General features: G+C 34.9%; 1 protein-coding gene across 1 annotated transcript; it reads right to left on the reverse strand.

Moving 5' to 3' along the window:
• Positions 1–40959: 40959 nt before the first annotated feature.
• Positions 40960–46709, reverse strand: LOC149149408 (uncharacterized). Its single transcript, XM_089442472.1, has 2 exons — positions 45327–46709; positions 40960–45117 (listed from the first exon to the last, which is right to left on the reverse strand). Exons 1-2 carry the CDS (start codon positions 46707–46709, stop codon positions 40960–40962), a joined length of 5541 nt encoding a protein of 1846 aa, XP_089298598.1.
• Between the last annotated feature and the right edge of the window lie 25380 nt (positions 46710–72089).

Genomic DNA, 72089 nt, shown 5'->3' on the forward strand with positions numbered 1-72089 from the left:
GGAGGTGTTCTTCACACCTATTCCTTAGTCCTTTCATCTCTATTCGAATTTCATGTCAAAAATCTCTTCAATTGATTATATTACAAGTTTCAACACATATGTGATCTGTTGTATCCATACTTATCCCCGCAGTGATTCCCTTACGGCTGACAGCTCATGGAGATCTCGTGACTCCACTCGCATCATACTGCACAATTCTTCCCTTCCATCTGCTCTAAGATACACATTTCTCCTCCAATTGAACTCTCCTAGGTCATCAAATCTTACCAGCTGATTTAGCCTTCCATCGCTCCCCCTTCTCTTAAAATTTCGGGCCTCCCACTCTTCTCTTCACTCCTCGATCTTTATCTATTCTACCGATTGATCACCCTCTCCAGCGTGCTCTATGTCTCTCTGTTTTCCCCTCCTTTCTTCTCAGCCCGCACTCCTTCCTTCTTCGCCTTGTTCCCTCAACCCTCTTGTGCCTTATCTCTCCCCCTCTTTGCGATCCCTAGCCATTTACAAGCTCGCTTCCTTTGGATTACTTCCCTTGCTCCCCTCATGCTCGCAATCCCATTGTGAGCCTCAGGAAATCCTCACTTTGCTATCCCTTTGCATATCTGCCAAAATCTACTCTCATGTTTGGCCTCTTTCTTCTATCCTCCATTTTCGCCTTCTCTTCAGTAAAGCTTGAATCCCTTTGCTTCTTGTTTCGATTCAATCCAACAGAACCATACATTAATCAAGGGAAGTTGGCTCTTCATCCAATCAGTAAGAAGATCCATACGCATCATCATATCAAGCTCCAGGGAACAACAGCAGTGCCTTCATCCAGCAGAGACACGAGGAAGAACCAACATACCACAGAGGATCATATTTCAGATCATAAGACAACAGAAGACCGCTCAGCAATGGACTTAAATCCAGTAGATCGAGCTTTCCAAAATGAGAAATGTAGTACATGCCGAGCTAACAAATTCATGATCGTTAAGATAAGAGAGACAATCCAAGACTTGAAGATTTAAATGAGGTCTGAAAACTTAGCTTTGAAGAGACAATTGGAGAGTCAGAAGGCTGAAATAGACTCCCTTACCAACAAGTGCACTCACCTTGAGCAGACAGTCAGCTACCTCAAAAACATTACTTTGAATCAGGAGGGAGAAAACTCCAACTATTTGAGCAGTAAACAGAGATCTTAGCAAGATCAATCTATAAACAAATATTAAAATTCCTCATAAGTGTTTTGAAGTTTCTTAGTTTCTTAAAGTTATGTTATGTAAGTGTATTTTTTTGCTTTCTCGGTTTGTACGATAGTATGTGAGAAATGTAGTTAGAAACTCTGGAATTTTTGGATTCATGTCTAAAGGTACATGGGACTGTGTTCCTGATCTACTCTCCTTCAGCATGACACTTTCCAGCCCCATATGTATTAGGGGGTTTCTCCTCTCTCTTTTTTGGAATATATAAAACCATAACCGATCCTGTAAAGAAAAAAAACACCCCTTTGTTGTATGTAACACTCTATTGACCTAAGCTAAGAAAAGCTAGGTTTGATATGTAACAATGAAAGTAAATACTTTATTATTAAATAGAATAATTTAATTATTTGGAAAAGCGAGACACCAAGGGATGAGATTCTTTCCAAATCCCATTGGTGAATGGGAATCGATAATTCTTTCAAGATAAGACTTGTAGATCGAAATCTAGATAAGATTAATGAATTTGGAGATAAATATCCATTAAGATACTTAGCTGGAGAAAGATGCTAAGTATCTTAATGGAAAGCTTTTATGATGAAAATCCTTACGGGAGATAAAGACGAGCTTTTCTAGGAAAAGCCTAGGAAAATGGATAAAACGAATCCATAAAAGTGGTACACTGCTAATGGAAACCATATCATGAAAGAGGGTATTAAATACCAATTGAAGAGATCAACAAGATGCAGTTGATCCATGGCAAGAACTCTCAGCTCCAGTGTGAACTAAAAGAATCAGTTCTAGGTTAGGTGGTGGTGTTCGATTCTCCAAGTGGCATAGTTTCCAATTGCGCTTGTCTTAATCACTTGCATGGGATGTACTGTATGTTTACTACTTACTTTTCATGTTGTTCAATCACTCAACATATGTGCATAGTTGTATGGGTTACCTTTATTTTTGAGGATCACTAAATACTTATGCATGTTGAATCCAAGTGTAGCTTTGGTGATGGGAGCATAGTAGGTAATTATTAATATCGATGAAGGAGATATCTAATACATGTGACTAATGGTATAATCTGCATGTGACCACTATACATGAGTAGAATTGGTTGTGTTAACTTTGTTATGAGATGAGTATATACGGAGGCATGGGATAACTATTGAATCTAAATTTAATCAAAATTAAATTTAGTGAAGGAACATATTGTGTGGTTATTAATATAGTATCAAGGAGGTATGTTCCAATAGTATGTGTTTTTTTAAGAGTTTCCGAGGGGGTATGTGACAAATGGTATCGTTGCATTTAAGTTCAAACATTGTGGCCTAAGGGCCAACCCACCTCTATATGGTATGAATGACTTGTAGGTCCTTCAATAGGTCCTAAACGAATAAACTAGATTTCACTGAATGGTTTGGTCATAAAAGATATTCCAATTAGTTCTAGAGTAGTGCCCTTATAAGGCATTAGAATCCATAAAGAATAAGACTAGGAGTACTTTGAAATCGAAGGTAATTTTGAACTAATGGTTGCTTTAAAATCTGTGACTCGCGTTAGGATTTGTAATTTTGTCTTTAATATTTGAAAACTTCATAGTTGGTGACTCATGTTATCTATGTTGCACAATGTATTTATGATAAAGAATTGTGGGTGACATTTTACGCATTCAATATAAAGTGGTGCTTTATGTGGAATGCATTAATGTTTTTTTTTGCCATCAAAGGAATTAAATCAAAATGCCTAATCTCACTATGTTAAATGCCTTCAGATATGATGTGCACATGTTAAAGGTGAAGTGTTTATGTGAAACATAGTAAATAAAATCAAGTAATTTGAACCTAAAAGTCCACAATGTTGATTCAATACAACTACTATATATATATATCTATATATATCTATATATAGATATATATATACATATATATATATATATATATGTATATATATATACATATATATATATATAGTTAGAATACATATTTCAATGACCATTGTAGTGAATTTTAGAACAAATTATTGTATGCATGGAGCACTAAAGAATAGTGTGGGTTAAGAGAAGAATTAAAATTTTTAATCAAGTATGGTGATTGGAGTGTTCCACAAAAACCATACGTACTATGTTATATAGTTCTGATATGATTATATCAAAGGCATCACTGAGTAATGTTACAAAGCCTCTTTATCAAGGTTCATCCTGTAGTATTAAAAGAAGCATATTCTAACTCATAAAGTGCTTATGACTGATAAATATGACATGAAGTTATGGTGGTTTGAGCATATAAAATGAAATTGTATACGTGAAGTAATCACTGCATGAAGTTGATTGATATTTAAAGACCATGCTCAGGATAAGAAAAACGATGTAAAGTAAATTTCTTGAAGTGTTGCAAACTTCTTATGCTCCTTGCTTGGCTTGGCATGTTGAGTGTTTGATTAGACTTTGGCCGATTCATTGGACTGATTTGCGATTTGGAATATGAACCAAGGGATGATGGGAGAAACCATAGAATCAGGTCAAACTGTGGATGCTAGAAACCCAAGGCTAAGGAGAACCAAGGATGGAGGAAGAGATGGCAGTAGTCTTTCTCTCGCTTGCTGGCTATTTTGATGCGTGGGTGGCTAGGGGCGAGGTGTGGTACACACAATTAAATCAACAATATTTATTAGCTCATTGAAAACATATGATTTAAAGCCAACGACACTTTTTCCATCTTAATGGTCAAGAAAAATCTCCTTGACAACTAATGTTCCTTTCAATACTGGTTTGTCGATTGCTTTTATCCATAGATCCAGAGTGGCAACTGATGTTTCCCTCTTTGTTTTCCTTATCTGCAGAGCTAAAGGTATCAAAATGTGGATTAAGTTGCCACCAAAGAATTTGGTGGATAATGGTTATCCAATATAAGTTGGATAGTGTTTATCACTACCTACACTTGGACAAGTCGAAGTGAGAAAGGCTCGGTGTCTATTTGATCGATTATAATCCTTGTATTTAATATGCCATACCTCTTCCTTGGTTCTAAGCTTATCTGTAATCCTAGATCTTGCTTGCCTACCATGTTGTGTTCTTGTTGGAATTTCTATGGTGAGTATTTAATGGCTGCAGAGGGAGGGAATAAAATCTTGAATTTGGGCGGTCAAATTGGATAAATATCTGAAAATAATGAAGGATAATCGCATCTTGAAGGACAAAGCAACAGAGTGACGGGCCTCACTGCTAATCCATGCGACCATAGTGAGATCTACAAGCCACCCGAAATCCCCCACACAGGAGAAACACGTGGGGGCCATTCTCTCTTCTTGCTCGACCTCCCAAGTTAGGCTGTCACCCTACGTGGTTGAGCTGAAGAGGCGACTGAGAAAAAACCCGAAACTAGGCAATGGTGCTCAAGTCACTCACTGGTGCTAAGGTAACTCAATTGAAGATAGAAATTGGTAATCATCCGATAAGGAATTGAAATTTTTAGAACATGCATTATATAAATAACATCATAGGGGAAAGTAAAATCCATAGTGACCGAATCTAACAAATTTTCTTTCATTTCCTTGCATGGAGTAGGTTTAAAAGGAAATTGTGACCTTGGAAGTAGAATCAAGTAAAAGCATGCAATTGGGGTTGGTTATATCAAATGAAATGTTACTATAAGAATTTTTAATTCTTAAGAGTAAAACAACGTAAAACATGTCTAGCGCATGCATTCCTCCATTAAATGTTATATAGGAAGTGGTAGTGGTCTTAGGTTGAAAAATAATAAATTGCTATCTAGTCAAGAAGACTAAGCGAACGAACAATTAATTAAAGGTATTTTGTATGAACTGGAGCTAAAGGCATAAATTAATGGATTACTATTAGGCAAGTCTCGGGTTGAACCAAGCACCAGGAACTCTGTGCATAGTAATTAGCTGTAATAGATGAACATAATGATTTGATTAATGGTCAAGGTTCCACCATATTTTGCACAACGCAGTAAAAGGGAAGGAAGGGAATACTAATATGTAAATATTTCCAAAGAATAAGAATTGACAAAATTATGAATACCTGGAAGTAAAATATGTAAATCTAGAGACCAGAGGTGATTTGTAACGCTATAAGGAAATGATAATGATGTAAATAGTTAATAAATTTATTCGCAAGTTAATACATATGTTAAGTCATCGTTTAATAACAAAATTCAACAGCTTATTGCTAATCATGCTATTGTTTAGTTTCATGTTTTATTTTAAACACTATGATGTGCCTAAGTCAAACCTTCATAGCTGTATATATATGCCACAATCCTTATGGTAGTTGTATATGCACAACTATACAACTATTTTATGTATGCATGAAGATGATGCCACACCTATATTACTTTTCTCACGTTAATATGTCAAAAATGCCAAAATAGGTGTAACTTGGTTAACATAGATTCCACGATCTGCTGTAATATTTCATTGAAATTTCCTTTTAGATTATTTTACATAATTATTATTAAGCCATCAACACAATATTAAAAGATGTGTGGGGAATTTGCTTAAAATTGGTATTAGTTGACAACAAGCTACAGAGATGAGTGTGAACAAGTTTACCTGGGCTATATGGATATTATGCATACCATAAGAATGTGAACACTTTCTCCTCAAAGTTACATGATTAAATTATGTTGTGAAGGTTGTAAGTTTGTCCTTCCTTGTTTTGCATATAAAGAATGTTGGGAATGAATGAGGATAATGCCCCAATGTCAATGAGGTGATTACCTATGTGGAGGTTTAAATTTTCATTATTCGTGTGCTTATCTACACGAATGCCTCAATTGTGTACTTATATACATACATGGCTCATTAGGTGCATATCGTGAGCTGCAATTTTATGCATGAAAAGATTGTGAGCTGCAATTTTATGCATGAAAAGATTGTTTTCTTTCATGCATGGATGACACAAATTCCCACTATTTACCATGATTTAAAAATTAATTTAAGAAATCCTACAATGGGTATAGTCTAGCTTGATGAATGAACCAGGAGGTATTTAATCCTTGCACTTCTAAAATCTAAGTATTGTGGACAGGTATAGTAGCATTAGGGGGAAAAAGGAACCGTGAAAGGTTATATGGGAAAAAAAAAATCTGCAATAAATAACATAAGACCTACCCATATTGTGGTGGAGTAGAGAATACTGCAAAGACATTTCAAGAATTAACACATGGATTGTTTCAAAAAGTAAAAAGGGTCAACAATAAATGAGTTACTATTTTATTATGCTACTTATTGAGTGTTAGAAAGTACATACAATTAAGAAGAATTCTATACCCACTATGTTAATAAAATATTCAATTGAATAACATGTAGTACATATGCAAGAAGAATATATATCATTTAAATAGAGGTAAAAAAGGCTCAAATCCTAAATGCCTGGACATAAGAAGATTAAATCATATAACCATATTTAGGAAGAATAATGGATAAATTATGTAATGAAAGTTATGAATAAAAAAGGGTGGGGAATAAGTAAGTTTAAGGTATGGTTAAAATCTTGATGATATGGTCATCATGTTATTTTACTTATAGTAAAATCAAATTATGAGTTGTATGATTGCTATGAAAGGGTACAACTTAATAAAATTCCAACTAATACCAGTAAGGATAGTCCAATCAAGGATATCACTTAATGGAATAAAGTTTATGACTACAAAGATCCTAAGAAAGGAGGATATAGTAAAGAGGAAATGTTGAACTCATATAAGGTAACTCACAAACAAGAATAGATAAAATGTCAAGTGTTTTCTTTCTTTCCATAGATCATGGAAAACATGAGGAAAAATAAAAAATAATGAAAGTATGTAAATGGAAACTATATAAATCATCAAGAAAGAAGTTCATGACATACTATCAACATTAACCAAAGTTGATGGTTAATTAAGTGGGTTTTATCCTAGAAACAATTATGAAGGTTTTACTTAATGATATATATTCATGAAGGTTTCCATGAAATATCGTTAAGCACATGAGACTAAGTATTGTTAAAAATTCTCTATCGATTTAATATGGTTGTGTTGATTAATAATGCAATCCATTTTGGAATGTGGTTTTGCCACTAGTTGAGCCGTTAATTCACGTTATTGGGAAAATGCTTCAAATATGCACTATTTAATGGAACTAAGTCTTACCGGGTTATTATTGAATATGCAATTTGACATTCATAGTTTGGAACTTACAAGTTTCTTTTGAGTAAAGAAAATCTCAAGATAATTGTAACTAAAGCCAATAAGAGGCACAAATTAGATTCCAATCTAGATGAAGCTAGGGTCAGAATTGAGAAGTAAAAGCTCAAATGCAATGCAACTCATTGTATGCATGTGGGAGAAGATATCATACATTAGTAAATTATGACTCTAATAAGAAGGTCAATGGGACTCACACCAAAAGTACATCTAGTGTAAATACATAATGGGAGTATAGAACCAACTCCTAGGTTAATAGCAGAAAGACAGTATTAAGCTTAAGAACAACTTCCCAATAGTTCTCTCAAATTCTAATGTGTGAAACTTTGCAACTTAAGGTTTACCTTAATGTACATATCCATCTAGATATAAATGGGGTTTTGTTGGTAACATCTCACAAATAGGAAGCTTTCCAATCTGCAGAATGATGGTAGATCTTACAAATGTACTTCTTGTGGGAAGTGATAAGAGTAAAATTTTTTGTGTGCTTATACTTTATATAAACAAAGTATATTTGCAAGCTTGATATGGTGGTGCTTGATGCATTAGAGAAATGTAGAGAAGCCTAATGAATAACAAAAATTGTACACTAGATTCAAAACATGATTCTCCAAATTAATAAGCAAATTCTTGATAAACCCAAAAGGTTTTCGCATTAATACAACCTATGATCATCTAAGATCTTATGCTAGTAATAAAATACATGCACCAAAGGGGTGACATATAAAAGGTTCTAGAAAAGACAAAATAATAAAACATACAATAGCTCGATGGTTTAACCATATTTAGTGGCTATATGATACTCGTAAGCGAGATTGTTGTAAAAGTAAATTGTTTTCCATAAAGTGATATCTAGCAACTGCCAATTTGAAAACAAGAAATATGGGAAAAGTCTACGTGTCAGATTGTATTGATATTGTTGTTTGGTTTGAATAGGACAACATAAAAAAAGTATTGCATAAACAATTTGATTTAAGGTATTTAACAATTGACTTGGTTTCCAAGAAAATGAATTTGATTCTACCAACTTAGGATCTAGTGTTAAGGTGGGGTATGCACATGATAAGGACTCAAGCTTAAACCCTGATATACAGATTACAGATTACCTTCAGTCATGACTCTTGTATAGGAGGTGTATGTATTTACATATTAATTGTACGATTTATTTTGAATATACACTGAATTATTCACGGCCAACAAGGTGCTAGAAGTGGTTTTAAAAAGAGAAAACAAGAAATCATATGACATAACCAGTTTATATGTGGAGTACTTTTGAGTACCAAAGGATTATTTTTTTGGATAAAGACAAAGGTAAGGTCATGAGACTCAAAGATAACATGGAATTCCATACTAGACTAACTATCATAGTCAATAGTTTGCCTTATGATTAAGTGGAGGTCATATTCTTTTGTTATTAAAACCTTGTCTATGGGACAAATTCAATCTTGAAACTTAAGGTTATTGGTTTTGTAAAATTGTATTATACATCTATGTTATCATTTGTAGAAGATTTCCTACAACCACGAGATACATAAAAATGATTAGCTAAGTAAAATCCCCATGAGACCCTCCTTGGTGCGCCCCGAGGGCCTCGCAAGTCCCAAGCCTCGACTTGATTAGAGCGGCCTCCTGCTGCAATCATGGAACCACCGGATCCACCGAAGGATGAATATCCTCCCCTAGAAAAATATGATCTCTGATCACGATGAAAATGTAGATGCCTTTGCATCTTTGATCTTTGCCATTGGCCCCCCAAGAACTAGACCTTCGGTATCCAAGTTTGTGAAGAAACTCGAAGAAATCCCTGAGATATCTCTACCTCCATCTATCCCCTGTCGGGCGGCTCTGTCTCTATCTGAAATGGGCTTGGTCGGCCAGTTTACAGGTCTCCGGCCTTCACCTCGCTCAGTTAAGAAATGGGTTGAGAGGAACTAGTCCTCTTCAATAAACAAAAAAATCAGCATAATATTTTGTGGAAAAGGGTATTACACCTTTCATTACAAAACAAAGGAAGATCAAGACCTAATATTCAGAAACGGTCCATACTTCATGGACATGCGAGGTCTGTACTTAAATAGATGGACCATCGACTCGCCCTAAAATGGATGCCCTTAATGCGGTGCTAGTTTGGGTAAGACTCCCTCATCTCCCCCTAAATTGATGGGGCAATGAATCTATCAGGGCCATCGGGAATGCAGTGGGGAAGTATATTGATAGATGCAAAACAAAAGAGAACATGCATGCTTGTGCGAGGATATGTGTGGAAGTGGATATAGGGAAGGGCTTTCCAGAGGCAGTAAAGATCAAAGTAGATCAATGGAAGCACATACAACAACTAGACTATGAGCATATACCATTTGAATGCAAGGTATGTCATGAATATGGTCACTTTACAAATAGATGTCCAGAAAAACTAGAAAGTGAAAATTTAGAAGAGTCTGAAGAAAAATTGGAACAGGTTAAAACGAAAAAATCAGCAAACAAGCAACCCCTCTCCTCCTCAAGCCAACCTCAGGCTCCCCACCCCCTGTTCCTTCCACCTCACCCCCCCGAAGCCAATCCTCCCCTAACATCCACATCTTTCAACAATCACAACCCCTTGGGACCTCTTGATGATCCACCCATCCCTTCCTCACCCCACCCCTCCTCCCCTCATCTATCTCTTCCCCATATACTCACCCCCTCCATTCCTATTATCCCTTGCAGCCCCCCTCCCCCCTCAGTTGATAGAATTTTGACAAGAAACCAATCATAGGAATCAATTCAAACCTTAGATTACCAAAATAAATCAGGAAGAAAATCTAACAAAGAACTTAGAGATGAAGTGGCAGCAAAATTAATGGCATTAGAAATGCAACAACCCATGGACTCCTTTTTTGGGAAAAGCTCTAGGAACAATCAAAAAAAGCAAAACCACCAAAGAGGGAAAGGAACCTCTGCCCATGAACTAAATAAATAATTATTGTGGTCTCCTGGAACTGTCGTGGTTTGGGGACGCCTTTTAAAGTAAATGTGGAAAAATATATTCTAGTAAAGGAAACCCGAGATATTCTAATGCTTTAGGAGACCAAAACATGTTTCCAAGACTTGGAAAAAATGATCAAAAATCTAAAAAATTACGATGGAACAACTCAACAAGCTATAGGATCCTTAGGGGGTATATGCACCTTATGGGGGAAAGGAAAATGGGAGCTGCTTCAACAAAAAAAGGAACAACACTGGATTAGAATAGACCTAAAAGAGACAACCACCAATGAGCAATTTTGCATTGAAAACATTTATGCTCCCAATCACTTCAAAGAAAAATAACAATGCTGGAATATGGTTCAAGAGAACTTAAATGATACTCAAAACAAAAAAATTATTTTGGGAGGGGACCTAAATCTTGTCCTTAATGTGGAGGAGAAATTTTGTGGTGTTTACCATTCAGACTCTTCAAGGGATGCCATCGAAAACATAATGGAAAAAAAATCTAATAGACATTCCTCCCAACAATGGAAAGTATACGTGGAGCAACAAAATGGTAGGAAGCAACAATATAAAGGAAACATTAGATCGCATTTTAGTTCAAGACAACATCATCTCCAAATACAATTCAGCAAGATCAAGAATCATTCACACAACAACATCAGATCACAAGCTGGTGGTAATTTCTGTGGGGATGTTGGAAAATCAAGGCCCAATACCTTTTAGATACTACCCAACATGGAACAAAAATGAAGATTTCAAAAAAATAATTGTAGATGTGTGGTCCCAAAAATCCATAGGGTCCCCCTATTATGTGTGGGAAACCAAGTTAAAAAACTTGAGAAAGGAACTGAAAAAAATAGGCCACAGAAAATGAAAAACAAACAAAGAAAAGAAAGGTTGAGTTATTAAAAAAAATGGAGCAACTTCAAGAGGCAAAAGAAAATGAGGAGGAGACCAAAGAGGACCATCTTTAGGAAAAGGCCCTCTTTTGGGAAATATACATAGAAAACCAGAAAGAAGAGGATGTTGTGAGATTAAATTCAAGAAGCCTATGGTTAAAAGCAGGGGATAAAGACACAACCTTTTTTCATAATACTATGAAAATCAAAAGGGCCAGAAATTAGATTGAAAAAATCCAAATAGAGGGATAGGAAATTAGAGGAGCTGCTGAATTAAAAAAAGCACATAAACATTTTTAAAAACTCCTAACAGCAAATGGGGAAAGAGCTGACTTTGAAACCTTTTTGCAGCATGTGCCAAACAAGATAAATGTTTTCCAAAATTCAGAAATTATGCAAGAAATCATAGACGAAGAAATCGAGGCAACTATTTGGGGCCTCCATTCGGACAAAAGCACTAGCTTCAAACGACTTCACAATTTCTTTTTACAGGCAACACTGGCATATAATAAAAAGGGATTCAGTACGAATGATAAGGAATGTGTTTATTAAAAAAACAATTGGAGGTTTACTAAATCCTCCTATCTGGATTTAATTCCAAATGACGCAAGGCCTTCTACATTTAGCATATTCTAGCCTATATCATTGTGCAACTTGTCTTACAAAATAAATGAATATCATAGCCAACCGAATTAAGAAAGTACTCCTTGAGATTATCTTGGAAAACCAAGGAGGCTTTGTTCCAAATAGACAGATTATAGACAATGTTTTGGTTGTCCATGAAGCACTACACTCAAGCATGTTGAAAAAAGAACATGGAATCATCATAAAACTGGATATGGCCAATTCCTTTGACCGTGTAAATCTTCCTTAAATTACTGTTGTCTTAAAGAAGTTTGGCTTCTCAAATGACATCATTGAGGTAATCAGCGACCATGGATAGCCCCGTTGATAAATGAAAGACTGAGTGATGTCCTTCAAAGTTCCAGCCTCATGCATTATTTCCCAAAGGTTCAAAAAAGTCTTAGATAAATTCATGGAGGTTTCATGTGGTCTCCTAAACAATACAAAATGTAGAATATAATTTTGGAATGCTTCCTCCCGCACCATGCAAAGAATATCATAGATCTTATAGATTTCCATATAGGCAAATTGGAGTCACTTCTCTACCTAGGACTACCCATATCAAAATAAAATCTAAACGCTAAGTTATGGAGCACACAAATCGAAAAGATGAAGGAAAACATCCAAGGTTAGGGCATGTTGTGGTTGAACATATATGTCAAGGTGACCCTAATCAAATCTATGCTCACTGTGCTACCAATTTATCAATATGCCTCTATTTTGGCTCTAGCCAGCATCCACAAACAAATGGAGATAATAATCAGGGTTTTCTATGGCAGGGAGGGAAGTAGAAGACCAAAAATTTTAGCTTGGTCAAATGGGAACAAGTAATTTTGCCTTATGAGAAGCAAGGTCTATCCATAAGGCTGTTATGAATTATGAATGTCACCCTAGGGGCCAAAATTATATGGAGAATGATGACTGGAAAGGACAGCTGGTGGAAACAAACTTTGGCTTTGAAATATATGAATCATCAAACAACTCACTTGCTGAATGAAATTGTCCCTATAAAGTCATGCTTGCAAGGATGGAAGCTGGTCAAAAACATTTTACCTACTACACTTCGAAGATGCCCAGAAATGGAAAAAGTATCAAGGTATGGGGAGACAAAATCATGGGCGAAGAGCCTTCATAATCCTTCCCAGATATCCAGGAGTTAAGAGAATGGATGCAAGATAAGGGGCGAACAACCTTGCACTCTATATCTCGATGGAAAAACAAAAATTGGCATGACTGGCACATTCCAAATCTGCCTCCAAATTTAAAATGCCAATGGGATCTCTTAGTTGTCCATCTCAAAGGATCAACCCCAACAAATATGGACCCTGAAGACACAGTTATCTAGGATCCTAATAGGGGTGATTACTCAGTCAAGTCTAGATATAACATTCTCCAGGCACAACAAGATGAACAAGATTGGCCCCCCTAGAAATCTATATGGAAGACAGAAAGCCTCCCCAAAGTTAAGATTTTCAGCTGGACTCTCCTAAAAGGTAGAATTCTCACAGCTGATAATCTTAAAAGAAAGGGATTCTCTGACCCGTCAAGGTGCTCAATGTGCCTAAATGAAGAAGAATCCATCCAACACCTCTTCTTGGATTGCCCCTTTACTAGAGAGTGTTGGAAGCAGGTTACAAGTCCTTTGGAAATGGAGCTCAACTTCACTAGAAACTTTAATGACTTCTTCACTGAATGGAAAAAAAATACCAATATTCATTGAAGAACAAGCAAACAATCAAAAGGTTCTAGGAAAGTCTACCATCATTTCTTTGTTGGAAAATTTGGCTCTCAAGAAATCAAAGCATCTTCAAACACCAAACCCCAAATATTGGAAGAGTTCTGTCAAAGACTTGGGGCCTCACTTCAGAATTTCTAAACATGAAAAGTTTAAAAGAAATAGGCAGTAGAAGCTTCTAGCAAGGACAAAGGAATTGGATCAGCCAAGAAACTATTAGAAGTAACTGGAATATCAATCTCAATGTTAGGCCCCCAACTCAAAATTGAAAAATTAGATTAAATAAGAAATAATTTTCAACATGCAAAGGAAATATGAACAAACATTGTCTTTTCTTTGATAGCACCTCCAAAAACAATCACAGTAGAGCTAGAGCAGAAGGGATCCTCCTCGAATGAGGGTAAATAATCCTGTCACTTATGAGTGGGGTTTGGGGGGATCCTCTAACAATAGGGTCTAGAATTATGGCCTGCTAATGGGCACCAAGATTCTAAAAAAAAAAGGAAATAAGAGATCTTATTATAATGGGAGATTTAGCTATCATCATTGAAGCCATGATCAGTAGAAGAACCCCTCCAAATACTTCCATGCACCAAATCCTCAATAGAATAAGGAAAAATTTGGAAGACTTGGGAAATGTCACTTTTAAACACATCTTGTGGGAAAACAACATCTCTGTTGACCACCATGTCAATTTGGAAGTAGCCAGGTCTGAAGGGGCAACAAGAGTAGCTGAGGAGGTGTTCTTCACACCTATTCCTTAGTCCTTTCATCTCTATTTGAATTTCATGTCAAAAATCTCTTCCATCGATTATATTACAAGTTTCAACACATATGTGATCTGTTGTACCCATACTTATCCCCGCAGTGATTCCATTACTACTGACAACTCATGGAGATCTCGTGACTCCACTCGCATCATACTCCGCAATTCTTTCCTTCCATCTACTCTAAGATACACATTTTTCCTCCAATTGAACTCTCCCAGGTCATCAACTCTTCCCAGTTGATTTGGCCTTCCATCGCTCCCCTTTCTTGTAAAATTTAGGGCCTCCTACTCTTCTCTTCACTCCTCGATCTTTATCTGTTCTACTGATTGATCACCCTCTCCAGTGTGCTCTATGTCTCTCTATTTTCCCCTCCTTTCTTCTCAGCCCGCACTCCTTCCTTCTTTGCCTTGTTCCCTTAGCCCTCTTGTGCCTTCTCTCCCCCTCTTTTCGATCCCAAGCCACGTACAAGCTCACTACCTTTGGATTTCTTCCCCTGCTCCCCTCATGCTCGCAATCCCATTGTGAGCCTCAAGAAATCCTCACTTTGCTATCCCTTTGCATATCCGCCAAATCTACTCTCATGTTTGGCCTCCTTCTTCTATCCTCCATTTTTGTCTTCTCTTCAATAAAGCTTGAATCCCTTTGCTTCCGGTTTCGATTCAATCCAGCAAAATGGTACATTAATCAAGGGAAGTTGGCTCTTCATCCAATCAATAAGAAGGTCCATAGGCATCATCCTATCAAGCTCCAGGGAACAACAACAGTGCCTTCATCCAGCAAAGACACGAGGAAGAACCAACATACCACAGAGGATCATATTTCAGATCATAAGACAATAGAAGACCGCTCACCAATGGACTTAAATCCAGCAGATCGAGCTTTCCAAAATGAGAAATGTGGTACATGCCGAGCTAACAAATTCATGATCATTAAGATAAGAGAGACAATCCAAGACTTGAAGATGTAAATGAGGTCTTAAAACTTAGCTTTGAAGAGACAATTGGAGAGTTAGAAGGCTAAAATAGACTCCCTTACCAACAAGTGCACTCACCTTGAGGAGACAGTCAACTACCTCAAAAACATTACTCTAAATCAGGAGGGAGAAAACTCCAACTATCTGAACAGTAGACAGAGATCTTATCAAGATCAATCTATAAACAAATATTAAAATTCCTCATAAGTGTTTTGAAGTTTCTTAGTTTCTTAAAGTTATGTTATGTATGTGTATTTTTTTGCTTTCTCAAATTGTACGGCAGTGTGTGAGAAATGTAGTTAGAAACTCTGGAATTTTTGGATTCATGTCTAAAGGTACCTAGGATTGTGTTCCCGATCTACTCTCCTTCAACATGACACTTTCCAGCCCCACATGTATCAGGGTTTTTCTCGACTCTCTTTTTTGGAATATATAAAACCATAACCAATCCTATAAAAAAAAAACACCCCTTCATTGTATGTAACACTCTATTGACCTAAGCTAAGAAAAGCTAGGTTTGATATGTAACAATGAAAGTAAATACTTTATTATTAAATAGAATAATTTAATTATTTGGAAAAGCGAGACACCAAGGGATGAGATTCTTTCCAAATCCCATTGGTGAATGGGAATGGATAATTCTTTGAAGATAAGACTTCTAGATCCAAATCTAGATAAGATTAATGAATTGGGAGATAAATATCCATTAAGATACTTAGCCGGAGAAAGATACTAAATTAAGAAAAAACATAAAAGACTTGCGAGAGATAAAGGAAAGCTTTCATGAGGAAAATCCTTACGAGAGATAAAGACAAGGGTTTCTAGGAAAAGCCTAGGAAAATGGATAAAAAGAATCCATAAAAGTGGGACACCGCTAATGGAAACCATATCATGAAAGAGGGTATTAAATACCCATTGAAGAGATCAACAAGATGCAGTTGATCCATGGCAAGAACTCTCAGATCCGGGGTGAACTAGAAGAATCAGTTCTAGGTTAGGTGGTGGTGCTCAATTCTCCAAGTGACATAGTTTCCAATTGCTCTTGTCTTAATCACTTGCATGGGATGTACTGTATGTTTACTCCTTACTTTTCATGTTGTTTAATCACTCAACATATCTGCATAGTTGTACAAGTTACCTTTATTTGTGAGGACCATTAAATACATATGCATGTTGAATCCAAGTGTAGCTTTGGTGATGGGAGGATAGTATGTAATTATTAATATCGATGAAGGAGATATCTAATACATGTGACCAGTATGCATGAGTAGAATTGGTTGTGTTAACTTTGTTATGAGATGAGTATATACGGATGCATGGGATAACTATTGAATCTAAATTTAATCAAAATTAAATTTAGTGAAGGAACATATTGTGTGGTTATTAATATAGTATCAAGGAGGTATGTTCCAATAGTATGTGTTTTTTCAAGAGTTTCCGAGGGGGTATGTGACAAATGGTATTGTTGCATTTGAGATCAAACATTGTGGCCGAAGGGTCAACCCACCTCTATATGGTATGAATGACTTGTAGGTCCTTCAATAGGTCCTAAACAAATAAACTAGGTTTCACTGAAGGGCTCGGTCATAAAAGATATTCCGATTAGTTCTAGAGTAGTGCCCTTATAAGGCATTAGAATCCATAAAGAATAAGACTAGGAGTACTTTGAAATCGAAGGTAATTTTGAACTAATGGTTGCTTTAAAATCCGTGACTTGCATTAGGATTTGTAATTTTGTCTTTAATATTTGAAAACTTCATAGTTGGTGACACATGTTATCTATGTTCCACAATGTATTTATGATAAATAATGGTGGGTGACAGTTTACCCATTGGATATAAAGTGGTGCTTTGTGTGGAATGCATTAATGTTTGTTTTGGCCATCAAAGGAATGAAATCAAAATGCCTAATCTCACTATGTTAAATGCCTTCAGATATAATGTGCACATATTAAAGGTGAAGTGTTGATGTGAAACATAGTAAATAAAATCAAGTAATTTGAACCTAAAAGTCCACAATGTTTATCCAATACAAATACTAGATATATATATCTATATATATATATATATATATCTATATCTATATCTATATATATATATAGTTAGAATAGATATTTCAATGACCATTGTAGTGATTTTTAGAAAAAATTACTGTATGCATGGATCACTAAAGAATAGTTTGGGTTAAGAGAAGAATTAAAATTTTTAATCAAGTATGGTGATTGGAGTGTTCCACAAAAACCATACGTACTATGTTATATAGTTCTGATATGATTATATCAAAGGCATCACCGATTAATGTTACAAAGCCTCTTTATCAAGGTTCATCTCATACTATTAAAAGAAGCATATTCTAACTCATAAAGTGCTTATGACTGATAAATATGACATGAAGTTATGGTGGTTTGAGCATATAAAATGAAATTGTATACGTGAAGTAATCGCCGCATGAATTTGATTGATATTTAAATACCATGCTCAGGATAAGAAAAACGATGTAAAGTAAATTTCTTGAAGTGTTGCAAACTGCTTATGCACCTTGCTTGGCTTGGCCTGTTGAGTGTTTGATTAGACATTAGCTGATGCATTGGACTGATTTGCAATTTGCAATATGAACCAAGGGATGATGGGAGAAACCATAGAAGCAGGTCAAACTGTGGATGCTAGAAACCTAAGGCTAAGAAGAACCGAGGATGGATGAAGAGATGGCAGCAGTCTTTCTCTCGCTTGCTGGCTATTTTGATGCGCTAGTGGCTGGGGGCGAGGTGTGGTACACACAACGAAATCAACAATATTTATTTGAAAACGTATGATTTAAAGCCAACAACACTTTTTCCATCTTAATTGTCGAGGAAAATCTCCTTGTCAACTAATGTTCCTTTTAATACCGGTTTGTCGATTGCTTTTATCCATAGATCTAGAGTGGCAACTGATGTTTCCCTCTTTGTTTTCCTTATCTGCCGAGCTGAAGGTATCCAAATGCGGATTAAGTTTCCACCAAAGCATTTGGTAGATAATGGTTATCCAATATAAGTTGGATATTGTTTATCACTACCTACACTTGGTGAAGTCGAAGTGAGAAAGGCCCGGTGTCTATTTGATCGATTATAATCCTTGTATTTAATATGCGATACCTCTTCCTTGGTTCTAACTTATGTGTAATCCTAGATCTTGCTTGCCTACCGTGTTGTGTTCTTGTTGGAATTTCTATGGTTAGTCTTTAATGGCTGCAGAGGGAGGGAATGAAATCTTGAATTTCGGCGGCCAAATTGGATAAATATCTGAAAATAACGAAGGATAATTGGCATCTTGAAGGACAAAGCAACCGAGTGAACGGCCTCGTCGCCAGTCCATGCGACCATAGTGAGATCCACAAGCCACCCGAAATCCCCCACATAGGAGAAACATGTGGAGGCCATTTTCTCTTCCTGCTCGACCTCCCAAGTTAGGGTGTCACCCTACGTGGTTGAGCTGAAGAGGCAACTAAGAAAAAACCTGGAACTAGGCAATGGCGCTCAAGTTGCTCGTTGGTGCTAAGGTAAATCAATTGAAGATAGAAATTGGTAATCATCTGATAAAGAATTGAAATTGTTAGGACATGCATTATATAAATAATGTCAGAGGGGAAAGTAAAATCCACAGTGACCTAATCTACCAAATTTTCTTTCATTTCCTTACATGGAGTAGGTTTAAAAGGAAATTGTGACTGTGGAAGTAGAATCAAGTAAAAGCATGCAATTGGGGTTAGTTATATAAATACAATGTTACTATAAGATTTTTTTAATTCTTAAGAGTAAAACAACGTAAAACATGTCTAGTGCATGCATTCCTCCAATTAAATTTTATATAGGAAGTGGTAGTGGTCTTAGGTTGAAAAATAATAAATTGCTATCTAGTCAAGAAGACTAAGCGAACGAACAAATTATTAAAGGTATTTTGTATGAACTGGAGCTGAAGACATAAATTAATAGATTATTATTAGGTAGGTCTCAGGTCAAACCAAGCACCAGGAACTCTATGCATAGTAATTATCTGTAATAGATGAACAAAATGCTCTGATTAATGGTCAAGGTTCCACCATATTTTGCACGACGCAGTAAAAGGGAAGGAAGGGAATACTGATATGTAAATATTTCCAAAGAATAAGAATTGACAAAATTATGAATAGCTGGAAGTAAAATATGTAAATCCAGAGGTCGGAGGTGATCTGTAATGCTATAAGGAAATGATAATTATGTAAATAGTTAATAAATTTATTCACAAGTTAATACTTATGCTAAGTCATCGTTTAATAAAAAAAGTCAACACCTTATTGCTAATCAAGCTATTGTTTAGTTGCATGTTTTAGTTTAAACACTATGATGTGCCTAAGTCAAACATTCATAGCTGTATATATATGCCACAATCCTTATGGTAGTTGTAGATGCACAACTATACAACTATTTTATGTATGCATGAAGATGACACCACACCTATATTACTTTTTTCACGTTAATATGTGAAAAACACCAAAATAGGTGTAACTTGGTTAACATAGATGCCACGATCCGCTGTAATATTTCATTGAAATTCAGATTATTCTACATAATTATTATTAAGCCTTCAACACAATATTAAATGATGTCTGGGGACTTTGTTTAAAATTGGTATTAGTTGACAACAAGCTACATAGATGAGTGTGAACAAGTTTACATGGGCTATATGGTTATTATGCATCCCATAAGAATGTGAACACTTTCTCCTCAAAGCTACATGATTAAATTATGTTGTGAAGGTTGTAAGTTCGTCCTTCCTTGTTTTGCATATAAAGAATGTTGGGAATGAATGAGGATAATGCCCCAAAGTCAATGAGGTGATTAGGGAGGTTTAAATTTTCATTATTCGTGTGCTTATCTACATGAATGCCTCCATTGTGTACTTATATACATACATGGCTCATTAGGTTCATATCGTGAGATGCAATTGTATGCATGAAAAGATTTTTTGCTTTCATGCATGGATGACACAAATTCCCACTGTTTAGCATGATTTAAAATTTAATTTAAGAAATCTTACAATGGGTATAGTCTAGCTTGATGAATGAACCATGAGGTATTTAGTCCTTTCACTTATGAAATCTAAGTATTGTGGACAGGTATAGTAGCATTAGAGGGAGAAAGGAATCGTGAAAGGTTATATGGGAAAAAAAATCTGTAATAAATAACATAAGACCTTCCCATATTGTGGTGGAATAGGGAATACTACAAAGACATTTCAAGAATTAACGCATGGATTGTTTCAAAAAGTGGAAAGGGTCAACAATAAATGAGTTACTATTTTATTATGCTACTTATTGAGTGTTAGAAAGTACATACAATTAAGAAGAATTCTATACCCACTGTGTTAATAAAATATTCAATTGAATAACATGTAGTACATATGCAAGAAGAATATATATCATTTAAATTGAGGTAAAAAAAGGCTCAAATCCTAAATGCCTGGACATAAGAAGATTAAATCCATATTTAGGAAGAACAATGGATAAATTATGTAATGAAAGTTATGAATAAAAAAGGGTGGGGAATAAGTAAGTTTAAGGTAGGGTTAAAATCTTGATGATATGGTCATCATGTTATTTTACTTATAGTAAAATCAAATTATGAGTTGTATGATTGCTATGAGATGGCACAACTTAATAAAATTCCAACTAATACCGGTAAGGATAGTCTGGTCAAGGATATCACTTAATGGAATAAATTTTATGATTACAAAGATCCTAATAAAGGAGGATGTAGGAAAGAGGAAACATTGAACTCATATAAGGTAACTCACAAACAAGAACAGATAAAATGTCAAGTGTTTTTTTTCTTTCCATAGATCATGGACAACATGAGGAAAAGTAAAAAAGAATGAAAGTATGTAAATGGAAACTATATAAATCATTAGGAAAGAAGTTCATGACATACTATCAACATTAACCAAAGTTGATGGTTAATTAAGTGGGTTTTATCCTAGAAAAAATTATGAAGGTTTTACTTAATGATATCTATTCATGAAGGTTTCCATGAAATATCGTTAAGCACATGAGACTAAGTACTTTCAAAAATTGTCTATCAATTTAATATGGTTGTGTTGATTAATAATGCAATCCATTTTGGAATGTGGTTTTTCCACTGGTTGAGCTGTTAATTCACTTTATTGGGAAAATGCTTCAAATATACACTATTTAATGGAACTAAGTCTTACCAGGTTATTATTAAATATGCAATTTGACATGCATAGTTTGGAACTTACAAGTTTCTTTTGAGTAAAGAAAATCTCAAGATAATTGTAACTAAAGCCGATACGATGCACAAATTAGATTCCAATCTAGATGAAGCTAGGGTTAGAATTGAGAAGTAAAAGCTCAAATGCAATGCAAATCATTGTGTGCATGTGGGAGAAGACATCATACATTAATAAATTATGACTCTAATAAGAAGGTCAATGGGACTCACACCAAAAGTACATCTAGTGTAAATACATAATGGGAGTATAGAACCAACTCCTCGGTTAATAGCAGAAAGACAGTATTAAGCTTAAGAGCACCTTCCCAATAGTTCGCTCAAATTCTAATGTGTGAAACTTTGCAACTTAAGGTTTACCTTAATGTTCATATCCATCTAGATATAAATGGGGTTATGTTGGTAACATCTCACATATAGGAGCCTTTCCAATCTGTAGAATGATGGGAGATCTTACAAATGTACTTCTTGTGGGAAGTGATAAGAGTCAAATGTTTTGTGTGCTTATACTTTATATAAACAGAGCATATTTGCAAGCTTGATATGGTGGTGCTTGATGCATTAGAGAAATGCAGAGAAGCCTAATGAATAACAAAAATTGTACACTAGATTCAGAACATGATTCTCCAAATTAATAAGCAAATTCTTGATAAACCCAAAAGGTTTTCACAATAATACAACCTACGATGATCTAAGATCCTATGCTAGTAATAAAATACATGCACCAAAGGGGTGACATATAAAAGGTTCTAGAAAAGAGAGAATAATAAAACATACAATAGCTCGATGGTTTAACCATATTTAGTGGCTATATGATACTCGTAAGCGAGATTGTTGTAAAAGTAAATTGTTTTCCATAAAGTGATATCTAGCAACCTTCAATATGAAAACAAGAAATATGGGAAAAGTCTACGTGCCAGATTGTATTGATATTGTTGTCTGGGTTTGAATAGGACAACATAAAAAATGTATTGCATAAGCAATTTGATTTAAGGTATTTGACAATTGACTTGGTTTCCAAGAAAATGAATTTCATTCTACCAAGTCAGGATCTAGTGTTAAGGTGGGGTATCCACATGATATGGACTCAAGCTTAAACCCTGGTATACAGATTACAGATTACCTTCAATCATGACTATTGTATAGGAGGTGTATGTATTTACATATTAATTATATGGTTGATTTTGAATATACACTGAATTATTCACATCCAACAAGGGGTTGGAAGTGGTGTTAAAAAGAGAAAACAAGAAATCATATGACATAACCAGTTTATATGTGGAGTACTTTTTAGTACGAAAGGATTATTTTCTTGGATAAAGGGAAAGGTAAGGTTATGAGACTCAAATATAACATTGAAGTCCATACTAGACTAACTATCATAGTCAATAGTTTGCCTTATGATTAAGTGGAGGTCATATTCCGTTGTTATTAAAACCTTGTCTATGTGACAAATTCAATCTTGAAACTCAAGGTTATTGGTTTTGTAAAATTGTATTATGCATATATGAACTATCATTTGCAGAAGATTTCATACAACCACGAGATACATAAAAATTATTAGCTAAGTACAATCAATTTAATACTTTGACATAAAGACTTTTAGCTAAGCTCTCGATGCAGAAGTCGAACAGGTCCATGAATTCCTTATTCTCCAATCGACAAACCAAACATGGTTTGAGTGGAGTTGCCTAATGGTAATATGAATAATGGAAGGAAATTTCGGCATAACACTAACATACATGGACAAAATATATGTCGTGCAGGTGATGATATGGCCATTGGTATGGTGTAGAAGTTGTACAGGTGGTACTGTGTACAAGGAGTACATATGGTACCGGTATGGATGCACGTAGTGCATGATGATATATGACATATATATATGTATGTGTACACTACACAGTAAGTGTAGGTACGCATGGTTGAAGAGCACACACTAGAGATTTCCAGGTGTGGAAACCAACCCAGAGTGCAAAAGCAAGACACGGCTGAAAACTAAGAATTGGTATTTGGAACTAAGGATAAGTGCCCGTATTTGTTTCATTCTTAGTATATGTATGACATATGATACTGATTTATGATGGTTAATATGGATTATGATGTTGATGGTTATGTGTAAGCTAACCTAATATGATATTTTATACATGTTGATTGGTCAAATGTGCTAGTTTGACTTGTTGTGACTAATGCAGGGGAACTGCAGGAATCAAGTGTTTGGAAAGAACAAACTACATTGGAGGAACATGCATTTATTCAATTAGAACTGAGGAATCACAGCTAAAGGGCAGGAACATTAACCCATAGTTACTCATGTAACAAACAAAAATTGAGTTTCTGCATCTGAAAATCTATCACGAAAGTGATTGAAACAAATGCACAGGTTTCCAGGGAAGGAGATTGTTGGTAGAACTCCTTTGTAACCGATGTATCGGAAAGTTTGATTCAGGTAGCAATGTCATGTGAACCTGAAAATTTAGAATAGTTACCTGTGAATGAGGAAATAAATGGAAAGATGCAGTAATAGACTGAGGACGATGTAAATCTAACGGGGGGTATGTAACACGTCTCCATTGTATGTAACACTCTATTGACCTAAGCTAAGAAAAGCTAGGTCTGATATATAACAACGAAAGTAAATATTTTATTATTAAATAAAATAATTTAATTACTTGGAAAAGCGAGACACCAAGAGATGAGATTCTTTCCAAATCCCATTGGTGAATCAGAATGCATAATTCTTTCATGATAAGACTTCTAGATCCAAATCTAGATAAGCTTATTACATTTGGAGATAAATATCCGTTAAACTACTCAGCTGGAGAAATGTGCTAAGTTAAGAAAAAACATAAAATCCTTGCTGGAGATAAAGGCAAGCTTTTATGAGGAGAAGTCTGCTGGGAGATAAAGACGAGCTTTTCTAGGAAAAGCCTAGGAAGATGGATAGAAAGGATCCATAAAGTGGGTCATCACTAATGGAAACCATATCATGAAAGAGGGTATTAAATACCCATTGAAGACATCAACAGGAGGTAGTTGATCCATGGCAAGAACTCTCAGCTCGGGGGTGAACTGGAAGAATCAGTTCTAGGTTGGGTGGCGGTGCTCGATTCTCCAAGTGACATAGTTTCCAATTTCTCTTGTCTGAATCACTTGCATGGGATGTACTGTATGTTTACTCCTTACTTTTTATGTTGTTGAATCTCTCAACATATGTGCATAGTTGTATGGGTTACCTTTATTTGTGAGGATGATTAAATACTTATGCATGTTGAATCCAAGTGTAGCTTTGGTGATGGGAGCATAGTAGGTAATTATTAATATTGGTCAAGGAGCTATATAACACGTGACTAATGGTATAATCTGCATGTGACCACTATGCATGAGTAGAATTGGTTGTGTTAACTTTGTTATGAGATGATTATATACGGATGCATGGGATAACTATTGAATCTAAATTTAATCAAAATTAAATTTAGTGAAGGAACATATTATGTGGTTATTAATATAGTATCATGGAGGGATTTGCCAATAGTATGTGTTTTTTAAGAGTTGCCGAAGGGGTATGTGACGTAGGCGAATGGTACAGATCTAACCTCCATAGAATATTCTTAGTAGTATTTATTGATTAACCTCCATATAATATTCTTAGTAGTATTTATTGATTAACCTCCATAGAATATTCTTAGTAGTATTTATTGATTAAAAAAATATTCTTCCTTTTTAATTAAATTCTTTAATTAAAAAAATCTCATATCAAATGAATTATAATTTTTAATGCATGTGGTATTGATAAGCCATGATATTGGCATATAGTATGGTAACAAATCCCATCTACAAATTAAAAATCTCCATAATAAAAAAGGGGATAAATATCCATAATTAAGAGATAAATATTTTTTAAAATATTTATATATTTCACATATATATTAATTTTATTATTATTATTATTAATTACTATTATTTTAAATAAAACTATAATTTAATAATTTTTTAAAGTTTAATAATTAAAGATACATGATAAAGTTTTTAATATTTACTGATTATTTAATTTAAATGTATTATATTTATTTAAATCTGAAACCTATTGTACTGTTAACAAAGAAAGAGGGAGAATTATCAAATTGATAATAAAAATATTGTAATTGAATGAAAAAAGAAATGGCTGTATCTGGTAAAGTTAGGTTGACCGAAAAAAAGGGTTTGTGAGAGTGTATAATAATGTATGGCTTTTCTTTTAGTGCTGCGTGCTTTGTCTTCAATCAGAACGCCGGCTTTGCATGAATTTACTTGTTGGTTTTCAAAGTTTGATAAAAAAAATTAACAATCTGTTAATTAACTAAATTATTGTAGTTTAAAATGTTATATTTAATGAGATTAAAAAAGAGAATGAATTAACAAAATCAAAATATATATAGATATATTATTATATTTAAAAATTTTAAATTATTACTTTTTAATTAATAATTATAATTTGTAATGGTAATAATTATATATTTGAAAATATAAATATATAATTTTAAATTGATGGGTAATCTCGATTTTCTAATTTATATGAATATATAAATACATTATTATATTTGAAAATTTCAAAAATGCTTTACTTATCATACATTAATAAATATGGTTTATAAATGTTGATAAGTGTATATCAATCACATGCACAACCTCATTGTTAACTATGGTTCATATATGCTCATAGGAATCAATGAATATGGATTCAATATTAATATTAATAAATATATAAATATAATAATAATTATATTATAAAATATTATTATCATTGTATTATAAATATGATAATAATTATAACAATTATAATGAAAAATTATAATAATTATTATGTTATAATAATATGATAATATTATTGATATTACCAATAATATAATAAATATTAGCGTTATTAACCAAAGGGATTATTAATATTATGAACCTACGGAATTATAAATCTAAGGAAAAAATAATAAACACAAGGATTATTATTATAAACATAAGGGGTTAATATTAAAAAGCCAAGGGAGTAATATTGAGAAACCAAGAGATTAAATTATAAACCAAAGGATTAATAAATCAAAAAATTATATTTTAAACACAATCGATTATAAACCCAAGGGATTTATATTAAACCCTAGGTTTAATATTATAAATCCTATCAATAACATTATACTTAGGAAAATGAACCCTTAGATTAATAAGTCCAAGGGATTATTACTAAAAAACCAAGGGAATAAATCAAAATTTAATCCACAAAGTGAAAGGATGTAGTTGTCGCAATGAAGAAATGTGATGTGCTCTCTGTTAGGGTTTTTGAAGGAAAACCCTGAACTCTCTGCAACTGAAACATATTTGTGGTGTTGCTGCCACTCACCTGCACATGTTATAGCCTGAGGCGCTAACATAAGGTATGAGTGCACCTGTTGGGAGGGGAGAGATCCCCTCTTATTAGAATATAGCAGTTGGAGAAACAAGTACCCAAGGGGTGGCGAATGTTCGTAACCAGAGAGGAAATGGGAAAGGCCCTCCAGTTCTCAGTGCCCAATGGAAAGATCGCATGCGAGGTCAATGCCTCCCGCGGGCAGTTAAAAAGCCAAGATTCGTAATACCCAGTAACAAACTAGATAGCTACAAGAAGTACATGAAGGACCATGCATTAATCTGTAAATTTATAGGGGCCTGGCCAACTGAAAAGGACTTGGTAAACTGGATTCAACACAAATGGAAACCAAAAGTCCATATAGAGTTGAAGCTAAGGGATAGAGGATTCTTTATAGTCATTTTCACCAATCTAGAAGATAAGGAAAGGTTTTTCGAAAACGGGCCTTACTTCTTCAACAATGGGGTTCTCCTCATGTGACACTCGAAAGAGCACTACAACCCTAACAAGGAGAAATTCCTGGTAGCACCGGTATGGGTCAGGCTATTTTCCCTACTGGTTGACTTATGGGACCTAGACATCCTGGAAGGAATTGGGAACTCCATTGGAAACTTTGTTAAGGTTGCAAACTCCACGCGGTGAGGAAGGTACACCTCCTATGCTAGGATTTGTGCATACATGAGTCTCTAATTGAATTTATTGAGCTAGAGTATCATGATGAGGTTTGGCAGCAACCCCTCAACTGTGATCATATTCCCTTTAGATGTTGTAGATGACATTATTATAGGCATTTGTTTCGTGAGTGTCCGGTGAACCAGTTCGAACCCCAAGAGATTTTTAATGCCAATGACTAGAACAAATTGAGATAGGATATGGAGGGTTTTTAGGAAGTTCAAAGTAAAAAATGGAATTAGAAGAACTCACAAACCCCGCTCCAGCTGCCACCAAGCAAAGGCTTGTGTAACAATAACAGATATGACATCCTTTAGGAGGAGGAAGATGCCATGGATGTCCAGACTGCAACTTTAGGCCCAGAAAATCACCCAACACCGTAGAAAGGAGGGAATAATATGAAAAGAAAGGTAGAAGAGGAACCACAAGACAAAGAAGTCCCTACGCAACCAATAGACTAGGCTAACATGGACATTGATATCCAAAAGGAGGATCTAAGTATAGAGGAATAGGTCATGTGACGACTACTAAATGAATCAAGGCATTTGGACAAACAATTCATACCGAAGGACCAAAAACAACTATATAAAGAAAACTTTCAACAATATAATGCTCAACAAGGGATGATAGGTTCAGATCAACCTGAAAAACTAGGATCTCAAATAAGCCAAGGTGCAGAATGGCGACCTCATGGAAAAGGAGGAAAGAAGCATAGGAGAAAGAGCATCAATGGTCCACACAGATGGTAGGTGAAATTTGTCTGAATTCGGGAAGGGTGGTGTCGTTGTTGGCGGTCTTCCACCACCTTAAAAAGATATCATAAATGATTATTACATCCTAGAATGTAAGAGGCCTCAATTGTAGAGTAAAAGAAAGATATTTGAAGGAGAGGCTCAAAAGAGATAAACCTAGTATCATGGTGATCCAAGAAACTAATATCTTGAAAGCAAAGCTAAAGGATATTATGAAGATTTTTGAGCCACAATACGAGGTAGTTTCCAAGGATTCCAGGAGTAGTGTTGGAGGCCTTTGTATCCTCTAGAACCATGCGGAAATAATCTTCGAGGACTGGGTCAGCCTCCCTAGAATCCCCTTAGGAAACTTCTATCACATTGGATCTAGAGATTGGGTTCTTTTGTCAGGGGTCTATGGGCCTCACATTCCAGGAGAAAAAGGGGTTTTTGTTCAAAACCTTTTAATACTGAGAAAATCATATCCAAAAGAGCTCTGGATAGTAGGAGGTGACTTTAATATGATCTCGTCGTTGGACAAGAAAAAATGGGGAATTTGACGAACAGAGGTAGACATGGAAGCATTGAGAGATCTAATCATTGACTTGTACCTTGTGGACCTGCCAACAAACAATGGAGTCTACACCTAGAACAACAGGAGGGGGGAACACATCAGATCGCATCACGCTTGGAAGAGTTCCTAATTTCGGAGTAAGTGCTCAGCCGTGATATTTGCCTTGAGGCCTGGATCCTCCCATGCATGGGTTCGAACCACTGGCCAATCTGACTAGAGATTGATCTAAAAATTGGTCCCAAGAATCGTCCCTTTAGATTTGAATCCTTCTGGATAAGGGACTCCACTCTCATGACTAAAGTGGAAGGCTGGTGGAAGGGAAGTGAAGAATAAGGAATAAACCACATGCATACCTTCCAACTGAAGCTAAAGGAGGTTAAGAAAAAGATTAAGAAATGGAACCAAGAAGATTTCAGCCACATCATAAAATACCAACAACAACTGACCAACAAAATGCAGGAACTTCAAAAAAACATCATCATCAGGGTATATCTGAAGACCTAGGGAGTCAGATGGCTTCGTGAAGGAGAACGTAATACACACTTCTTCCACAAAGCCATGATCCAACATCGCCAACACAACAGGATCTACTCACTAAATGATGAAGCAAGGAATGGACTGGTCCAATATGAGGAAATGGAGTACCTTGTAGTTAACAACTTCTAGTCCATCCTTTCTGAATCTGCTCAGGATAGGTTGGAGGCCATTCAGAGAATCACTCGAAATATCCCTCATCTCATCTCAAGGGACCAGAACCTTTCCCTTATGAGGGAGGTTACATCGGAAGAATTTGAGGAGGTTGTCAAAGGAATGGAGAAAAAAATCCTCCTAGTCCAAATGGCTTGACGACGTATTTTTTCCAAGCAGCTTGGAGCTTCATAGGGCATGATATCTTGGAGGTGTTGGAGGAATTGTGTCGCAACCAAAAGGTATGTCTGGGTCTAAATGCTACTTTCATTTCTTTAATTCCTAAAACATCTAAGTCTGAAGACATCAAGGGTTTAAGCATATTGCACTCTACATTGTCATCTACAATATCATAGCCAATGTCATTTTCAAACACCTCAAGCCCCTGTTCTCAAATCTTATCTATCATGAGAAAACAAGTTTTGTAGAAGGTCGCTAGATCCTTGATGACTTTGTTACTTCCTAGGAGATTGTTCACTCTTTGAAGCATCGTAAATTCCTAAGAATGATGATAAAACTTGATATTTCCAAAGCTTATGACCAACTAAATTGGGCGTTCCTCACCAACACTCTTAAATCTTATGGTTTTGACCAGATATGGATTAACTAGGTCCTCACCATGGTTTCCTCTCCTTTGTATTCCATTATGCTCATTGGCTCTCCCACTAGAACATTTAACCCCTGTCACAACTTGTGACAGGGAGATCCTATCTCACTGTTCATTTTCATCCTGGCAGTTGATGTTATAAGCTGATATCTAAATTCAGAAGCTAGGGCTTCGCAGATCTATGGTCTAAGGTTGTGGGCCAATGACCTCCCTATCACGCACCAACAATTTGTGGATGACATTATGTTTTACTAGCATGTATCTTTGCAGAAAGCTCGTTGGATAAAATATATTCTTAGTCTTTATGGATGCTTCTGGGACAATGATAATCAATGACAAATCCTACATCTTCCTTTTCATTGCTCGGGTGAACATCCAAACCTTCCTAGCTTAGGTGTTGGGCTTCGACATCAAATCTATCCTGTTCAACTATCTTGGTATACCTTTATCCTTGAATTCCTTAAAAACCTCATGCTGAAAATCTTTGTTTCAAAAAATCCAATCGAAGCTTAGTAACCCGTCCTTCAGATTCCTAAATCTTGTTAGTCGCACTATCCTTCATAAAGTTGTTCTCCAATCCGTCCTAATTTCCCAGTTTTCAGAGATGGCAACCCCAAAAGCCTCATGTGCAAGATGGTAGAAACCTTCAAAAAATTCTTATGGGGAGGGGCTCAGCAGTTTAAGTAGTGGGCATTGGTATTTTGGCCAAATCTACCAAATCCTAAGATGGAAGGGGCTCTGGGTATCTAGGACCCTTACACTCTTAATCAAATAATGGGAGCCAAACTCTAGTGGCATTGGATAAGAGGAGGATATGACCTTTGGAAATAGATTTGGGCTCGCAAATATGGCATGCCAATTCGCACTGAATACATCCTCAGATACTGTGACCCTCCCAAAGGATCAACAATATGGAACCTGGTAGTTCAAAACAACAAGCTCATCAAACAACATGTTTTTTGGGAAATAAAAAATGGGAAAATAACTCTTTTCGGGCAAGGCTCATGGTAGACGAGTGAAAAACTATTTGGGAGATAGGATTTGACCAACTTATTTTTGTACACAACTAGAGGGAATGTCTACATAGTGGATCATTATTGGAAATATTACATGAATACTGATGGAAGGAGTGTTAGGATTAGCCTCAGCCCCCCGACTCAAATAATTGGAAGCAATTAGAAAGAGAGTTATAATCGAGGAAACTTATAGTCCAAAATGGACCAAACACTCTTCGATGGGGATATACTACAAAGGGCATATTTACCTTCAAGAAGTCTTATAGTCTAAAGGTAGGATGGGAGTAGGGGCATCACCATCCAATTTGGAAGAAGATCTGGAAAGCTGGGTGGTGGCCGAAAGTTGTCTACTTTCGCTGGCTGGTATGTAGGGGTAGAATCCTCACTTTGGATCAACTACAAAAAAAGGGTATCTATGGACTCTCATATTGTATCCTGTGTGGTCAACATAATGAGGATCTAGAACACCTCTTAAATTTGTGTCCTTTTGTAGTTCAGAAGTGACGCCAAGTGGAAGACCTCTTTGCAAGGATGGACAGAGACCATCAGAGCATCAGAGAAACCATCCTTCTATGGCGGACAAGCCTACTCTCAAGCTTGGTCTTTAATTAGGCATGGGGACTAGCTCTAGGCTTCACACTTTAGACTAAATGGAAAGAGAGGAACAAAAGGATTTTTAAGAATAGCCAACAACCTCAGGAGGTAGTATGGGAGGGGATCATCTAAAACATCCCAGAAACAATATTAGCAAAGAAATGGCAACCAGATGACTGGAAAGTTTCTCCCCAAGAGGCTAGAATCATTCATCATCAAAGCTATCACCATCAGTGACTGCCTCGAATTCCTGGAAACTCATCACGAGCTGTGTGGCTTTAGTGCAGTACTTCACTACACCTCTGAAGGGGTTCATCAATTTGAGCTTTGATGGAGCCTCAAAAGGAAACCTGGGTCTTGCAAGTTTTGGAGGGCTCTTTCAAGACTCTAGGGAAAAAGCTCATCTAATATATGTTGACCATTGTGGCTATGCAAGTAATAATGAAGCAGAATTTGCAGCAATTCGACAAGGCCTTCTCACGACTATTAAATTAGGGTATAAAAAACTAGTGGTGGCAGGAGACTCCAAATTAGTAATTAACATAGCTAAAAATTTGAGTCAGGGGACTAAATGGGACAAGCTTAGTCATAGCGAGATAACTACTAGATTGGTGTGGAGATAGGTGAACTTCTCCAAAACTTTGACTATGTCATCAATACCCATGTCAGAAGAGATGGAAATAGAGCATAAAATTTTCATGCAAGTTAGGGCTGTTCACATCGAAACGACCCTCTAGAGTTGACTTGGGCTACTCAATCCCCAAAAGGTAGGTTTAACTCCCTCGAACAGATCCTAGAGAAAGACAAGAGTCACAGTTTACAAAGACATCAAAACTTTGAACAAATCCCTTGATCGGGGTGTGAGCTAGAAAGAAACTCCATTATGACAAATTAATGATGACACCCTTGGGGTACAAACCCACCACCCTCCACTTGTTTGAGGTATATGGTGTGGTGGCTCTATGCATGCATGGTGTAAATAATCTTGTAAGTGGTGACAACAATATAGTGTTTTGGTTTTGGAATTTGGATAGTTGCATCGTAAGAGACATTGTTAAGTGTTCTATTCACGATAGAGGACTATGGAAGGGTGGTGCCAAGCTTTGTGGAACGACAGGGATTTAGGAAAGGTGGCGAGCTAGTCTTCTCTCTATGTGGGTAAACTGGTATGTGATCCACCATTACTTTCTCGCCTCCATGCTTTGGCTTATTTGTTTGACGGAATTGGGACTGTATGGTTTTGAATTGATGAGGTTAGTAAGAAAGAGAGGCTCCATGCATTTGCATTCACGTGCTTTCCTATTGAAACAGGTCCATGTATCTGAAATGCTCACTAAGTTTGTTCTGTTCAAGATTATCTTCTCAAGGATGGAGTTATATGGGGTTTTTTTCTCTACAGTCAGTCCCTAGGATAACCTTATAGCTTGACCTGGCATCGTTGGGACTTGGGGATGGGTAGTTTATAGTTTTTCTCCTGGATTTTATCTTTCTGAATTTTCTAGGGATGGATCAAGGATTTTTAGCTATTTTTTCTGGGGAAGAATTATTCCTTGGATGATTCTGTGTGGTTTCCATGACCTCTTCCCATGTGGGAGTCTTCTTGGTGGTATGTTTGTGGTTGTATGATGGTTTGGGTACTGGGTTTGTCCTTATGGTATAAGCTTCAATGTTTTCTTCATATCATTCTATGACTCTTATGTTAACGGGCTCTGGGTTTTGGTAGTTGTAATCGTGTCTGGGTTAGTTGGTAAGGAAGGTATTCAATAGAAGAGAAGGGAGGAAGTCCCTCAAGTTCTTTATTGGAAATTAATGTTTCATGCTTCTTCTTTGGTTGGTGTGTGGGGTGGTAGTGTCACCTAGAAGTTGAGAGCTCTTGAGCTTGGGCTACTACCTGTGCAGGCAATTTGATTTACCTTTCTCTCCACTGAAAAGTGTAAGCATGTGAGAATGCCTCGGTCAACAACTACAAAGACACGAAGCCCAACCCTGAGGGGCCGAGGTAGAAGAACCAGGGGGGCGAGATGAAAGGGCATCGCAGCTCTAGGGGAAAATCAAGGGGTCGAAAACTAGATTCCAACATCATAAATGATGCGGCTACATCTTATCACTAAGGAAGGAATGGGGAAATTTGGCAATTAATTTTGTAATGAGAAGCATACTTGAACCATCAAGTTGGCTTGATGGAAATTGAACCGTCAGGTTGGCTCGATGGTGCCAGATCCAAGGCACACACGTGGTCACGTCATTCAGTACAAAGAGACCTTGCTCTTGTATTGCTCCATGAAGAGTATATTGGGAAAGGCTTTGGAGCAGGTCTCTGTAGGCATAATAGCAATGGTGCAAGACTTTCTATAAACAGGAATTTTAGAAGCTCCAGTTTCAGATGCAAAAATAGGATGGTTGACCATGGTTGATTTTGATATTGAGATAATATTTGTCACAATGTGACATTGGACCATGGATGACCATGGTTGTCACAATGTGGTGTTGGAACATGAGACAATGTTTGTCACAATGCGACTATGGTTATTGACCATTGTTGACCATCATTGACCATGGTTGGACATGGTTGATTTTCATATTAAGACAATATTTGTTACAATATGACATTGGAGCATTGTTGACCATGGTTCACCATGGTCGATGTTCACATTGAGACAATCTTTGTCACAATGTGACGTTAGACCATGGCTCACCATGATTTCCCATGATTGATTTTAATATTGAGACAATATTTTTCATAGTGCGACATTGGATGATAGTTGACCATGATTGAATATGGTTGAACATGGTTGACCATGGTTTATTTTAATATTGAGACAATCTTTGTCACAATGTGATGTTGCACCATGGTTGACCATGATTGACGATGGTGGACAATGGTTTATTTTCATATTGAGACAATATTTGTCACAATGTGACATTAGAGCATGGTTGACCATGATTATAAATGCATAAACCCTAGGCTTAATATCATAAACCCTATGAATAATATTATACCCTAGGAATATGAGCCCTTAGATTAATAAACCCAAGGGATTGATATTATAGGCTCAAGGGACTAATCAGCCAAAGGGATTAATACTAGAAACCGAATGGATTACAAACCCAAGGGAATAATATTAAATCCAAGGATTAATATTATAAATCAAGGTATATAAAACCTAAGATAAATATTATAAACCCTAAAATAAACATGGTTGATCATGGTTTACCATGGTTGATTTTCATATTGACACAATCTTTATCACAATGCAGCATTGGACCACGGTTGACCATGATTGATTTTGATATTGAGATAATCTTTGTCACAATAGGACATTGGACCATGGTTGACCATGGATTACCATGATTAACACAATGTGACATTGGACCAAGAGACAGTATTTGTCATAATGTGGCCATCATTATTGACCATGATTGACCATAGTTAACCATGGTTGATTCTCATATTGAGACAATCCTTCTCAGAATGCGACATTGGACCATGGTTGATTTTCATATTGAGAAAATATTTGTCACAATGTGATGGTGGACCATTGCTAACCATGGTTAACCATGATTGACCATAATTGACCATGGTCAACCATGTTTGACCAATGTTGACCATGTTGACAATGATTGACCATAGTTGACCATGATTATAAACCCAAGGGATTTATATTAGACCTTAGGATTAATATGATAAACCCTATGAATAATATTATATCCTAGGAATATTAACCCTTAGATTAATAAACCAAAGGGATTGATATTATAAACCCAAGGGAATAATATTAAACCCAAGGGATTAATATTATAAACCAAAGGTATATAAACCCTAAAATGAACATGGTTCACCATGGTTGACCATGGTTTATTTTCATATTGATAAAATCCCTGTCACAATGTCACATTGGACCATGGTTAATCATGATTTATTTTCATATCGAGACAATCCTTGTCACAATATGATGTTGTACCATTGTTGACCATTATTGATTTTCATATCAAGAAAATATAATGATAAACACTAAGATAAATATTATAAACCAAGGTATATAAACCCTATGATAAATATTATTAATGCTAAAATAAACATGTTGGCCATGGTTGTTACATATTAAGATAATCTCTATCATAATAGGATCTTGGAACATGTTTGACCGTGATTGATTTTCATATTGAAACAATCTTTGTCACAATGCGATGTTGGTGAATGGTTAACCATGGTCAAGCATTGTTGACCATGGTTTATATACATATTGAGACAAATATTTGTCACAATGTGACGTTGGCCATGGTTAACGATGATAACCATGGTTGACGATGGTTGACCATGATTATAAACCCAATGTATTTACATTAAACACTAGGATTAATAGTATAAGCCCTATTAATAATATTATACCCTACGAATATGAACTGTTAGATTAATAAACCTAAAGGATTGATATTAAAAACCCAAGGGAATAATAAATCTAAGGGAGTAATATTAAAAAGCCAAAAGTAATATTAAACCCAAGGGATTAATATTATAAATCTAAGGTATATAAACCCTAAGATAAATATTATAAACCCTAAAATAATCATAGTTGACAATGGTTTAGCATGGTTGATTTTCATATTGAAACAATCTTTGTCACAATGCGATGTTGAACCATGGTTGACCATCATTCATTTTCATATCAAGACAATCTTTGTCACAATGAGATGTTGGACCATGGTTGACCATGGTTCATTTTCATATTGAGACAATCTTTGTCACAATACAAGATTGGATCATAGTTGACCATGGTTATCACATTGTGACGTTGGACCATGAAACAATGTTTGTCACAATGTGACCATGGTTGACCACATTCAATTTTCATATTGAGACAATCTTTCTAATAATTCAGCGTTGGAAAATGGTTGACCATGGTTGATTTTCATATTGAGACAATATTTTTCACATTGTGACATTTGACTATGGTTGACGATAATTGACCATGGTCGACCATGTTTGACCAATGTTAACTATGATTGACCATGATTGATTTCCATATTGAGAAAATCTTTGTCATATATCCAAGGTATTAATATTATAAACCCAAGGGATATAAAGCCTAAGATAAATATTATAAAACATAAAATAAACATTAAACCCTAACATTAATAATATAAACTCAAGGGAATAACATTGAACCCTAACATAATATTAACTCACGAGAATATACACACTAATATTAATAAACCCAAGGGATTATTATTATAAACCTAAGGGATTAATAAATCCAAGGGATCAATATTAAAATTCCAAGGGAGTAATATTAAAAACCAATTTGATTAATATTAAGAACCCAAAATATTATTATTTTAAAGCCTTGGGATTAATATTATAAACGTAAGTGATTATTAATATTATAAACCCAAGGGATTAATAAAGCCAAAGAATTTATATTATAAAACCAGGATTATAAACCCAGGGGATTGATATTGAAAACCCAAGAGACTGATACTAAAAACTCAAAGGAATAATATTAAACCCAAGGTATATAAACCCTAAGATAAATATTATAAACCCTAAAACAAACATGGTTCACCATGATTTATTTTTGTATTGAGACAATCTTTGTCACAATGCAATGTTGGACCATGATTGATTTTCATATTGAGAGAATATGTGTCACAATGCGACATTAGACCTTGGTTGGTTTAATGGTTGAGCATGGTTGGTTTTCATATTGAGATAATCTTTGTCACAATGAGATGTTGGACCATGGTTCAGTATGGATCACCATGGTTGTCATAATGTAACGTTGGACCATGAGACAATATTTATCACAATGTGACCATGGTTGACTATGGTTGATTTCCACATTCAAACAATCTTTGTCACAATGTGATGTTGGTCCATGGTTGACCATGGTTGACGATGGTTGACCATGGTTGATGTTCATATTGAGACAATCTTCGTCACAATGTATAATTGGACCATGGTTGACCATGGTTGACCATAATTGACCATGATTGAGCATGGATGACCATCATTTATTGTCATATTGAGACAATCTTTGTCACAATGTGATGTTTGACCATGGTTGACCATGATTGAACATGGTTGACCATGGTTAACCATGGTTGCTTTTCATATTGAGACAATCTTTTGTCAGAATGTGACATTGGACCATGGTTGACCATGATTGACCATGGTTAACATTAGTTGATGATTGTTGAACATGGTTGATTTTCATATTGAGACAATCCTTGTCATGATGTGACGTCGGACTATGTTTGACCATGGTTGGCCATGATTATAAACCCAAGGGATTTATATTAAAACCTAGGATTAATATGATAATCCCTATGAGTAATATTATTTCCTAGGAATATGAACCCTTATATTAATAAATCCAAGGGATTAATACCAAAACCCAAAGGGATTTTAAACTCAAGGGAATAATATTAAACCTAAGAAATTAATATATAAACTCAAGGTATGTAAACCCTAAGCTAAATATAATAAACCCTAAATAAACATGGTTGACCATGGTTTATTTTCATATTGACACAATCTTTGTCACAATGCAACATTGGACTATGGTTGACCATTATTATATAATGTGGTTGTAAAGTAACATTGCAACAAGGTTTCTAACATTGTAACATTGGTAATATTTTTGTACCATTGTGACATCACAATATTAAGAGTAAGGTTGACCATTAATGACCATATTGACCATTATTAAATGTTATTAATAACGTTACTAATACTAAGGTTGACAATTAATAAATGCTACTAAAAATCTCATTAAAAACATCAATATTAATATAAAATATCAATAAATATTATTGTTACATTAATAATATACTTTCTAGCACCTATAATTTGTATAATTATATGGAAATAATAAAAAATAGAAATTTCATATTCGTGTAAAATCTTGGAGGTAGGGTGAGGGTTTTGCAAAGAAATAAAAAGAAAAGAAAATAGAGCAGAATCACAAATCTATTTGAAATGTTGGAGGTGGTGAGTTAGTGGAGAAAATATGAAACATTTAAGTTATTAGACACGGAGGATAAGTACCTTAAGATCAGGGCATCCATTAAATTGACCTAGCAATTATTTAACGGTAAATTTTTGGGCCGAGAGGTGCTCTACAACCCAGAATATCAGGGAGATGTTCTCATGTAACATAACGTTACATTAAAAAATATTAAAAAAATATGAGGGAGATGTTGTCAGATAACGTAACTTTACATTAAAAAATATTAAAAAAAATACGCGGGAGATGTTGTCACGTAACGTAACGTTACATTAAAAAAAATATTAAAAAATATGAAGGAGATGTTGTCACGTAATGTAACGTTACATTAAAAAAAATATTAAAAAAATATATGTGTCGGAATATATATTGTATATGCTGAAGATATGTGTAACCTTACTATATATGTGTCGACTAATATATATTGTATATGTTGATGATATGTGTAAAGTTACTTTAAAATAAAATAAAATTAATTAAAACAAAAGAAATGTGTCGGCTAATATTAACAAACTCAATTTTTTTTTTTTTTTTTTTTGTAAGCTCAGGTATTGCTCATTCTATTACTGAAAATTTCAAAAGATACATCATCCAAACCATAGTTGCCCGCCCTCAAGGGGAAACCGGGTCAAAATCCACCTATAATTTTTGAGACCAGCCCAAAAATAATAGGCTCTTAGTCTGAACAGAGTAGCTAAAAGAGCAGAACAGTTTTGAAACTTACTACAAATCCTAATCAGAACTATATTCTTATTCCTACTAACCATCTAAAAAGACAATAGCAAAAACAGAATAACAGCTTTAAACATATCTCTCTTCAAGCATTCTCCATATCCACAGGCTGCCTTTCTCTTTGCGCGGGGTCCGGGCGCTCTCTCTTCAGAATTTGGAGAATTTCATCCATCTTTTCTTCCTGCTTTGTCAAGGCTATACGGATGTAGCTCAGCTCTTTACGAGTCTCAGGTTTCTCCTGCAGTTAATCTGCCATTTCTTTAGCAACCTGTTCCAAGGCTTTCGCCATCAATCCTTTCATTACCCAATACATATGTAGGGACTGATTGTATAGAGTCATACGACCACGAGTGTGGCCAGGGTCATGAAGGAGCGTTGCCCACTCTTCCATCTCGTCTGATGATTGCTCTTGTAAGGCCTCCTCCTCAAGATAATGCATTATCCTACGAGTAGCAGGATCAGCATTGTTTTGGAAAGCCTTTTCCGCCTCTCGAATTTGATGCATCACCGTTCTCTTGGGCTTCGCGGTTTGCTGCTGCCTTTTATCAGAATTTTCCCCTTCCTCGCGTTCTGTCTTGCTCTGGTTTCTGTCCCTCTTCTGAGTTTTGTTTTGGCCAACGCCCAGGGGACGACCCCGCTTGCGGAGCCCCGGACGCCTATCTTCAGAGGTTGTCTGCATTGGCTGATTCGTATCCGGCTGGGGAAGGCTTTCTTTCGTACTCCTCTTCTGCATCTTCTTAAAACTTTTCCCTGGGATTCCATCACCTTCCTCGCCTGAGTTGTCTTCTACATCCCAAATCTTGAGCGGAGGGTCTTGTTCTATGGGGCTCTTGCCCTTCCAATGCTGTCGATCTTCATCAGTTGCACTCCGCTCCCCTATACCACGGCCCCTCTGACGAGTTTCCATAACACCTGCAGCCCTGTCACTCTTCCCTCTCTGATTATTTACCACCTTAGGATGCCTCTGCTGGGAAATACAGAAAGACTTCTGAACTATCCCACTAAGGTGTCTATCTGTCGATCTTTGGCTCTCCTGACTTTGGATATTTATAATATGCTTGACATAAAATGAGGTGCGAATTTTCATTTCCGGTTGTTTCCCCTCAGGCTCCGGTACCTCGCTGCCTTCAGCCGTCCCATTTCTAATCCCATCCTCTGCTGTGTACCCTGGCACACCGTTTATCTCCCCTCTCAGCCGACGGGTATTCATTACCGCACCAGGTGTGTAATCTTTAGTACCCATCTCATCTGCCATCATAATACCACCTTTTAATTCCTGATTCGTCACCGTGTGAGTTTTCATGCAATTCATCACCTTAATCGATCGAACCTTAGGCATGTTCGATCGTGCCCCCTCCAATTAATAATCCCTTTCATTGATCGGAGTGTGATCTCCGATAGCACGATCATGATCTACCTTAATGATCTCTATCAAATCTTTCCAATCCCTATTTGCCTCCGCATTCCTCCACTGACTATCTATCCTGCTTTCCTGACCTCTGCAGCCCCAATTGGCTAGCCAATCCGCAGGTTTATTGCCATTTCTCCTAACATGATTAATGATACAGTAGTCTATTCTTCTAATCATGTCCGCTATCTCCTGTACGATGCCTGCCGTGCGCCAGCTCTTGGTAACCTTTTCCCACCCCTTTCCATTCCTGAGTTTCTTTACCATGTCAATGGCAATCTGGGAGTCGCCTGTAATTTCCAGGTTGGAGTACCCGTTCCTGATAGCAAGTCTTAATCCGGTATGGAGAGCCCAAAACTCGGCCTCATTATTGGTCATTTCCCCCCCCCAGTCAGCATAGATCCATCTTACTTGTCTATTGCTGTCACGGAATATACCCCCGAACCCTGCCTCACCTGGGTTGCCCTTAGAGGCCCCGTCGAAATTTAGTTTTATAAATTGGTCCCTGGGATAGGTAAACTTGTCTGGGCTTTTAATCCTCATGTCCTGCCCTCTCCTTAATTGATAGTGCACCATCTCAAATTTAATATTGAGTCTGTTCAAAATTTCTTGCTCCCCTGGATCTGCTTTCCAATCTTCGTCTTGCCATCTTTCCACTAGTATGGTTTCTCTCACAGCCTCAACCACCCGCTCCCAGATCACCTCAGGTTCCTTGTTGACATTTTGGAAAATTCTAGCATTGCGTTCCTTCCATACCAGCCAGATTATGAAAACTGATATAAGATTCCAGGCTCTCTGTATGACTTTACAGTGAAAAGTTTCCTCCCTCCATCGAAAAATCATATCAAGAAAATCTCTAACCAACACCCCAGATTTATTAAAGGTACGTTTGGTATTAGACCATAATTGATTAATAAAAGGGCAGTGGATCATAATATGATCTCTGGTTTCTTCGTTTTTTTTACACAGATAGCAGCTAGACGGTCCTGAGAAACCCCTTTTCTGGAGACGATCCCAAGTTAAAATTTTGTTTTTAGAAGCCAACCAGGCGAAAACAGTTACTTTAGGCCACCAGTTGAGATCCCAGATTATTCTCCAATCCAGTTGACCGTCATTGTTGTTGTGCGAATTTACCAAATAATAGGCTTCCTTAGCTGAGAATAGACCTCTCATAGTATTACCCCATCGAAGAATATCTTTCCCATCTCTTGCTCTGATTTTCCTTGAGTCAATTTCCTTTTTGAAGGCCGTTCGGAGGTCGGGACTAAGATTCTGATCCCACTCTGTAGGGTCTTTCCAGGATCTCCAACAACCTTCCATGTTATCAGATTTCCAATAATCCTTGACACAGATTCTGTTCCCTTCAATTCTTCCTCTGATTTGATGAAGGCTTTGAATATTACTCAATCGTTCTCTTTGCTGCCATCTGTCGTCCCAGAAGTTAGCCTCATTCCCTCCTCTAATTTCCCAGAACACATGCTGCTCAACAATGTCCCGGTTTTGACAGGCCAATTCCCAAACAGCAGATCCTCGGGGAGTTTCTTTTTGTCTTAGAATGTCTACCTGCGAGTCTGGCATTCGATATTTTGTTCTCCATATTGATTTCCAAAGGTCATTTCCCCCTTTCAGCCATCTCCACCAGAGTTTGGCTCCCAGCATTCGATTAAGACGTTCTGGGTCTCTTAATCCTAGCCCACCTTTCTCTTTTCTCTCTATAAGCTGATTCCAGGCCACTAAGGCCCATTTCTTCTTTTGCTCAGAGCCTCTCCATATAAAATTTCTGATAATTTCTCTAATCTTCCCATAAACCCCTATCGGGGCCGCCATAATCGAAAGAGTATAGATGGGTATGGCCTGAAGAACCGATTTAGCTAAAACAATTCTGCCAGCAACATTCAGGACCCTGAAGGCCCAACTCGATACTTTTTTGCTCATTTTATCTAAGACTCCCTGCCAATTCTTTAATCTTTTTGAAGTAAAGTCCAGCATATTACCCAGATATTTTGTGGGAAATTCACCCTTTTTGAAACCCAGAATTCTAATAAGGTGAGTCTTCACTTGATCCCCCGTGTTGAAGATGAAAACACAAGATTTATCCCGGTTAATCTCTAGTCCCGATGCCTCAGCAAACAAGTCCAGAATTTTCTTGAGATGCTTGACTTCTTTAACAGTTGGTTCTCCAAAAAGCATTATATCATCAACAAACTGTTGATGCGTTAGAGGGAGTCTTTCTCCCCATATACGAAGTCCTTTTATTCTGTGAGCTGCTCTTTCTTGTTTAATAAATCTTCCTAGACCCTCTGCTGCTAAAATAAACAAGAAAGGGGACAGCGGGTCACCCTGACGAATACCTCTGGAAGCATTGAAAGTTTTCGAAGGGTTTCCATTGACCAAGATCGAAAAGTTGGGGGATGAAATAAGATTATGGATCCAGGTAATCCATCTCTTGTGAAATCCAAAACATTCCAGGACTCTTTCTAGGTAGCTCCAATTTAGCCTATCGTATGCTTTAGATAAATCTAACTTAATCATCATTCCTTTTCGTTTTTTATCTTTGAGGGAGTGAATAACTTCTTGAGAAACAACTAAGCCATCCAAAATCTGTCTACCCTCCACAAAACCAGTTTGCTCCGCCGAGATTAATCCTTCCAGAAGGGGCTTTAATCTCTTAGCAATTAGAGAGGTTATGATCTTATAAACAACATTGCATAGTGCTATAGGTCTAAAGCCATTGGCATCCTCCAGATTTTCCCCTTTAGGAATTAGAGTAAAGAAAGTTGAATTAAGAGCAGGCCATACCTTCTGTTGCATCCTTGACTCCTCTACCAGATCCAATATGTCTTTTCCAAGAAAGTGCCATCCAGCTTGGTAAAAATCAACTGTAAAACCATCCGGGCCAGGTGCAGTTCCCTTCTTCATTGCTTTCACCGTTTCTTCCACCTCTTCCAATGTAACAGCCCTCATTAAGGCTTTGTTCTGGTCTTCCGTAACTAGACTAGGGATAGCTATACAGATCTCCTGAATGGCTCTCGATCTGTCCACTTGAGGTTCAGTAAGGATTTCTCTGTGATGATCTATTAATGTTTGCTCAATTGCATTTTGCTCCACCAACCTTATGCCATTATTCCCCTTAATGGAAAGGATTCTATTTCCCTGTCTATGCTTGATCATGGCTTGGTGAAAAAATTTTGTATTTCTTTCCCCTTCCCGAAGCCATTTAATTCTAGATTTTTGTCGCCATAGTATTTCCTCTTGCCTGCGCCTTTCTTCCAATCTGCCCAACAGAATCCCTTCTTTGGTGATGCTCTCCTCAGTCCTACCTTCCAAAATTATTTTCTGCTGAAGATCCTCCATTTCCCCTTCTAATTTTTGCTTATCTTTCAGGATGTTGCCAAATTCTTCCTTGTTCCATTTCTTGATTCTCATCTTCAATTCTTTCAGTTTTAATTGGAACGAGTGCATTTTTCCTCTACCCTGCACTTTACTTTGCTTCCACCATTCTTCTACCTTTTTTATGAAATCCGGATCCCGTAACCAGAAGGCTTCAAAACGAAATGGCCTCTTACCCTTGATATTTTTAATGTCTATTTCCAATCGGATTGGCCAGTGATCCGATCCCAAAGAGGGGATAATCTTGGCCTCTACAAAAATATCCTTGTTCAAGATGTCCTCAGATATTAAGAATCTATCCAGTTTTGAGGCAATTTGATTCTTACCTCCTCTTCGGTTATTCCAAGTGTAGACCCCGTTAATAGTTTTGATATCTACTACTCTTAAATCCTCTATCATCTCATTAAATTTAGTCATGAAATGATCCAACCTTCTAACTCCTCCTTTTTTCTCATCCAGAGATCTGATTAAATTAAAGTCTCCTCCAATGAGCCAGGGCTGCACAGGATAAAGATGCCGGATGGTTTTTAGGCTCTTTATGAAGTTTTCTTTTTCTCCAGAGTTTGGGGGTCCGTAAACTTCTGTAATAACAACCTGTTCCTTAGTCCCTACTATCCTACCCAGCCCGGTCAGGACTCTGTGCATGCTAGTCCAGTTATCTACAAGGATTTCATTCGGATTCCACAGTATTGCAATTCCCCCTGCAGATCCTATAGCATCCTGTCCCATAACACTGTAATGTAATCTACTTTTTTCAATGATGCCTTCCAATTGTTGAACCAAAATTTTAGTCTCCTGCAATATCAAAATGCTAGGTTTTTCTTTTTTGAGCTCATCTCGCAAATATCTTTGCTTTCCCTTGCTATTCAAACCCCTAATATTCCAACTAACAACAATCATTTAAAACTTTTGGAAGGAGGAAAAAATACCTCTGACAGAGGTATCACTTTACCAGAGTTGATCAATGTTTCGCCCACCGATTGGATGGTTTCATTTATCGTTTTCCGTCCTCTTTTTCTGCTACTTTTCCCAGCATTGCCCAGTCCCATCACTTCATTCTCTTGCTCCCCACCTTCCATTATCTGCTTTTCCAAAGTTTCCCCTTTCCGCTCCTTATATTTCTGAAAAGCTTCCTTGAACAACTGTTTTTTTTTTTCTGGTATAAATCTGTTGTCTAGATATTTCCACTCCTGGATTAATCTTTTCATTAACTTCTCCTCTTCGGCCTCGCCTTCCATTTGATTTTCGATCTCCATCTGAGATTCCGCTGTTTCTTCCGTCACCTTTTCCTCTGCTTGTTCCTTGTTTGGTTTATTTGGGCTTTTCCCCTTTTCTTTCTCTTCGCGGGAAATCTCCATGGGCGAGTTCTCTGGATCTTCATCATCATCCAGATTTACTTCATACCCCTCATTTTCGTCTTGCAGCACCTGGAACTTATTTTGGCTTTTTATTGTATTAGATTTTTCCTGCAGTTTGGGTTTCAGGGTTTCTTTATCTTGCCTTTTTTTTCTAGAAACTTGCTGAAAGCCTTCCTCCTTGTCAGCTGTCTTTCCTTTATCTGTCCTCCCCCCTTCCTCCTTGTTCAGCGGACATTGCCTATACAGGTGACCATATTCATGACATTTTCGGCATCTAAAGGGAATGTGTTCATAATCGATCGGCTGCGTCCAGACTTCATCATGATATTCTAATTCAATATTTTCCGGGAGTGGTTCAGCCAAGTTCATGAAAACACAAATTCTAGCATAGGCATTATACTTACCTCGTTTGGTGGCCTCTGCGATCTTGACAAAGCTGCCTATTGAATTCCCTATTCCTTCCAAGATTTCCGGATCCCAAAACTCATCAGGTAGCCCAAACAACCTAACCCAAACTGGGGCAGCCATTAGTTTTTCTTTGTCAAGATTATATCTCTCTTCCCAGTACTTCATAAACAGACCTGCATTGTTCAAGAAGTACGGCCCTTCCTCAAAAATTCTGTTCTTGTCTTCCAGATTTGTAAAGATAGCTGTGAAGAAACCCTGCGCTCCTAATTTGAGATCTACATGACCTCGAGGTCTCCATCGCTGTTCTATCCATCTATTTAACTCCTTTTCTGAAGGCCAATAACCGATAAATTTGCAGATTAATGCATGGTCCTTCATATAGCAATTGTACTCTTCCAGCTTATTATAGGGAATGATATACCTGGGTTTTTTCTGAGTTCGTGGAAGGCATATTCCTCTCATTCGTTTCTGCCATAGGTTTCCCATTACCGGGGCCAGATTTTCTTTGTTGTCTTGTGATGTTCCTCTTAAACCGGATTCTCCCATCACTATATTTTTGAAGGAGGGGTTTGCACCCCCCCCCCCCTTGGCTCCTCCATCTCGTTCAGTACAGCCGGCTAGGGTTTGACCCTAGTTTTCTATTACACCAAACGAAGCTGAAAAAAACGATACGGCCGAAAGAATCGCTGTCCAGGCGAATCTACCAAGTCCTTGATCAATCCCCCGGCTGTGGATTCCTCTGTCAAGACTGCCCAACTGCCAATGATATATAAATAATTCATTAACAAACTCAATTTTGAAAACGATATATATACAATTTAAAAAGAGATTGATTAGCTTATTAATTGAATAACAAAGAAAATTAGGTAAAGGAAGTGGATGATTCAATTGGGCATATCATGTAATAATAACCAGGTAAATTTCATGGCGTTTAGGTTTTCTGTTGTGTGATTTCTGTAATAATAATAACGAGGTAAATTTATATTTTGTGGCGTTCAAGTTTTCGGTTGTGTGATTTTGCAATACTATAATAATAATAATCAGGTAACTTTCAGGTTCTGGTTGTAGGAAGGTAAACTCAATATAATGGAAGGTGGTGAACAAAATTAGTGGGAGTGAGGGGAAATATTGAGTAGAATTTAATATTTAGGGTTGGGTGTGACCTAAAATATTATGTAAAATTTAATAATATTACATTTTAATTAGTATTTCTCCCCACCCCTGTCCACACTATTTATTAGGTGGGGTGGTTATAAATATTGGGTAATGTATAATATTGTAATATTATATTTTATGTAATCAATATATTTGTAACAATTAATATAGATGTGCTCCATTTATAAATTTAATTAATAAGCAGATAAAAACTTAATATTTACAATATGACAAGATTTTTAATCATGAAAATTTACCATGGATATTATTAACTTCTAAGTAGGTTTTTTTATAATACCATGGGCCAATACCCACAAGAGAAAGATAGAGAGGGAGAGGAGCAAAGGATATTATAATACCAAGGGCTACTACCACGGTTTATCAATACCATGGGCCATCTATACTTTTGATTATTATGTTATGGATCTAGGATTTTAATAGTTACAATACCATGGGTCAATACCATGTCTTATCAATACCACATGCCCAAAAAAATAACTTTAAAAATATTTTACAAATATTTTATTTTAATTTAATTTAATAACATTTTTTAATTAAATCTAAGAGAAAAATGGCTATAATTACTTTTGAGGTATATCTAAACCCTCCATCCTCACGACTACTAACAATATTTTCATAGAGATTAAATGGAGATTTTAATAAATTAAAAAATGAGAATACCTTTATATATAAATATGTGAAATTTATATAATATAAATAATATTATAATGAACTAGGATAGATGCATCTTAATCAAGGATCCAAGCCAAGTGACAAAGCAAAGTGATTAACACTAATAGAGGAAATATAGTGTACATGATTCTTTTAATTTTTTTATTATTGTATTTTATTTAACATGATTAATCCAAAATATGTTTAATATTTTACAACCAATTATGTTTTTTATTAATTTGATATTCTCTTAAATACATTACAATGGGATGATATTTAAGAAAGAGAGTGAGATGGAAGGGGGAATAGAGTGTGGGAGCGAGACATAGAGGTGAGAGACACAATGAGAGAGAGAAAAGAAGAGAGAGAGGAGGGGGAGAGATGGAGGGAGAGAGATGGATTTGGAGAGGGAAAAAGAGGGAGTGACAAGGGAGAGATGAAGATGGAATGAGGGAGAGGGGAGACGAGGGAAGAGAGAGAAAAGGAGAGGATAAATATAGGGAAAGAAGGGGAAGAGAGAGACAGGGAGACATAGATATGGAGGGGGGAGAGAGGGGGAGAGAGATAAGGAGAGAGGGAGGGAGATTGTGACAAAGTTGGAGGGTGGAGAGGGAGTGTGTGTATGATGGGGGGAGAGATAGAGGGAGGTGCAAGAGAATGGGAGAGAGAGGAAGGAAAAAGAGAGAGGAGAGAGGGGGGAGAAAGAGATGGAGTTGGAAGGGGAAGAAAGACATACAGAGAGAAAGGTGGAGAGAGAGTGGCGAGAGAGAGAGAGAGAGAGAGAGAGAGAGAGAGAGAGAGATATGGAGAGAGTGTGTGTATGTTTTTTGGGTGAGAAGGAGAGACAATGGGAGATAGAGATATAGATGGGGCAGGGGAGGGGGTAGAAGAGAGAGGCAAAGAGAGGGAGGGAGGAAGAGGGATAGATGGGAGATAGATATATAGATGGACGGGGTAGAGAGAGAGAGAGAGAGAGAGAGGGAAAGGAAGAGGGAGAGATAGATGGATAGATAGATAGATATGGGAAGAGAGAGAGAGAGAGAGAGAGAGAGAGCATGACATATGTTTAGGGGGTTGAGATAGAGAGACAAATAAGGAGAGATGGAGGGAGGTATAAATATAGATGGCAGGGGGGGAGAGGAAAGAAGAGAAAGATAGAGAAAGTTAGTGAGAGGTAGATAGAGTGAGACAGGGGAGAGAGGGAGGGGAAGAGAGCGAAGGAGAATGGGAGGTAGATAGACATAGAATGTAAGGTGGAGAGAGAGGGAAGAAGAATGAGTCTCACAGAGACAAATACAGACATAGAAGCTAGATCTAGAAAGTCATGAATATTTTAGATTTTCACTAAAATAGTTGTATTGATTTCAATGTAGTTGTTGATTTCTAATCGTATTTGATCACATGCACTATATGCATTAATTTCAACGTAGATGTCGATTTATAATTCTATTTAATACCTTACACTAGATGCATTGATTTCAATGTTGACGTTGATTTCTACTCCTATTTGATCACTTGCACAGGATGCATTAGTTTTAGTGTAGATATTGGTTTCGAATGCTATTTGATTACTTGCACTAGATGCATTTATTTTACTGTAGATGTCTATTTCTAATCATATTTAATACCTTACACTAGATGCATTGATTTCAGCATAGATGTTGATTTCTACTCATATTTGATTGCTTGCATTAGATGCATTGGTTTCAGTGTAGATATTGATTTCTACTCCTATTTGATTGCTTGCACATGACGCATTGGTTTCAGTGTAAATATTGATTTCTAATCCTATTTAATCGCTTGCACTAGATGCATTGATTTCAGTGTATATGTTGATTTCTAATCATATTTAATACCTTACACTAGATGCATTGATTTCAACATAGATGTTGATTTCTACTCATATTTGATTTCTTGCATTAGATTCATTGGTTTCAATGTAGATATTGATTTCTAATCCTATTTGATTTCTTGCACTAGATGGATTGATTTCAGTATAGATGTTGATTTCTAATCCTATGTGATTGTTTGCACTAAATGCATTGATTTTAGTGTAGATGTTGAATTATGATTTGATGCAACAAGATGTATGATGTACATTAATTTCAATGTAATTAGATTAATAGTGTGCATTGATTTTAGTGTAAGCACATCTCTACCTCCTCCATATATATCTCTATCTCCCATTGTCTCTCCTTCTCTATCTCTTTATCTCAGCCCCTAAACATACACACTTTCTCTCTCTATATCTATCTATCTCTCTCTCCCTCCCTCCCTTTCCCCTCCCTCTCTCTCTCTTCCCCTTCTCTTTCTCTTTAACATTTATCTCTCCATATATATATATATATATATATATGTATATGTATATGTATATGTATATGTATATGTATATGTATATGTATATGTATATGTATATGTATATGTATATGTATATGTTTATATATGTATATATATATATATGTATATGTATATGTATATATATATATATATATATATACATATATATATCTATATATATATATATATATATATATATATATATATATATCTATATATATATATATATATATATATATATATAGATATATATATATATATATATCTTCCTCCCTCCCTATCTTTGCCTCTCTCTTCTTCCCTCTCCCTACCCCATCTATATCTCTATCTCCACTTGTCTCTCCTTCTCAGCCCCAAAACACACACACACTCTCTCAGTGTAAGAACATAAAAATTATTCAACCATAAATACAATACTTGAATTTTCGTCCTAAATAAAATGTTTGCTTCTTGAAACTATAAACTATTTATAATTGGGTACATTCTTATTATTCCCATTTTCCATCATTCAACATTGTTAATTACTTTGCATTCAAGAACAGTAATAGAAAATAACTACCATTGAAAATTATTTGGGATTTAACACTCCATAAGTCACAATGATTAACTTTGGAGAAAACTACTATTAATATTGGAGAGCAACAGAGACAAGGTATGTTGTTTACCACAGTAGCTCGAGTTAAATATTTGAATGGTCTATGATTCCAACTACTCTTTTCATATGATCAATATGAGAAAATGGGAAAAATAATAGGTTTTACAATAAGAACAGTAGAAGGAAAGAGTTTCAGATTGAGGTGTGACAATAGGAACAATACAAGAAAATAGTTTCTGATTGATTGCAATGAATATTGTTTGTAATTGACTATATTCTTAGTATTCACATTTTTTATCTATCAAAATTGTTACATTGACACTTTACACTAAAAATTTGTATTTCATCATTTTTCATCATTCAAGTTACTAGCAGTCTCTCTCATCTCAACAAACTAAGGTAACTAAGAAAATTTTAAATTAAATTGACCAAATTAATCATAGACATATTTAGCATATTTAAAATGATCAAAATAATTATATGTTGACCAAATTTTGTAAAATTTTGTATGACCGCACATGACTGAAACCAACCTAGATCCATCTTAACACCGGATCTCTCCAGCACTGAGAGGGATCAAATCTCTCGAGATGCAAACCTTTCCTCAATTTTTGCACTCAAAAAATAGGTTTGCACCTCGAGAAATTTGATCCCTCTCAGTGCTTGATAGATCTGGTGTTAAGATGGATATAGTAGGTTAATAAAAAATAAACTTTAAAATGATTATTTATTTTTTAAGTTAGTAAAAAATAAATGGCATATTCACCATATTTATGTAAATCATATATGATTTAATCCATTATAAATTTGATATTTAAAATTTAAAAATATAAAAAAATTCAAAATAAATCAAACAAATCATAATATTTTAAGGAAATTAAAAGTGTGTAGCATGAAGTTCTAGAGTTTCGTTGCAGCTATAGTTTTTAGCACACAAAGACTCCAAACACAAGCATATATGTAAAGCGATGGTTTCTTAAGCGTGGAAAAAATATTTAAACAAAGGAACATGCTCCCAGATGAATGGTCATCAACAACCAAGAGATCGACATGACATGGCATAGCATAGCATGAGTGAAGCACCAAAAGTTGTGTTGTTGGAAATTTTTTAACTTTGATATGATGTCAAATTGACGAATAACTCAATAATTTGAGGATTATGTTATTTTCTAAAAGGTGGCAAATTGAGGAATAAATCAATACTTTGACAATTATCTTATTCGCTAAAAGATGTATATATACAATGAAGTGGCTATTCATTTTATATTTTATAAGAAATTATAGATTTATCTAGTGATTGTTCATTTCTCCCACTTCAAAACTATTTCAAACATTATGTATGAAACATATTGCTCTCAGACATCAACATGGTGTTTGGCTTGTGTATACCATTAACAATTATATTATGTTATATTATTAAATTAAGAGTTACATAATGAAATATAGTGTTAAGCTATTTCTAAAACATCATAGGTTGTAAAAATTTGTTATCTTTGTGGCACTAAGAGAGTTGAAGAACAAAAACTTTCTTAAACTAATATGTAAATACTCATTAAAACTCATTTTAAAAATATTTATCATAATACCAACCCTCCTAGCATTCTAAATCATCTAAACTATGATACTTTAGCAATGCTTCTCTTTAACTCCTTATATTGCAAAATAAAATTCCAAAACAGATGAATTAATTCCTAATCTCTTTCCTTCAACCAATAAATTTATTACCTTTTAAAATGCTTAAGCTAAATAGAATTAAAATCAATAACATGGGGTATTTTCTTATGATTTTGAAGACTTTGAACATATTTTTCAGAGAATTATTTATGTTTTTGGGTGTTGTCTTAATCCAGTGCAATTACTTTGAGTTATTGATCTACATTTTCTAGTGATTACGACATTGGCATAAAAATACAACTTGTTGAATTAAATTATTTATATTAAGTTATATTAATAATCTACACAAGTTTCAATGAAAAATAAAAATATTAATTTAAATTAAATAAAAAAAAGGCATTTCTTTGTTTAGTATTTAAATTTAAGTTATCACAAATTAAAAATAAACAATAATTCTACTTATTGTTATAAACCATGATTTTAATTAATATGACATTTAAGTTTCTTATGCTTTTAAAAGAAAAGAAATTATTCCCAAAAAATTAAGTATATTGTGCCATATTTTAAACAAACATGCTCAAATTTTCATTTATTATGTATTTTAGGAAATTTAATATGTTTTCTTAATTAATTTTTTTTGTTTCCTCAAAATACAAATATTAAAATTTTAAAAATAAATATAATAAAAATATATTAAAAAAACATTAAAAAATTAGAAAATTTTGGCCCCATGGACGTGACACATTAGAAACTTTTAAAACATATTTGAAAAATCTTTCTTCATCTATAAAATTCACCATGGAAGTGGAAGTCAATGATAGCCTCCCTTTTTTGGACATCCTCATTACGAGAAACCAAGATGGTACCATTTCCCACCAAGTATACTGTAAAAAGACCCATACATAGCAATATCTTCATGCCACCTCACACCATCACCCCACCCAAAAATTAGGGGTTCTAAGCACTCTAGCAACAAGAGTTATTCAGATCTCTGATAAAGAACACTTGGAAATGGAGAAATCACATCTCATGGATGTATTCTTGAAAAATGGATACAAAAGAAATCAAGCTATCAAGGCCATTAAAAATGCAAACAAAGAAACTTGTCGTAAAAATAAAAATATAAATATAAATGATTTTGTTGGCAAAGTAAACCTTCCATACATCCTTGAGACCACTGACAAGATTTCCCACATACTAAAAATAAATAATATTTTAACCACCTTCAAACCTTTAAATACCATCTGAAGTTGTCTCAAATCAGTTAAAGATCCCATTGACCCTAAATGCCAGAAAGGCATTTATTTAATTCCATGCTCTTGTGGGGTTCCATATGTTGGAGAGACTAGTCGATTTATCAAAACTAGAATCCAAGAACATTCCTCTGACATTAAAAATAATCGTTCAAAAATCTCTGCTCTTGCAGAACATTCCAATAAAAACAAACATCAAATCTGCATTGAAAATAGTCACAACCTGGCCAAAATTGACCACTATTTCCACAGAAAATTTAGAGATTCCATAGAAATCAATAACCATCCAAAAAAACCTCAATAAGGATGAAATATGGATTTTATAAGTAAAAATTGGCTTCCTACCTAAGCATCTAAAACAATATCCTCCCATACCCCCTCCCCTTCAGATTCCTAATAATTAACAACCTCCCCTAGGTTCATTAATTAATATTATTCATTATCATTCATAACACATTTCTCATAATTAAGCACAAACACATTAATTATTTTTATATAACTAACATATAAATAACATATAACAAATAATTTAATCATCTCCTTAAAACATTATTTACCATTAAAATAACATTATTATACATACCACATAATTCATATCACATTCATATAAACCTTAATAATTTCATCAATAAATTTAATTAATATTAAATACACATCATAAATATTTAATAAATAAAACAATATAATACACATCATATAACAAAATAATAAAAAAAATCTTGTAGGTTTTATTTGTTGGCCAATTTTAACTAGATTTTACCTATTTATTACTTCTATTGGTTTGATCAGTTTTTCACATTCTTTACATCCTGAAGATGAACCACGGTTATGGGTTTGAAACGTCGATAATATAACTATCATTAATGCGATGGATCCGAAAATTCATTTGAAACAAGATAACAATCGCAGAAGTATGAAATCTAAATTTACAAAAATTATTTCAAAATAATATACCTAAAATAATCTTAAAATTATAAATAAAAAATTTAATGTAATAAATGTAAAATTATAAATCAATTTCTTGAACGAGATAAGTTTATTGAATTAATATTTTTTAATATTTTATATTTATTAATTATATATTATAAAAAAAATTAATGAAAAAGGAAAAATTTAATATAATTGAATTGAATGATTAATCAATGGGAAGAGCTATATCTAAAAGTTATTTAGAAACGTTGATGGGCATAATATTATAAAAAAGGAAAATCATGTTACTTTAAATTACTAATGGGTGGTTTCTAAAGAGACAAAATTTCACTCAAATACCTCTAAATCTTAGCTATTAACTTGTTTCTAGTGTAAGGAAGACTAACTCTTATGAAAGTAGTTTTGAGGTAAACTCATAATTATATGTTATAATATAAGGTAAACCTAGGACTAATATTATAAATCGAAGAGATTATAAATTATAGCTTTAATATTGTAGACGCTATGATTATAAGGCTTAAGATTACAAATCCTAATATAACATTATAAAACCAAGGTATTTTTAATATTATAAACATAAGGGATTAATAAACCCAATGTATTAATATTATAAATCCAATTGATTATAAACATTGTGACAATGATTGTGAGCTTGATTAATATTATAAACCTAATATTAAAGCATAATTTTGTAATGTAAAAATGTGACATTGAATAAATTGCAATGCAATGTAATATTGCAACAATGATTACGAGATTGATTGTTGTATTGAAACAATGTTTGGCACAATGTGACCTTGGAAATATTTTCATACCACTCCAAAGTCATAGTAATAAACCTTAATATAAAACCCTGCCACTATAAGACCATAACATTTAGGTTTTATATTAATCCATTAGGGGTTAATATGAGAAACCCTTGGGATTAGTATTATAAAACCATGGGATTAATAAACCTAAGGGATTAATATTAAACCGTAGGAATGTAAACCTTAAGACTAATATTACAATCCCAAGGGATTATAAACCCTACGATTAATATTAAACCCTGGGATTAATATTATAAACCCTAAGATTCCAAACACTAATATATTATTATACTATTAGGGATTAATATTAAAAATACAATAGATTATTAATTTTATAAACCCATGGAAATATTGATTTATAAACCCAATGAATTAATATTATAAACCTAAGAGAATAATATATTAAACCTCAATTTTTTAATTTTGCAATGTGACATTAAATAAATTACAATGTAATAATGATTCTCATATTGATTGTCGTACTGAGACAATGTTTGTTGCAATGCGTCATTGGATAGTTTTTTTTGTATCATTTCAATGTCAAAATATTAAACCCTCATTCAAAACCCCAACATTCAAAAACCCAATATAATAAACCCTATGATTATTATTATTAACCCTAATTTTAATCGATTAAACCCTGGGATTAATATTGTAAACCCCAGGATTAATATTGCTAACCTTATCCATCTACTATCAACCTCTGTGGTCAACCATGGTTATCTACTATCATTCACTAAAGGTCACTTATAGATAGAATATGATTCCTGAGGTAATTATGGTTTGCCCAAGGGATTATAAACCTTAAGAAAAATATTATAAACCCTAGGATTGATATTAAACCCTAAGAAATGAAACCGTAATATTAATATTATAATTCCAAGGAATTATAAACCTAAGGGACTAATATTAAATCCTAGGATTAATATTATAACACCAAGTGATTCTAAACCCTAGGATTAATATTAAGAACCCTGAGATTAATATATTGAACCAGAGATTAATATTATAGATAGCACGTATAAATTCTAATATATAACTATACATATTTAGGATTAATATTATAAACCCAACAGATTAATAAAGCTAGGGGATTAATAGTATTATAAAGTCAAGGGATTAATAAACCTAAAGCATTATAAACACAAGAGAATAATATTAAACCATAGGATTAATATTAAAAAGCACTCGTATTATAAATCTAATATTAATTGCAAAATGTCGTTGAATAAATTATAATGAAATGTAACATTACAATAATTATTTTTAGACTCGTTGATGTATTCAGACAATGTTTATGAAAATGCAATGTTGGAAAGATTTTTGTACCATTCCAATATCATAGTATTAAACCATAATATAAAACCCTAACATTATAAAACCTAATATAAAAATCCCTAAATTAATATTGTAAATTGTACTATTAAAAGTTTATATTATAAATTATAAGCCCGATATTAAACTCTGATATATAAATAATATATTAAAAACCAGAATAATATAAACCCAAATATTAAACCCCAAATTTGTAATGTCACAATGTGACGTTGAATAAATTGTAATGTAATGTAATGTAATATTAACATTAATATTACTATTGATATTAATATTAATATCAATATTAATATTAATATTACTATTAATATCAATATTAAAGTTAATCCATTAGGTTTATTATATTAGTAATAGCTTGGGTTTATAATATTACTAAGACATTGAGTTTATTTCCTAATCAGGGTGAGAGCTAGGACAAGGGCATCAGTGGGATCCTACCATTGGTATGAAAGTAATTGAAAACACTCGAGGGTGGTGGTGTGGCCACCCTCACACACACCACCCTATGCAAGAGTTGTAAAAAACATTTAATAGACATGCAGGAAGGAATTTGGAGGAGCATGCAGTGATAACCCCTAAATCCATTGCAAGTGGCATCATGTTGTCTTTAGTATTCAAAACTCCTTTAACTAGCTTTCAGAGGCAAGGAAACATTACTAGGGTAGATGTGAGAGGGATAGAAAATGGCCGGGCTCAAGATGTTACGAGAGAAGCTTCTCCTTATGGTCGCCTTCTCTTTGGACTTTGTAGGTTCACACCCTTGTTTGGTTCTCAAATTCCTCCCTCTATGTTGGCCTCCAGAATATAAGTCTTAAGGAGGGAAGAGAAAATTTGGAGGGGAATTTGTTGCTCAATGATTTTCAAACTCCTTTGTAGCTACATTCAATTATATGAGATGGCCCGTACCTATCTCAGAGTGAGGGCAAGCCGCAACTGTTGATCAATGTCAGAGTCATAGGCATGGTTGGGCACAATCACGACCCACCAGAAGTTAGGGTCCTTGGAGCAGTAATGAATTGGTCTCAGAAGTGGCGAGATTCTACAGGACCAACACCCATCCCCAAGTCAACCAGATCATCAATGGGTGGGAAACTAAGATCGAGAAGTAGTTAGATAATAACAAGAAGGATATTAATGAGTGGAAAGATTTTATTCCAGACCTTGGACATTACCATGGTCTTCACACTCAATTTAAGCTGACCTTATATCTTTTGTGGATTACAAAGACTCTCTTTGCGAAATATTTAACAACCACTTTTACAAGAATCTCAAACCAGAAAAATAATTACAGAAAATTCACAAAGAATTCCAGCGTATCCAATGCCATATTCAACAACACAATGATCGCCTTGCACACATAGAGCAACACATTCCTTATTTGCCACAAATTGAGTTGTCGGGATCCAATGCCAAAGACCCAACACCATTTGAGTCTTCTGATGAATAGTAATGTTTTTAGTATAGCCTGGATACTCTGTTATTTTTGTTATTTTTATATGAACAGTAAGGATTTTTTTGTATATATGGTATAGGCATATGGTCAATAGGAGTTACAAAGACACCAAATTATATTTAGCCTTACTAAGCAGTATCATACAATTCATATTTTGGAAGGCCTATATTGCAATCAAATGGTCAATAGACTTGGTTTCTCACTGGGCAGGTTGAGCCTATTTGGTTATCATTGTTGATCTTGTAATAGTTGTCTCTTTTTGAAAAAGAAATAGGAAAGAACTGTTAAGCTTACAAAAAAAAACAATCCATTGAGTTTATAATATTAATTCCTTAGGTTTATTAATCCCTTGGATTTACAATATTAATAATCCTTTCAGTTTATTAATCCCTTGAATTTACAATATCAATAATCCATTGGCTTTATTAATCTCTCTAGTTTTAAATATTAATCCTAAGAGTTTATAATATTAATCCTTTGGGTTTAATATTATTCCCTCGGATTTATAATTGATTGGAATTATAATATTAATATTCCTTTACGTTTATTAAACCCTTGAGTCTATAATATCAATAATCCCTGAGGTTTATTAATTCCTTGAGTTTATAATATTAATCCCTTGTATTTACAATATTAATCCTAGAAAAATTTTAATCACTTTGATTTAATAATTTATTTGGGTCTATGTTAATAATCTCTTAAATTTATAATGTTAACAATCCCTTTAATTTATTGTATTTATCCCTTAAATTTTTTAATCTCTTTAGTTCATAAAATTAATATTATAAATAATTAAAAAATAATAAATAAGTAAATATTATTCTACACATATGTTATTCTTCCAACACTATTATATACACTAATTTTCTATTATGGTCTTATTTAAAGTGCAAGAAGAATCATCAATTCAAAACGTTTAAAATTTATTCTCATTAAAAAGACTTATATACAAACTTCGGCACTCTTTATTGTGAGTACAAATGGAGATGTCGCATCCAGAAGTATAAACATTTTGCGAATGCTTTTTTTTTTCTGTACTTCTTTATAATAAAGCATAATAATAAAAATAAAGTACCAATTCAGGCGAAGAAATGGATATTGTCTCATAATCATTATTTTAATATATTATTTATATTATTGAATCGATAGGTTTATTGGATTGAAAAGTTTATTTCAAAGTTTAATATGATAGGATGTATAAATTTGTTGGTTTGTTTGTGTTTTCTTTAAATAAAAATAAAAGATATGTTTAAAAAAAAAAAATAATATAACTTATAATTAAAAAAAAAAGAATGTTATGTAAAGTAATTAGAAGTAAAAAAATTGTATAAATCACATATTTAAATCTTATACTTTAGATTTAAATAAATTATTTGAACATCTATGTTAACTAGTTTATGTCCATATCAATTTCATATATATATATAGATATAAGTTTTTATGGTTAAAATTTTTATTTGGTTCTATATATACTCTATTTAGTATTTAAAAATACAATTTAAATAATGGAAAATAACACATTGTATTATGCATTCTAAAAAATTGAGCGTGAACAAATTTGATCCCTCTCAACTCATGTTAAATCTGTACTTCTAATAGATCTATGTTAGTTAATAACACTTTGGCCAATTTTATTACATAACAATACCCACATCACTCAATATTCACATTTTACATTTCATTATGCAACCCATGTCAAACTATGCATATAGTTGGAAAATTATTCCCAAAATTACAAATTAAACCATGCATATACTTGGAAAATTGGATTGGCTAAAAATGATTTTAACCATCCATAATTATACTTGGAAAATTACTTCCAAAATTTTAATTCAAACCATGCATATACTTGTAAAAATTATTTCCAGCCATAATGGGTTAATCACTTTCCCTACTTAACTTTCAACAAAGGATTTTCATTCACACATGTTTTTAGGGTCCATACTTGTTAGTCAAATACCTCGAGCTCCCTCCTAAGTCCACCACATACTTTGGTTTTTTTGGTTTAACTTTCAACAAAGGATTTTCATTCACACATGTTTTAGGGTCCATACTTGTTAGTCAAATACCTCGAGCTCCCTCCTAAGTCCACCACACACCTTGGTTTTTTGGGTTTTTCATTCAGCCTTTTTGATTCCTCATTGAGTCGAGAAGCTCATTCTACAACAAAGTATGAGGATATGTGTAAGTTTGTCCATCCCTCTGTGCACTTTCAAAAAAAAAAATTATATTCTAAATAGAAAAATAATGTCGGCTATCATTAAAAAAAATGAATAAGTTGTAAAGTAATTAAAAGTAAAAAAATTGTGTGAATCGGATATTTAAAACTTATACTTTAAATTTAAATAAACTATTTAAAGATCTATGTTAACTAATTTATGTCCATATCAACTTCATATATAAATATCTATATATAGAAAACAAATTAATTTTTTATGGTTAAAATTTTTATTTGGCCATATATATACTCTATTTAGCATTCAAAAATACAATTTAAACAATGAAAAATAACACATTGTATTTTATACTCGAAAAAAATTTGCACGGGAAGAAATTTGATCCCTCTCGGCTCATGTTAGATCTGTACTTTAGATGGATCTATATTGGTTGAAACAAAATACATAGATACAAATAAAGTACCAATGTAAGAAATAATTGCAACTTGAAAAAAATGTGTTAAGTAAATTAAATTTGTTAAAAAATTAAGATTTTGTATACATAAAATTAACTTAATAATTACATTAAAAAAAACATTGTTATTTGTTTAAAAAAATATTCTTAAAAGATTATATATATATATAAATATAATGAAAAGAGATTTTACATCAATTTAATATTTAACAATAATTTTTAAAAATAATTATTATTTTTATTAATAAAAAATAATTTTAATATTTTAATTTATAATTTATGTACTTAAAAATGAATTTTAAACAATATAAAAACACAATTTGGACAAAATTTATTTCACCTTGGGGTTATTAATCCTTTAGGTTTATAATATAAATATTCTCTTAAATTTATAATATTAAATTTAAGGGTTTTCAATATTAATCCCTTGTGTTTACAATATTAATCCCTTTGATTTACAATATAAATCTCTTAGATTTACAATATCAATCCCTTAGATTTGTCTCTTCAATTTAATATTATTCTCTTAGATTTCTAATCTCTTAAATTTATTAAACACTCTTTTTTATAATATAAATAATCCTTTAAATTTATTAATCTCTTAAATTCATACGGTTAATATTATAAATAATATATATATTTAATCCTAAATATAATTATAATTATAATTATAATGGGAAAGAAAATTAAAATAAAATAAAATTATTTATTCTATACTTATGTTATTCTTCATAACACTAATATAAATACTAATTTTATATTCGTATCTTCCTTAAAATCTTTATAAAACAAAAACAAAATCTTAAAAAAAAAAAATTAAAATGCTTAAAATTATTCTTATTAAAAAAAGTTATATGCGAACCCTCACTCTTTTTTGCGAGTAGAAATGGAAATGTTTTATCATAAGCATAAGCCTTATGTGTATTATTGTCATTATCAAAATAAAACATACTAATAAAAGTAAGGCACCAAAACAAGCAAAGCAATGAATGTTCGTCTAAGATGTTGCGTCTAGAAACATAAACATTATGTAAATATATTATTCCTTTATCAAAATAAAGCATACTGATAAAAATAAAGTACCAATACAAAGAAATGGATGTTTCTTGGATGGTTCCTGTAAAAGCATAAGCACCATGCTAATCCACTTCATATATTACTAAAACAAAGTAAGTACATACAAATAAAGTTCCAATGTAAGTAAAGATTCCAAGTTCGAACAGATTTATGAAGTGAATTAAAGATTCCAAGTTCGAACAGATTTATGAAGTGAATTAAATTTGTTGAGAAATTAAGATTATATGTACATGAAATTAACCTAATTATTACATTTTTAAAAAATTATTATTTGTTTCCAAAAAACATATTCTTAAAAAGTTATATATATATATAGATATATATATTAAATAAAAAAAATTACAACAATTTAATGTTTAATTATAATGTTAGAAATTATTTATTAACAATAAAAAATAATTTTAACATTTTAATTTGCAATGTGTGTATTTAAAAATAAATTTTAAACCATATAAAAATATATTTTGAATGAAATTTATTTCGTTTTATGTTTTTTAATTTTTTAGGTTTATAATATCAATTGGTTGAGTTTTTTCAATTTAATATTATTCACCTGAATTTATAACCTATTTAGTTTATAATATTAATCTATTAGTCTTTCTAATTTATAATATAAATAATGTGTAATCTTTTAGATTCGTAAAACTAATATTATAAATTTTATGAATCTTTAAACTTAAATTTAAATTTAATTATAATTATAATTATATTAATATTTTAAAGAGAAATAAGAAAAAATAAAATTAATTATTGTAAACCTATGTTATTCTTTCTATAACTAATATATACATTAATTTTCTATTCTTATCTTGTTTAAAATAAAAAAAGAGATCCTGGAAAAATATATAAAAAAGGTAAAATTTATTCGGAGTTATATACAAAAACCCCTCATTCTTTAAAATAAAAAAGAGATCCTGAAAAAATATTTCAAAAAATTTAAAATTTATTCTTATTAAAAGGTGTTATGTAAGAACCCCTCATTCTTTAGTGTGAGTAAAGAATGAGTAGAAATGGATATGTTACATCTAGATAAGCATTATGTGAATGCATTATTTCTATTATCAAAATAAAGCATAATAATAAAAATAAAGTACCAATAGCAGCAAAGAAAATGATGTTGCCTCTAAAAGTATAAGCATTGTGCAAATCTACACTTATTAGTCCCTGCCTCCAGCATAGCAGGGACTATAGCATTCGATCGAAGGTTTGACCGCTTATTAATTCATCAGTTGACCCGTTTTTTTTGGGTTTCTTGTATTTTAACCAAAGTTATTTTAAACATTTCGCTTGCGTACAAATATTTAACCAAAGTTTTTGCTGGCAATTTGGCTGCACCAAACTTTTAAGCAAAGTTTTCAAATCGACCTCTTACTGGAAACTTCATGTTTCCTGAGGCAACTTTAGATGTACAAAGCATTTTTATCCAAAGTTCATTTCCTAAATGCAGAGTCTTTTTTGTCTATTTTGTTATATCCAAAGTAACTTTCGCTTCCTGTATGCTGCCACTACCATTTTCTTGGATGCCACATGTTCTTGTTACAAGCTTACAAGCTTACACTTGTCACTGCTGGCTGCCAGGATTGTTTACAGCTGCCAGCTTCATTCGACCACCCTCATACACCCTTAATCTGCTTTCTGGGAACCTTGCAATCCGCTGCTTACTCTTTCTCGACAGCCCCAGTGCAACAGCCTAAGAATCAACAAGAAATTGAAACTCCCTGATGCACATGCAGAACAAGATGCTAGAAATTGTGAACCACACACTGGAAAACACATGCACAGTCAGGGCAGGTATGTTGTGCAGGCAACCCATTATGCTGTTCTTGTAGCATAAGAATTCTATTTGAAAGGAAATTATGAATGCTATTTGAAAGGGAATTATGCTTATAATACCTTTACCTGGGAACCCACCGCAAAGATCCCGAGCTGCCTTCCTTAACCAGACTCCAGAGGCATGAACTAACCTGCATCGAGGTTCTGAAGATGTACTCGTAATCTTCAGCAGACTGGATAAATTCATGCAATGGCAAGAGTGGCAGCAATGGAGGAGTGGCAGAAATGGAGACTCCTTTCATCTGCACCTGCACCACAGAAGACAAGGCAAGCAAGGTAAGCAACACGAGAACCAGTACAAATATGAAAATTATTTGATACAACATTTCTTGTTTCAGTGAATAAGCTAGAATCTCTATCAATATACATAATTTGGATAAGAGTCCTATACCAAACTTTCAGACTGACCTGCCCAGGAGTTTCTCTTTCCATCTTCGCAAGCTCTCATCCTCCTAACAAGTCATATCATATCAGTTTTTCGTCGGTTAAGATTTATTTGTAATTTCAAATGCTAAAGAAAAGAACGCATGAAACAACATTTTGGGATGTAGAGTGTAATCATAAGTTCAGTAAGGGTTTTCTGGAATGTTAAAATGTACAATTGGGATAATTGGAGTGTTTTATAAATTTTCGAGGACGATTGAATTTATTTATGTATTTTCAAAACAAAAATCTACAATCTTTTAAAAAAATTTCACTAATTTTTTTTCGAAAATCCTAACATTCAAAAATCCACAATCTCTGAACAATTTTCAGATATTAAATAATAAAAATCCACAATCTCAGAACAATTTTCATTGTCGCAATGTTGGGAAAAAAGGAGAAAAGAAAATTATTATACCTGGTCTTTCTCGAGCTGTTTCTTGAGGGGCAGAAGCGGTCCGAGCTGTTCCTTATGGGGAAGACGCGGTCTGAGGAGAAAATCTTCTCCAACTTTAGCATCGTACTTCTCTTCTTCATCCGTCTCATAATGCAAAGACTCGTCGAACTGTCTCAACAGCTTTTCATCACTGTGATCATCTTCCGACAAACCGGCCTCGCCCACTTCCTCCACTATTTCTTTTATTTCGCCCAACTCCGACTTGAAACCGCTATAAACCTCCAACTTGTTGCGTGAGCCCGTCAAAATAGACATGGTCGACATCCACTAAATATCTGCTCCTCGCGGAAAAAATGAATAACTAACTACTAAGAATAGAACAAGATGACAACTCTTCACAGAAAAAACACAAGGTGACTAACAGGAACCAAAATGGAGCGGACATTAAACTCCATAGCCCCTTCGACGAAATTTCTTCACTAAACCTCGATCGCATACACCCCTGAGTACTTCCACGCAATTTGCTTCACCATCAGGCCTTTGGGAACAGGAGCCATAACTATATATTATACAATAATCGACTCAGAGACTCGAGCTCTTGACCTCGAAGGAATCGAAACGCAGCAACAACGGAGTCTGAACCGCTACTGTAACCAGATACACTATACCCGCTAACGTGGGTGCCTATCAAACCCAACAAGTGCCGGAGCTTCAAAACAAAATAGAAAACGAAGATTCCCGACACTCCCTCCCAAATGGACTCTTCATAATGCAGACAGCTAGAGTTGCATGCACTGCCCCACATGGTTTTCCATTTATTATATTTCTTACTTTATTTTTTATTAATATTATTTTCCAATTTTGAATGAGCCTTGGTGAGTTGATTATGAATTCATTCATTTAATTTAATAATGGCTAATTCTTTAAAATAAAAAACTTTGTTATTTGTCCAAATCCGAGTTGATTATGAATTCATTCATTTCATTTAATAATAGCTAATTCTTAAAATTTTTTTTTTTTTGTTTTTCCAGATGCGACTATTCCAGCGTGAACCTTGCTCATGCTTCACTGTTACACTCTGGGCCAGGTGAGGTAGTTGTTTCTTTTGTACACTAGGTATCGTGAAAGATTCTCTGAGTAACCTGCATCAAGCAACCTTATACAAAAATGGGAAGCAAATCAGAGCAATAATAACACAATAGACATAAAATGTGCCACCGCTCACCTGAGGGATGGTCTCCTGGTGTTGAAAATCCCTTGGAAACGTGCAGAGCCGAAGTAGCAGCTCGACATTCGACAATAGCCAACAATGGTGAACATTGGAAGGGTTACAAGCGCTCCATCACCGAGAGTATACTCAGAGAGGAATCTTACCGAAACATACAGTGCAAATGAAGTGCGGAAGGCAGGGTTAGATCGAGTGGTCACTTGGGCGCTGAGTTATGGAAAAAGAGGGACAAGTGGTGATTTATATTTCATTCAATTGTCAAATTTTATTATGCCACGATCTCTGCATGTATTACAGCTATATATTTCTAAATTTTGTTTTGAATAACACAATAAATATTACTCCATTGTTGTCACATTGTTGTCACGTGAACTTTGAACGAGTTGATCCCCAATATGTATGTAAACTTTGATCGAGTTGATGTATGTAAACTCTGATCGGTTGAAAGAGCCAGTATTAATATGACCGTATGTTGGTTATAATTTTCATTTTTAATTTTAAGTCAGATCGACACACATAAATCTCTTCCCCTTAACTGTAACAACAGCTCGCCTTCTTGCTGTAATTATCAAATAAACAGTGAATCAAGGTGAACTGTCTGATCAAGGATGCATGCTCTTACTATGGAAATGAGTGTATACATCATGGATTTTTTCTTCTATTTTCAGGCGACGTTGTTATTCTATTTTCCATGGGAGACGCGAGAGGTGAATGTTCCCCACCGCACAAACATGGCAATGAAGGATATTGATCATGTATAATTCGCGATTGGAACTTTGATTGTGATATGTAGCGAAGGTAAAACATATTCATTTTGTAGTTAATGATCTCAATTATATATTAGAACCGAATTTGAAGAAGAACATTTTATCCTTCAAGTATGCTTTTCGAAATAGTCATTTGATCTTTGTCGTGCGGGATCTTGCAATCAACGGTATGCCAGTGTTTGAATTTAAGTTGCTCGCTTTTGTGTTCAAAGTGCTCTGTTTGTTCTTGCTCTGCACTTATAAGTAAGTTCCCTACACTCCTTAGGAAACAAACAACTATAATATATATAAAAAACAAAATAATAAAAATAATTCTAAAATTGAAAAACCTGTGTTCGCCTCATTAAACAATTTTCTGTATCTATATTTTCACATAAATCCTCATCAACCCTGTCCTGTATTAATTTATGTTTCTGGGCATTAATCTGAAATCACAAGTATCATTAAACAATATTTTTGTATCTATATTTTCACATGAATCCTCATCAACCTCGTCTTGTATTAATTTCTGTTTCTGGGCATTAATCTAAAATCACAAGTATCAGCAGAAATCAAAAGCGTTTCCAAGGGAACATTTAAACAATCCCGCAAGTTTTGTTTGCATGGTGAATTTTATAATTCCTTTATCCAAACTAAGACGCTGAAAACTAAAATATCACGATGACAATCAGGATTATGGATGGATGGCTCGTGGCTCTCTTGCAGACTATCCAAACGTGTTTATTTTCAATACGATAGGGATTACGGCTATGCAGTTGCCCTTGTTATTACCGAAACAATGTAGGTAAATACAAATAAAGTAGGGTACATATTATTATTATTATTATTTTATTTACAGAAATGGATATGGATTTGTATTAGATATTGGCGAAAATTACTTCCAACGGTTACAATAGCTCGGGTGTAGCCCTTGAGTTTTCTTCCACTAACTGATCATAGGTCCCAAAATTTGAAGATCTACGTAATTTACTCGAGGCTAGAGAATCTATCTCCGTTAATTTTCCCATCTTAAATGTACAAACAAACTGATTCAGAATAATGCAGTAAAACATAAATCTAATCTATGGTATTAAGTCCCACTCCTCCATTCCGTCTTTCAAGAGAGAGCCAGCAGGAATTGGCACTGCCCTGTTGGCTTCCAAATCAGCATCTTTATTGTTCCCCCTCAATACATGTAGGAAGTGCGCAGTATCGAAAGATTTCACCAAAGTTCTGATTCTTCAAATTACTCTTGCCAATCTAAGATCTTCAGGAGTAGAATCCTCCAATAAGACTTTAATTATGGACTGAGAATCCCCTATAATATTAACATCTGAAAGACCAGAGGCCTTTGCTTGCTTGAGACCTTGGAGAAGTGCCAAGGCTTCTGCTTGGATGCTGGTGGATTGTCCTAATCCCCAAGCAAACTTTGTCACTATTCTGCCCTCCTTATTCTTTATAACTCCTCCTGCCCCAGCCAATTCGGGGTTGCCTTTCGCTACCCCATCAAAGAACAGAGTGTATCTGGCTTGTCTGTTGAGAAAATCATATAGTTCATTCTCCTTCCGTCTGAACTGCCACTCTTTTGAATCCCTGTGATGCCTTGTTTCTCCAGAGAATTGGAGATCCATTGAGGTTTGAATCTGACAAATGCTCCCCCAGACTTTCTTTCCATAGACATTTTATTTTGATGATGATGAAAGATAGATTTAAGATTTCATCTCTGAAGACTCTTTCCAGCAGATAAATTTTGGCAAGGAGAGCCATGCAACTTTGAAACTTTCATTTTTTGGGAGAGGTTCTGGGTAGAAGTTTCGTTGGTTTTCAAATAAGTCAGAGATAGACGTAGATAAGGTGAATTCTATTTTCCAATGACTTAAGAGATTCTACCAGATTTTCCAATGACTTAAGAGATTCTACCAGATTTCTTTTGAAAATTTGCAGTCTAAGATAATGTGTTGCGTGTTCTCTTCACTGTCACAACACAAGTGACATTGTGAGGGACCTTGGAATCCTTTCTTCTTCAATCTGTCTTCTGTTAAAATTCCTTTGTGGCATAACAACCAACAAAATGAGTCAACTTTTGGCATGGTTTTGTAAGTCCAGAGCCCCTTCCACACAGCAGGGTCTGGAGGGATGTGAGGGCAGTCTTGGAGGCTTTTATACCCCTACACAATAGTATACAGCCCTGGGGTGGCTCCCCATCCACGAGCATCCTTCCTTCCAATGCGCAGAGGCGCATTACCGTTCAAAAAAGTGAGAAGGAGATCGCATTCTTGAATCAGCTCTGGAGGAACAGGCATAAGATTCCAGCACAGCCAGTTGCTGCCAGACCACAGCGAGATGTCCCAAAGAGAGACGCAGCCTGCTCTTTCCAACCACGGTCAAAGCACTTGCAGAGAACTGTAGCTCGATAATGGGGGATGCATCATGATGCTGTCGTCCCATATTCTGACTTCTTTTCCATTGCTAGGTATCCAATACGCTCTATCTCTTATTAGAGGGGCTGCTTTGTGACAGAGCTTGATCAATTGCAATCATGAGGTGGGAAACGAGGATTCCAGGCATATTTTCTGCTTCCCCATGAAATACTTCCTCCATAAAGCTTTTTGCGCCCATCCTGGATGAGGACCAATGATTCTCCAGAAAATCTTGGCTCCCATGGCAGTATTTTGGAGACTGAGATCTTTGAAATTTAGACCTCCCTCATTCTAAGGCTTACAGATTTTCTCCCAGTTTACCAAAGGGATTTTCCTGTCATGGAGATTGTCACCTTTCCAGAAGAATTTGTGAATGAAGGCTTCCATTTTTTTTATGATGCCAATGCAAGCAAGGATTACATAGAATTGAAAGATGGGGAGACTACTGAGGACATATTTCATGAGGACAGTTTTGTCGGCCAGGTTTAACCAGGAGAATCCCCATGCTTGAATTTTAGCCTTGAATTTATCCAATAGAGGGATCCAGTCTTTGTAGTAAGCTAGTTTTCAGAAGATAGGAAGGCCCAGATAGGTAAAGGAGGTCCAACTGAGGGAGGCAGAAAATCCAAGAATTCTGGTGAAGGCCGAAAGAATGGAGGCAAAGATATTCCAACAATAAACTTTGCATTTACCTTTGTTCAAACGGTTGCCTGTAGCTTCGCTATAGTCGTCCAGAACCTCCTTGAACTTTAAGGCAGATCTGACAGAGGCAGCCCCTAACAAAAAGGTGTCATCAACAAACAAAGTATGCTTTACATTTTTTACCCCTTTGGCTATGTTGAGCCCCATGATCTCTTCATCAACCAATTTCTGGTCAAGATAGAAGCTCAGGACAAAAACATGGAGGACAAAGAGAAGCGAAGAGAGGGGGCAACCCTGCCTAAGCCCTCTAGAATCTTTGAAAAAGGCAGTTGCTCTCCCATTTACCAAGGGAGCGATCCAGGGATCGACAATACAAGCACGGATCTAGTTGATAAAACCTATTCCAAAGCCAAATTTATGCAAGACTTCCTAAATAAAGCTCAGTATGACACGATCAAAAGCATTTGCCAAGTCTAATTTAATTACCATACCTTTCTCTTTGTGAAGTTGACTCGAATGAATCACCTCTTGCACTAGAATGAAATTGTCAGCAAGCTGTCTCCCCTGAGCAAACCCACCTTGGTTCTCCGAAATGATGGCTAGGAGGATGCCTTTTAGCCTATTTGCAATCACCTTTGTGATTATTTTATAACCAATATTGCAGAGAGAGATGGGGCAAAACCGATTAAAATCTTTAGCGCCCTTTTCTTTGGGTATTAGGGCAAGAAAGGCAGAATTAGTGATGACCCCTATTTTCTGAAAATTTTGAGATTTCAAGATCATTTTGTAGAGATCTTTCTCCACTATCTGCCAACAGACTTGAAGGAATCTTGCAGTGAAGCCATCCAGACCTGGGGCTTTGTCAGGCTCCATGTCGGAGAGAGCATCTTTTATTTCTTTTATAGAGATCTTGGCCTCTAGATGTTGATTCATTATAGGGGAGATCATAGAAGCAACCACTTCCAAAAATTTAGAGTTCGGGTCAGTCACTTCCTCTTCTCTGTACAGATTTTTAAAGTTATTGAAAGATGCTCTCTTTATGCTCCCAAAGTCTTTGTGAGTCGAGTCTCCTTCTTTGATTTCTGCAATAGAATTAAAGCTCTTTCTAGCTTGAGCTTGTTTATGAAAGAAGGCGGAGTTTCTGTCTCCCGCTTTAAGCCATAAACTCCTAGACTTTTGTCTCCAGTGTTCTTCCTCCGCGAGGCAGGCTTTATGGAAGGTTTGCTGAAGCTCAACTTCCTTATCTAACACTTCTTTAGTGATTTCTACATCTTCACTTTGAGCATGATGCTGAGCAAGTCTGTCCTGGGCCTGCTTTCTCTCATTTGTAGGGGAGGGGAGAGATTTGGCCCATGATTTAAGAACAGTTTTCAGTCTTCTAAGTTTTTCTTCCCATATGAAGAAAGGAGAACCCTTCACTGGCAATTTCCAGCTGTCCTGAACCATATTCAGGAATTCAGGATCCTTGACCCAAAGAGGATTGAATCTGAAAGGTATGGGGCCAAGATCCTTGTGAGCCAACATCTCAAGCATAATAGGCTTATGATCAGAAACACTGCAAGGGAGGATATGCAATCTGAATTCTAAGCCCAACAAAAGAAAAGAACTCTACACCAAGCATCTATCAAGCCTAGCAGCAATGTGACCAGGGCCTAATATTTTGTTGGACCAGGTGTACTTACCATTTTTTGAAGGGATATCGAGCAGATCCCAGTCCTGCATGAGATCCTCCACCCACTCCCTTGCTGGGTCCCTTACAATTGTGCCTCCTCGCTTTTCCTCCATGCGTAGAGTGAGATTTAGATCACCCGCGATAATGATGTTTTCCAAGTTCTCAGACTCCAACAGGTGTCTGACGGAGTCCCAGCACTCCCTTTTCTCCCCTATATTTACTGGGGCATAGACATTAAATAGGCTGAAAGTCTCGCTCGAGTCCACAGATTGAAGCTTCAAGAACAGCCAGGGGGTATTTTGAATCTCAGAGATCAACCTGTACTTGAGAGGATTCCAGAGAGAGCCCAGGCCCCCAAAGGCTCCCCGTGCTGAGACTTCTTGTCCTCTGCTACCCTTCGAGAATTTTTTATTGGTTTGGAGAAAATCATTGCCCTCCATTTTGGTCTCCTGGATAAGAATAATATCTGGGGTTTCTCTTTTAATAAGGCTTATCGTTGCTTCTTCTTTCGCTTTACTCTGCATTCCTCTGCAGTTCCAGGAGACGAGCTTCATCATTTAGGTTTATGATGATGGGCTCCCTTGGAGCCTTGATGCTGGTTTCTTGCTATCTTCATCTTGTTTTCTAACAACCTCTCCAGAGTTGGTTGACTGCCGTGTAACTTGTCCTTATACGTTTCTTGCTCTCTTTTCTCCCGATCTGTT

Source organism: Pinus tabuliformis, chromosome 9 (genome assembly GCF_031772625.1).
Source record: "Pinus tabuliformis cultivar Carrire ecotype Pingquan chromosome 9, CPIR1, whole genome shotgun sequence".
Lineage (NCBI taxonomy): Eukaryota > Viridiplantae > Streptophyta > Pinopsida > Pinales > Pinaceae > Pinus > Pinus tabuliformis.

What these genes read in the sequence shown, in the direction of transcription:
- LOC149149408 (XM_089442472.1), bottom strand. Translation starts at nt 46,709, where the DNA reads ATGGGAGAATCCGGTTTAAGAGGAACATCACAAGACAACAAAGAAAAT. An exon ending in AAGTGATACCTCTGTCAGAG is followed by an intron (nt 45,118 to 45,326) that starts GTATTTTTTCCT and finishes GTTATGGGACAG; the next exon opens with GATGCTATAGGATCTGCAGG.